This window comes from Sparus aurata, chromosome 9, assembly GCF_900880675.1.
Source record: "Sparus aurata chromosome 9, fSpaAur1.1, whole genome shotgun sequence".
In the NCBI taxonomy this organism is placed as follows: domain Eukaryota; kingdom Metazoa; phylum Chordata; class Actinopteri; order Spariformes; family Sparidae; genus Sparus; species Sparus aurata.
In genome coordinates this window covers 4819371-4891459 of record NC_044195.1, presented here as the reverse complement: position 1 = coordinate 4891459, position 72089 = coordinate 4819371, and the positions used below count along the sequence as shown (strand labels likewise).

The 72089-nt window shown below is 41.3% G+C and overlaps 3 protein-coding genes and 1 long non-coding RNA gene across 16 annotated transcripts in view; all 4 read right to left on the bottom strand.

Moving 5' to 3' along the window:
* Positions 1-3374, bottom strand: part of tnfsf11 (TNF superfamily member 11) — an 8842-nt gene extending 5468 nt beyond the window's left edge. Inside the window, exons 1-2 of the mRNA XM_030427403.1 lie at positions 2838-3374; positions 807-842 (exon numbers count right to left, since the gene is read on the bottom strand). Of these exons, the coding sequence (XP_030283263.1) occupies positions 807-842; positions 2838-3038 (237 nt within the window). The 5' untranslated portion in view covers positions 3039-3374. The remainder of the gene's footprint in view (positions 1-806; positions 843-2837) is intronic.
* A 24287-nt stretch (positions 3375-27661) lies between these two features.
* On the bottom strand, positions 27662-31024 carry LOC115587698 (uncharacterized). The gene is made up of 3 exons (XR_003985138.1): positions 30819-31024; positions 28464-28764; positions 27662-28005 (listed from the first exon to the last, which is right to left on the bottom strand). It is a non-coding gene; the product is annotated as an uncharacterized LOC115587698 (long non-coding RNA).
* Positions 31025-35780: 4756 nt separating this feature from the next.
* Positions 35781-65125, bottom strand: akap11 (A kinase (PRKA) anchor protein 11). Of its 5 annotated transcripts, XM_030427499.1 has the most exons (14): positions 61562-62423; positions 60804-60998; positions 60263-60328; positions 60032-60136; positions 59353-59463; positions 59214-59267; positions 58896-59027; positions 57743-58007; positions 52934-57359; positions 51045-51185; positions 44834-44920; positions 42530-42576; positions 41700-41899; positions 35781-38642 (listed from the first exon to the last, which is right to left on the bottom strand). In XM_030427499.1, the coding sequence occupies exons 3-14, from the start codon at positions 60290-60292 to the stop codon at positions 38457-38459; spliced, it is 5784 nt and encodes a 1927-aa protein (XP_030283359.1). In that variant the 5' UTR covers positions 60293-60328; positions 60804-60998; positions 61562-62423; the 3' UTR covers positions 35781-38456. The 5 variants fall into 5 exon arrangements, with proteins under 5 accessions (XP_030283359.1, XP_030283360.1, XP_030283361.1 ...); XM_030427500.1 differs by lacking the exons at positions 60804-60998; positions 61562-62423 and adding an exon at positions 64181-65125; XM_030427501.1 differs by having other exon boundaries at positions 44834-44917; positions 60804-61611.
* Positions 65126-69002: 3877 nt separating this feature from the next.
* Positions 69003-72089, bottom strand: part of dgkh (diacylglycerol kinase, eta) — an 83166-nt gene continuing 80079 nt past the window's right edge. For all 9 annotated transcript variants that reach the window (XM_030427312.1, XM_030427316.1, XM_030427314.1 and 6 more), the window contains one exon: positions 69003-72089. This exon is cut by the window's right edge and continues 847 nt beyond it. The gene's annotated coding sequence lies outside the window, so the exon portion shown is untranslated.

Sequence of the window (72089 nt, the reverse complement as noted above, 5' to 3'; positions counted from 1 at the left end):
AAAAACAGGCGGCAATCTCCATAAGGGATTAGGAAAAACAATACGACTTCAGCAATTAAGAATTCCTATTTTACAACTTTCTCATGCTATCGCTGATCATATAAGGAGCACCGCAACCACTGACGACGATGAGTTACTCATGAACAATTGATGCAGTAAACTATCTTCGCACAGTGTCAGTAAGAAACTACTCAAACTTGTGGAAAAATCCTAAATGATAAGCTGTTTGACCATATATTGAAGGCAGAAAGGTGTTTATCCTGCTGTGGTCTGACCAATCTCCAGCCTGTGTGACCACCTATGGTTTCGGGCTTGCTTTACAGAAGCTGTGGCATGTACTGAAAACACACCCATGGGAACATCATGATGACTGCTATGTGCAAACTTTCAAATGATTGTCTCATTGATATTTTGCTGCTCACCACAATATTGCATGTGCTGTACTTCCCCCATGGTAGCGACAAGAGGAAATTCCAGGTATGCTTCAAGCATGATAGCTCTTGGTTCATGAGACATTAATTTCAGCTTAAACTTTGTGTCACTACAGTTTAGTGACGTCCAACACTGATCAGAGCATCTCAGACAAAGTCTTCTGTCGTTCCCAGAAATTGAAATGATGGAATCAGCCCCAATGTTTAATGGTTAATGTTTAAAGTGCTGTAGCTTTGCTACTGATATCAAAGATCACAGAAACGTGTACAGTGTCATATCAGGAAGTAAATCTGTTAAAATGCCATTTCTCTGAGTGGAATGTGCTCCATCCAGAAGCTCTGTTGTGCTTCGGTGTTGCAAGGAGACAAACTCACCTCAATTGGTCGATGTGGGGCTGTGGACAGATCTACCTGGAGACAGAAATACAGGAGCCGAGGTCAGAGAGAAATGTAAAAATACCAAAGTTATACATCTTGAATGAAATCTGCTATGAGAATGTGACAGGTGTGAGTGGGAGGAATATTTTATATTTTACTGTGTGCGTGTGTGTGTGTGTATGAGTGTGTGTGTGTGCGTGTCTGTGCGTGTGTGTGGGGGGGAAGTTATTTTCCACATGTCACTCTGCATTCCACCGCAGCAGAAGAAAGTCAAAGTGATTTGAAGGTTGCGTTCTGGTTCCCATATGCAGGGCTGTTCTCTCTGAATGACTTCATGTATATAATATTAAAGATAGAATGACCACAAGGCTTTCATGTATGCAAACAACCCGATGCACAAAGACACACAACAATAAAAACTCACTTTAGCCTTCATGTTCAAATCACAGCAGCGTTTTAAAACCTGCCCCAATCAGCACATTCCCACATAGGCATGGCACTGTGCAGATTCCAGCTCTCCTCTCCATCTCCAGGAAGTTCTACAGGTGTTGAGGGCAGATGATGGTTCAGTGCCAAACTGCAGTCAGCACACAACTCCTGACTCACTCTAAAAGTGCTACCATATGCAGCTGTCATCAAAGCCGGAAAAGGGGCTGCATGTTAATCCAAAGGAGGGCATCTAATGCTGCTGGGTATTCGAGGAATGCTCCAATCACTCCTAAAGATCTGGACCCGCATCCCTCTGTCATACTGTGGAACTGTCATAACACTAAATAAGATAATAGCTGTGAAGTTAAACACTGCCTCTCTTTTTGGCTGCTGTTTCTGGGGGGTTTACTCCTTTGCCTCGCTCCCTTTTATTTATTTTTTTTCGTCTGGCTCATATCCAGTACATAACTAGCTACTACCACACTGCAATGTGTTTATGCCAAAGACAAGCCAAAGAAATTTAACACACAAACACTGAGAAAGAGACTGCGGCAAACAGAAAAAGAGAGACAGATGCTCCCCAGGTGAACTTAGAGCATCCTGACGGAGCGGAGATGCGGTCGGTTCTCTTGACTTGTTGAAACATGACAATTATTCAACTCCAAAACCGCCATAAAGGAAGAAAAACAACTGTGGCAGAGTGTAAATGTTATTCTACAAGATCCCAGACAGGCAGCCTACATGATGGCAAAGACAAAAAGCAGTGGACCATGTAGGCACATATGTATTTTGATAGCATCTCAGACTGACTGACTTTGCACTGTCAGACCAGCAAGTTATAACATCCAGTCTTCACAGAGCTTGCCAGACTTTCCTTCCTCCCAGACTCCTTGAAAAACCGCTCTGCTTAGGCTCAAAAGTTTACAACTTCTGACAAATATGAATTACAAATAAAAACCCCAGATGGCGTGTAAACATGCACAAGAGACACTGCAGCCTGAGAGCCTCGAGTGAAAACATCTGTACTGTGCAAACAAGTCATTTAGCAAGACTGACACATGTATTTACAGATGTTATCTCTACAACGCGGATACACGACGCTCTGAGTCGAGCAGCAGCCGTCGCAGGATATCTCGCAGAAATCGCACATCTCCGTGGAAAACCTAATCTGGGCTCTGAGATGCTGTCTGTCAGGCTGCGCGCCGCCACAGCGCAGCGCCAGCACACACAGTGCACCAAGCCTTGGCGCACAAAACTGCACAACTGGCTGCACGTTAACACTTTATTTTTCACTTCTTACAACTGCTTCATTTCTAAGAGCACACACGGCTAACTTTATAGAACGCTGGAAACCTCCTCTGCTATTTATTATGACATTATAAAATTGCGTAAAAGGGCCGACTGCTGGACTTTCTTCACTCGCATGTGGCCGAGTAGAGATCTGCTGAAAGGATCTGTAGATAAATATTTACACACTGCACCAATGCCTGCGTAAACCTACATACATGCTGACGACAGCGGATGACTTTGCAAAGTGTGCCATATCGTGCACAAGCGATCAAAAGCCAAGCAGACCACACAGTGTCATGTTGAGCCTACCTCCTGCAGATAACCTGTCAGGTGTAATAAGATCGCAACGCTGGAAGCCACCTGAAGCAATCCCATAACAGCGAGGGTCCCGAACAGGAGTGGCCGGTATGTGGGCTCCGAGCTCTGCACCGGGTGGAAGCGGTGCGGCCCTGCTTCCATGTCGACGGTGCTCCGCAGGTAGCCTCTGTATTCGCTGTGGGTAGCTGCCATGATGTGTGCTCTGTATGTGCCGTTCAGCCCCGGGGCCAGATCCCAGACTCAATGCAAGGAAGGAAACTGAGATTGCGAGAAAGAGTCCCTATAATCAACGGTGGGTGGGCTGAGAGCGCTCGTTTCCCTCCGCAGCCAATCAGAGGGATCCTTCGGTGCTCAGATAGACAGACGGGAAAGGCTGAAACGAGACTGGCAACCAGATCGACCTGAGCGCACGACAGGTAAAAGCGATCCCTTTATGGATCCAGAGGTTCCTGACAAAAAACGCAGGAACACGTGATCCACCCCTTCTGCGCGTCCACACCCCTGGTGACACACAGTCAGCGCGCTGAGTGTTCAACACGGCAGCGATGTAGCGAAGAAGTCAACTGAACCATCAGTCAACAGTTTACACGCCCACGAACAATAAAGATGAGTTAAGCCTGACTTGACAACAACAAAGGGAAAAAGTTGTTATCAAATACATAGAAACAGACTCAACATAGTGTTGTATTCATTTGGGACCAGAATTAATCCATGGATTAGAGACGATTATGTTCATAAACAAAACACGTCACGTAAATGAAATGAAAGATATTAATATTAATATTTAAATTGATGAGGCACAGTTTCCCTGAAGACCCCACCCAGCCATGTTTAAAGGCATGAACATGCTCTGCTTCAAATAATAACTTGCCTTAAAGGCACAGTTCACAGTTAAAAAATGAAAATGCAGTCATCTTCTCCTCCTTCCAATGCTGATGAAAAGTCGGGTGAAGTTTCTGGAGCCTCGCAGTGAAACAGTTTTGCAGAATTCTCCTAAACTGAAGTAGATGGAGACTTGTTTTAAAACATGAACGAAACAAAGCAGAAACACGGCTCCATACAGATCATTTGGTGTGAGTCTCCAGAAGCCTCAAAGATCCTAGGTTGATTTGGTGGGACGTTATTTACACGCTTTTTTAATGCCAAAATCTTCACTGTTGATCCAGAATTAAAAGCATTAGTGTGCTTTTTAGCTTGGGGCTACTGGAGACTTGGATTATGCCTGACAACCTGTTGCAACCATGTTTGCTTTCTTTTTCTTTTTGGAATCAGTCTCCAGCTACTTCAGTTGTTCGGGAGAGTTATGCAATGCTGTTTTTCTGTGAAGCTCCAGAAATGTCTTTCATCATCATGGGGGTGACTGAATTTTCCTTTTTGGGGTTTATGTTAAGAAAAGTGACCGTAAGTCCCTGGCAGGCCTTCAGCTAGTTCAGATTCCCCCAACAGGAAGGTTACCTTCTGAAGAAAAAGGAATTCATCGGTTCACTCCCTCACTTGTTGTGAATTTTTCAAATACATTTGAAGAATATGTTTTAGTTTTAAGGTACAACTGTGTCTAGCCCTGAAGTCATGTTTACTTGTTGACTCCAATTTTCCCTTAATGAGCTTTGCAGTAATTACCAGAAGCTGACTTTCACTTCCAGGTAACCTGAACCTGTCCTCATTTCTACGCAATGTGGCAACATCACTGTTTTGCAGTCTTGAGTTAGATGATAAGATTGATATCCTCCTGACTACCAGGAAAAAAAAATATTGTCCAATCACATTTTTGTTTTTTAATTCCCCAATCTTTGTAAGGTAATTAGAATACTGAAAACATTTTCTTTGAAAAAAAAGCTTTTATTTTTGCGATATCATATGTCCATGTTACGACCCTCTAGTAACAGTCCACTACAGTGGACATTGGAATGCCATACATGTGAAACTGAACCTTGATGGCAACCAAGGTGCTTCTGAGAATGACTCCCTTTCTTTTCATTTGAAAAAACAGAACAAAGTGGAGGAAATAACTACAAATGTCCACTACAGAGGACATGTTTAAACACTTAAATACTATGCTAAAATACAGTTAAAAAATTCAGACAATGTTTTAATGTGTTGTTAAGAGACTTATATAAAATATGCCAACAACATTTCAAGCCAAAATTTGCTCAATAAAAAGTATTATGTGCTTACTTTTCCTCTTCCCATAAAATGTGCTTGCCATTTTCCTAAATGAGGAAGAGAAAGGTACCAAAGCCCCACCCCTTCACATTTGGTATCATTGAAATATTCTAGTAGTATAAAGTGGGTGGGAGATATTCAGGTTTAGAAATGTCTTCCACAGAGGACAAATTTGAACTACTGGTAGTCAGGAGGATATCGCGGTCATGGTGAAGTCCCTTTGGAGAAAAGGCAGATGTAGTACACCTACACACAAGATGCACTGTATGTAACTGAATTGTATTATATAGATCTATTATGAAAGGACTACTTCAACATCTTGAGAAATATGCTTACTTGACAAGGATTAGATGAGGAATACCACTATATGTACATGACAATGCTGCAGCCAGTAGACAGTTAGCTTACATTAGCATAAAGACTAGAATAAACAACTGCGTCCAGAAGTAACACAATCTGCCTGCCAGCTCCTGTGAAACTAGCTCAAAATATGTTACATGGTGTTTGTTTACTTAGCACAAAAACAAAGTCTAAAAATGACAAGTCATGAATAGCGGGCAACCAGCCCCTGTGGACAGCTCCCGTGTTTATGCAAAGCTAAGCTAACCAGCTGCTGGCTGTAGCTTAATATTTATTGTATACACAAGAGAGTGATATGAATCTTCTCATATTACCTGTAGCCAAAAAGACTGTTAAACTATATCCCAAAATGTTGAACTATTCCTTTAATATCTCCCACATTTTTGAATATGTTTCCATTAAGAATAGTTATTTTAATCCCTATTTTGACATATCAAATCTATTCAGATTTGTCTCATTCCCTGTGTTTCAATCAAGTAGAAGTGCTGTTGTTAAATCTAATATTTAGTGAGGTGCCAATATGTACACTGAAACAAGTTTTGCTTGCTGTAATCATTCCTCCTGCTCATACTGGCCTTTTCAATCAGGAGAAACTTGTAATTCTTTTGTGAATATGAAGATTTATTGGCATGTGTACAAAAAGAATGAGAGCCTTTGGCGGTTGGAGTGTAGACACTGGTGGTGGTGTTGGAAATCATTTGATTTTTAAGCCAAAATCTTCACTGTTGATCCCAAACTAAAAGCATTAGTGTGCTTTTCGGCTTGGGGCTACTGGAGACTTGGATTATGCCTGACAACCTGTTGCAACCATGTTTGCTTTCTTTTTCTTTTTCTTTTAGGAATCAGTCTCCAGCTACTTCAGTTGTTCGGGGGAGTTATGCAATGCTGTTTTTCTGCGAAGCTCTAGAAATGTCTTTCATCATCATGGGGGTGACTGAATTTTCCTTTTTGGGAGAAATGGTTTTTTTGAGAAAAGCTTAAATTCTCAGAGCTAGTGACCTGGAGGTATCAGTGGTCTCTGACTGGGACAGCATGAATGATGCAGTTGTTTTTCTCTCCAAGGATAAATGAGATGTGTATGTCTGATATATACCTGGAAAGAGTTTTTCATGCCTTCATCACATCCTAATTTTTGCGGTTGGAGTGTAGACGCTGGTGGTGGTGAGGATGGAGGAAGAAGGATCCTGGACTTCTGTTCTGAGTAGAACCTAGCCACTAAATGAAGAGCTGGAGGAGGAGCCTGAAATGACAGCTGGCAGCACAGAGGAGAGTGGTTAATATTGACAGCAGAGAAGATAACTGGTTGTGAATGCAGGAAGCATATGTTCTTTTGCGCATAGAATTCTTTATTTTCATTATTATATCTTTGTCTCAATTAGGAATCGACCGCATCTATTTTTCTCATTGATATCATTCATAATTTCATTATATATTCTAAGTTTTTCGGCTATTATTTCCATTCAAGCAGATGACAGAATGTTCCAAAGTCCCACATCTTCACACTTTTTCAAGCATTTTCAAAGCTTATCTAGTCATTCATGCTTCCAGATAGATACCTTCATTCAAACGCTGAAATATTATTTCCAATATATTTAATCGTTCATTCTCATTGAACTATTAGGAAGCTTCATTCTCTTCTGATGAAATTTCAAATAAATAAAAGCCATCAGTTCAGTTTGGCCTTAGCTTTTCAACAAACCCTAAATCATTCAACCGTTTCTAGATCTTCTGGACATTATTAACAGTTTTCAAAGCCACTAATACACATTTAGCTCCAGCTCTTCAAAAACCTTAGAATATTCAACATATTTCATATATTTTTGACATTATTCAAAGTCTTCACAGTCACCAATGTGCATTTGGTGTCAGGTGAGAGGGGGTACATGAACAGCTATGGTCAGGTGACTGGAGGGAGCAGGGAGAGAGGTGAATGAAAAGGTACAACTTACTGATTGAACTTACGCTAAACTTCATAGCATAATCCCAGTGTGACTGAACGGGATTGTGTTGGGCCAACAGACAATGCCATCATCCATCACAGATGGCTGACAGTGGTTAACTTCTGAGCCCTGTACCATCATAACCCTGTGATTGAAAAGGCCCCCCACCAGAGAGACACATTGGAGAGAAAATGACAGTTTCCTGCTGCTCAATTCTCCAACTTTATGTCTCCATGTTCCATTAAATTTTTTCTGATTAAACCTGCTTAGTTGAACCCAAGATGCTCAGTTACACTGGTGCCAGGGGATTTATGTTATCTGTGGGCCCCTATCAATGTGTTTCTTTCAGTGGTGCCATTGTTATTTGTGGTTTCTTATACCATGTTTACACCAAAATTGGGGTGTATATGCAGGGTTTTAAACCTGCTGAAAATAGGTGATTGACTCTTTCACATTGCCAGGAGGCGAGTTTGCCTTTTTGTTTTTTGTTTTTTCTTAAGGTACACATTCGTCATCATGAATGCACTGAAAAAACAGGGAACAGTAGAGGGTAGCAGATCTTGTATCTCATCAGATTACATCCAGAAGAAGTTAAACTTGTTTTGAGTATTAAGCAATAATATTCTGAATAAGACATATCCTTTTTTCCAGAGCTAATAATGGAAGTTGCAAAGGAGTGAGACTTCATCTTTGTTCAGAGTTGCACATGCATAGTACCCATCAGGCAGCTGACAGGCACAGACACCACCAGCAATGGCTACTTTTTTAAAAACTCTTTTACTTCAGCCTCTCTTTAAAACTGACTGAACAATGTTCAAGTGCTGCTTGACAGAGGGACAGAAAGATATTAACAAGCTAGCAGCCTTTACTTCAACACACGTCATAGCATCACGCCTGAAAAGGAGAGTAAATGACTGTGTTCACCTGGGCATTATGTTCCCATGCCAGCTGAGCTGTACGTGTAGGTGACTACTGCAGACTCAGTTGTCCGAAGAGTAAATCCCAGCCGTACACATTAACATTGCTCACAGAAACCAGATGTTTGTGGGTGTTAGTGGGTGTTTTGGACAGTGTAACAGGGGTATTAGCTTATGTGTCAGATGATTCAAAATGTCACAGACTTCAAAAGCAGGAGCACACCCAGCCTGGACCATCACCAGTATGCTTTCAGAGCCAAAAGATCCATAGAGTATGCGATATCCACTGCCCTTCACTCAGTCTGCACACCCCTTAAAACAACATTATATGACTTTCTTTTACCTTTAAATACAGCTCCAGAATCATTTGAGGGTACAGTGTCCTGTAACAGGTGTGTGTTGGTTTCTCTGTCCCAGCCTCTCCAACCCCCATCACTTGGTTTCTGCACTATGTATCTTCCGTGACAGGGTAGGATCACAGCATTACATGCATCTTCATGATACAAGTTTTCAAGACATAACACTTTTATGACGTAATGAGTTTTGCTCGTAGTTAGCACCTACATTACATCTGACAAACTGTGCAGACCTTAGATTTGTATTTACGATGGTGTTGTAGCCCTCAGAAACTGTGGGGGAGCGCCAACTCGCACAAAATGCCAAATTCTGCACATTGTTTTTTTAAGAATAAGGGCAGCTACAACAGCATACTGTTTGTTGACTTCATCTCAGCAGTCAAGACAATTTCACACATAAAACAAGACAAAGTACACACTCTGGGCTTGATTACAACATTCTGCAATTGGATATTAGGACTTTCTCACTAACAGACCCCAGACAGTTCAGATTGGCAGTCATACCTCCTCTATGTTAGTGCACAATGCCAGAGCTCACTAGGGTTGTGGACTCGGTCCTCCTGTTCACATTAGCCCTTTTCCCATTAGAGACTCCCAATTATCTTTGCAGCAGAGGCTCGCCAATTCTCAGCATTTGTTATGTTCACACTGAATCAAGCAGCTCCGGCATAAAGCCGTAGCAGTGTGTCAATTCATACAGCCTCTGGCGCTGCAGATCCTAAAGAGGCATAATGGTACTCGTCACGTTGATGAAGTCTGTGTGTTTTTTAGCGTGTTTCCCTCCGTGTCCCCCTGTCAATCTTAACATGTATCCGCTGACTGTTTATAGTCATATGGATGCAATTATAATGTGTAGTGATTGAGATCCCGACCCACCAAACATCCTGGAAAGTGACAAAGTTACGTTTTCTGCTCTAAATTACATAATTACATAACCACCACCGCCATCAGTAAACTGGACGCTGTCTGACTTCTTCACTGGCGGGGAGGGAGGCTGTTTTCTGGGGGAAAGTTCACTGAAGTCTCAGTCGGGAGGGCTGACCATTGCTGTGATTTTTTCAAGACAGTTACTACAACAACATAATAGTGGAAGGAGAACACTTAAAGTTTTTTGCCAGGGGCAGATGCTGTTTTTCAGGCAGAAATGTGACCAAGAGTCACTCAGACAGACAGGATGACAGACACTTCTCCACATATAACTGCAGTATTTTTTCTTTGCTCATATAAGTTGCCAAAGACTCACATTACACACACAGGCGCACACACACCCACATGCAATCTATAGAGGAGATGAGTGAAGGGGCTGCCACACATGCTACGGCGCCCAACGAGCAGTGTTAGGGGCAATACCCAGGATGTGAACTAGCATTCTCCAACAACCACCGACCTGCGAGTCACAAGCCAAGTCCCTACGGACTGAGCTATTGCCATTGCCAGTTACCAGGTACTGTTGTTTGGTGTTGCTTTGTGGGACATTTCTCTTTAATTTGATGAGTGAAGGATCTGTTTAGTTATCAGACTGAACTTTATTGTGAAGTATGCAGATGACACCGCCATCATCGTCAGCATGACAAACTACAATGAGAATTTATATTAATTTTACAACCCTGGAACACACCACAAGTTATGGACATGTGCTGCAGATACAAAGAGCCTTTTAAACCCTGCACTGGGTTGTATGTCAGACACTCCCAGATAAGAAAGTAAGAGTTGATTTAACTCCCTTCAGTGCTGAGGAGAGACCCAACTCGGTTTTCTCAGCTGTGTGGAATCAGGGGGTCGGAGCATCAGTGGCAAACCGTGGTGACAACAGTGATGTGCTAGTTAGCAAATCCTGCCTTATGGCAACTCTGAGGGGACACACTACGTCCAGTTCAGAAACCCATACTGACAGACATTGCCCAGGCCTAATAGGGGAAACTATTATATTGCTCTTTCTGCGCAATATTATATTTGTATCTCTTTTAAAGCCTGTGTAAGGCTTCAGCAGTCTGAATAAATCAAATAAGTGGGCATCTTCAGTTTTTTTATTATAAAATAACTGTTTCCTTGCTAAGCTGTGGTGTAGGGATAAAAACACAAACCACAATTGAGGACTGTGGATTTTGTGCCCCCTTCACTTAAGTTGGAAGTACATTAGGAAGGGATTTTTTAATGGTCAATGTGAACAGGATGAATGATGATCTAAAATCAAACCTGTTTTTACATCTTTTCTTTAAAGGCAGCCAAAAAAAAGCAACCTTGTCCTTTAATCTAATTTAAGTATTTTCAGGTTGAGGTTAGATAACTGATGAAGACTACTCAAGTAAAAACACACACATGTTACCAACATAGGTCCAATCTAATATTTTTCAGCTCAGTCACCTGGACTAAATGCGGGCAGTAAGGTTTCTGCACACATTCACATTCGTATGTGTCACAGGTCACGGCTATAATGGCATTTCTACAGTACGTGTCCTATCACTCTCAGATTTTAGACTTGTAGTTTGCATGATGTGTTCTGAAAACATAGAAACCCCTATATTTTGATGGTCAAGGATTACAATGATACCATATACTACTTCATAAATTGTTCAGGTGTAGAGGTAATGCTGAATTCTGTGACATGACAAGAAGGAAATGACAGTATCTGAGAACCTGGGTGAGACTTAATATCATGTCAGCTGCATCAATCCAAACAGGTCTTTTTAGTCAAAACATGATCTTTTCCTCATCATAACCATGTAGTTCTTGTGCCTAAATCTAACCACACCAGATGTTTTTTTTTGTCACAACATCAAGTAGAAATTTGAACCTTAAGAAAAGGAAAGTTGCAACATAAGGAATTGTAAAGTTTTGACATATCTGTGTACATTGTCAAAATTTATCCTGGTGACTGGGTTGCATTTTCAGTCAGAACTCATCCAGCCAGCCTCACTGTACATCAGCAAAATCCTTCAAAGTGGAAATATTATTTTGTGGTTGGCTCATGGTACAGAACATTGATTTAGATGATTTTGCCCCCCCAAAAAACATGCATTCTCTTTTCTTTCCAAAAGTGGTTACTTGCAACTTGGAATTGTAACTTCCACCTACAGAGTCTACCTCCAGGAAATATGCACTGTTTTACTCCACAACAAAACATGTGATGAATTATTTTGTTATTTCTTCGAAAAGGCACTTGAGACAGATGACAACCAACCTGGATTTCCACTATTCTAAGAAACTAACAACGAACCAGAAAACACAGCGTCATTGTGAGTCACACTGCGTGTGTGTGTGTACACAAATATTACTTCCTTCAGAACAGACATGTAATTTCCTCTCACCTTGATTTAAGTATTCATTGAAGCTGCGTCTTACCACAGTCTTATGGATGGAATTACCTAAACTGTCAGCCCATTGTTTTGCAGGGTTTTTGGTGAACAATAAACAAAAACTTTCTGTTTAATGACGTAAATTAAGCAACATGTTATTGTTTTTCAGCTGTGAATGAAGAGTTGTCAAGCACTGTCATCAGTTTGCATTTGTCCACCTACCTGCTTGGTCATGGTGAAGTCCCTTAATAGTAAAGCTGAAGTGGAGTACTCCTACACACTTGCTCTGTATGTCATTGTCTTTTTTTTCCTTTGACTTAATTTCTTTCTGCCTTTTTGTACACTGACATTTCTGGTCTTTCATTTCTATAAAGAAATAGGTTGAACTTTTGAGGAATATACCAGTTGCTATAGCCGCCAGCTAGGTTAGCTTAGCATAAAGACTGGGAAACAGAAGGAAAGAGCAAGGGTGGCTTTATCCAGAAATAAGCAGGACTATTCAGTGGCACAGTGTCTGCAAGCTATCAGCAAAATGAAATATGTAGCAGGTGCTCTCTAATCAGAAAAAAATGCTAAAGGTAAAATAAAATCAGAAAACGTAACATATAAGACAACTGGTTACAAAACCATCTCAATTTAACTCAGATCCCTCTACATAACCTACGTAAGCAAACAAGACCATTAGAGAGAAAATTGATTTTCCCTATATCACTATAGTTGTTCTTAATGCCTAACAGGTCAGATTCAGACATATCCAGGTTGGATAAATCATCAAATTAAAAGTACGGCACTAAAACAACGTTTTAATCAATATGTTTCACCCTTGTCATATTAAGTTATTAATCACTGATTATGTAATTAGTCACATGGCTGCAATTGTTCTTTGTGCGTGTACGATGAACAAAGTCACTTGAACTTGTCACAGTCACAGCTACATATTGTACCTAAAAAAAGTTTTAAATATAAACAAACAATGATGCTATTAATTCCTCATCTCCAATTATAATCTACTAACATGTTCATGCACAATAAGGGATTGTTACATGGTGCTGCTGGACCACCTCATTAAGGCTGAGTGTCCACAGACGGTCCGGTGGTCACACATCGTGGCTGTTGCAGCATCTAAACATGGCAGTGGCTCCTGTTAGCCCAGAGAGTGACCTCCCTAACCTCTCCTGTTTTCCCACTGCCAGCAGAACAACAGTGTAGTATTTGAAAACCCAGCAGAAAACGAACCTCCTTTAGGAACAGGAGTTATTTTAGGCAAAAGCAGTGACAATGGAAAGGAGGGGTGGTTGTAGTAGGTTGGGTGAGTTTGCGAAATCCAAGCGAATTTCTGGGTGCCAGAGGAGTTCATGGGAGAAAGCTGGCTTTTTATATGTGCCTCCCCCCTCAAACCATCAAACCTCATGGCGCTACAATCATTTAATACTCCATCATTATGGGCTCTCTAACTTCATAAAACCACACACATGATTTCAGTTATGTTGTAGTATAACCACATTCCCTCTTACTATTACTCTTGATTTTACCACTCTGTATAGAACTGCCTCTGTTGATGTTTTGCTTCTGAAACGTAGCACAAGGACTGGAGTCTGCTCAGCCAGAAGTTTGCCCTGACACTGTCTCTGTGAGGATGTAGATCTTATCTTTCTCAGGAGACCTTTTGAACTCATGTTGGCTCCAGCGACCTCCTGCACTTGGCTGGCCGTGGCGTGGTCTTGGCATTGGCTCTGGATGTGGTACTATGAAGTGTTCTTCTCTCGGTCAGGGGTCGTTAATACACCGTGAGAACCTGTGTTTAGCTGTGGGTTTCCTGTGCCCTCAGCAATTTCCTCAAGGAGTAAGGAGCTGACTGTGGCATGGAAGAGCGGAGGCAAGGTTTGTGCATATCTTCAGGTTAACATGTGTTTGTTTGAGTTGTATCACACTTTTATTCATCTTGGGTTGACCCTGAAGTGTGCATATGCATGCACAGATATGTGTGTGAGAGAGAAAGAGTGTTTGGACGGTCTCCATGCCCCTCTGTTTTGCTACGTACAGCCTGCCAGAGAGTGGAACCTGATGCTCGTTCAGAAGATGACATCCAGCCAAAAGCCCTGTAGCTGAAGAGAGGGGAGACGAAGAAAAAAAAATGATGCATGAATGAGAAAGATAGAGTGAAGGGAGGTAGAAGACAAAGAGAGACAGAGAGAGAGAGAGAGAGAGAGAGAGAGAGAAATACAAAAGTACCCATATAACTGCATGCAACGATAAAACCTGAGACTGGGTGTTTACCTTTGCCACCGGCCAACTCTTGCATTGTTGTTGAGCATTTGATTATCTCTGGTTTTTAAAAGCATTCCTTGTTAACCATGCCCTCAACCTCACCCCAATAGTAAACTCAGCAACCTCATTCTTCTCCGTGAACTGTGACGTCAGCAGTTTGTCTGTCTGGGGTATGGGGGTCGAGGGTGAAGGTTCAGGGTTCACAGACAGAATGTGGAGTCACAGTGAGCAGGATCTGGTCGCTCTGGTTCTGCCCATGGCTATTTCAGCTTCAAAGCAACCAGCATGATTCCACTAGATTCAGCCTGTTTTGAAACCAGAGGGGTAGAAATGCATGAATTGGAGAAGCCAAATATGAGGAAATGGGTTAGCTGCTGCCTGGAGTAAATATTTGATGGCACAGATCCGGGCAAAGCTGTTGTATTAGTATCTGATTAACTGAGCACTTTAAAACGATAACACGCCTTCTCAAGATTCCTCACGCATGAGAAGGACAACATACTCCAACAGTATAACAAGGTCAGAGTTTTCCACTGTTTAGTATGGTTTAGGTCTCTTTTATCTGATTGAGAGTCTGCTCTTAAGACTCACGCCATGAAGAGTAGAGAATTGTCTCTCTCGCCTCACTCCCACATCCTCTGTGGTAAGGTCACTCAAAGTCTGCACATAAAATACACAAACACACATAGACATACTGCCTATCTGACTGTCTTGCTCCTCGCTCAAAACTTCTTACAATGCCGCTTCCATAGAAACCCTAATGTTTACACCCCATTCCCCTCCTCCTCCTCCACCTCTCCCGTCACATCACACCAGCCTGCGGTTTTATCAAAACTACACATTTGAAAAGAAAATTGGAGTGATGATCAGCCCAAACAGGGATATTCCAGGCCATTAGGCAGATCTTATTTCAGTTGATGTGTGTGGGTTTCAGAGTGTGGGAGAGTCAGGATGAACATTGAACAGACTATTAAAGCAGGCCCTTCTGGACTGTGTGTAGGGAAAAGCAGTACAATGACAAGTGACACCATCAAAGCTGGCAGCAGAGTAGCATAAATTTAAACTATTATTCATTTCTTAGTAATTACCTGACTGTTGTGGCACTAATGCTGCTGCTTGTATTTCCTCTGGAGTGGCGGAACGTGGTAAGAAGCTGTGGGAGGGGTCACATGACCACGCCTGCCAAGAGAGGAAGCAACCCCATTTGTAGCAAGCAGCCGAGGCAGGCTCCTGGAAAAGTTTATTCAATGAGGCAGGTTCAAGGAAATAATTTAACTCATATTGCAGAAAGATTTAAACCATGAGGCTTGACTATAATCCCAAATCTGTTTCCACAAGAAAAAAATTTAATTAATCTTAATTAACATTAATTAATTAAAATGTGTTCTTGTATATATACATATATATACATACATTATACTTTCATATAACACCAACCACGTACTGTGCAGCGTATTAACATGCTCACATTGTTAAAATGGAGATGTTAGCAGCCATTATATTAACATGTTCACCACCTCAGTTTAGCAAGTTAGCATACTGACACTTGCTATTAAGCACCATTGTGACTAATTTACCTTAAAGGTGCACTGTTTGTATAAAAGATGAATCAGAAGAGAGAGATCTTCATTGACTCGTTTGTTTTCTGCCCAAACAAACTAAATAAACAAACTCTCTTTGTTTTCATGACTGAATAAACCAAAAAAACAAAGTCACCTTAAAGAACAACACAGTTTATACTGTTTAACTCTGTTTATATGAATGAATGAATGAATTACTTTTATTATTGTGTCATGCTTACATGTATGCCCAGCCCGCATGGGCTTATAGGACACCAAAAAAGAAAAGAAAGAACCAAACCAGATCCAGAGCACAACTGGTTCAGCACAATAACATCAGCACATCAAAAATTAATTAAACAAATTTATATGTGGCGGACCCTGCCACCACTCACCACAACTTCAATCAGTGTTTTGGTACCTCACTTCCACTGAGAACAGCTTGTTCCTTTAGTCATGGATAAAATAATATTTCTGAGTTTGTAATATTACCTTAAAGCCCCTGTACAGACTTTTCATTTAGTGTTGATTTTGGCGGCCCCGGTGGACGAAAGCGGTGGTGTTTTGATGGAATGAAGACCGCATTTCCCATGATCCCTAGCGCCCACTGTCATGAAGACGTTTGTCTGGCCGGCGCGTGTAGATTTGTTTTGGAAACGTCGGAAAGAAGACGGGACTCGCTTTGAAAACTTTTTTTTTTTTTTTTTTAGCAGCTATCTACAGCGTGCATATGGATGAGGTAATATATCTATTTGTATTTCTATGTAATATAATATGCCGCCGATGTAAAAAAGTAATGTTAAAACTTGTATCTAAGTTCTCTCTAAGTAATTGAATCATGCCTTGACCTGGACAAATGAGAATTTACACAGACATACATAATAATAAGCTCGTAACAGTAAGCCTACAACCAACAGTTTAGATAACTCGGTAGTAGAACTGTTTAGTTTAGTTGTCAACTTACCTTAGTAATATTTTATTGTCAATGCAATAACCCAGCATAGGAAAAAACTGCAGTAGCATTGCCAACATAATACATTACGTTGTAAGCTAACTGTATTACCGTGATGTCTGTGACATAGGCTAAACATGCAAAGACTGCACTATTGTCACTGTGTGTGATGCTGCTGTTGCACTGCAATTTCCCAGCTATAAATATCACCCACGGTGCTACAGAGCTAGCGTTACAGCAAAGTCACAGTGATTGTGATGGATGTTTTGTTCTAAGTAAGAAAGGATATTACCGATGCATCGTTGCAGGTCGGCTGGGCTGAGGCATACACACAGCTGAAATGGATGCGTGATCTAAGACGTTTGTTGTCGTTTTTACGAGTGTAGTATCAAGAGCTAATCTAGTGGTAACGTTAGCCAGCTTTGTTGTAACAACATAAATTCATGTATTGCTGTAAACTACGTCCCGTACGGAAGAGGATTAGGGCCACATGTAAATTTTTTTTTTAGTTCTGACTTTTTTCTCAGAATTCTGAGAAAAAAGTCAGAATTCTGAGAAAAAAATCAGAATTCTGAGATTAAAGTCAGTATTCTGACTTTTTTCTCAGAATTCTAAGATTAATCTCAGAATTCTGACTTTAAAGTCAGAACTAAAAAAAAAATTCACATGTGGCCCTAATCCTCTTCCGTAGTCCCGCAATACATTTCATAAATGAAATAAAATTTACATACCTGTCTAGGAGGAATCGGGCAAATTCTGGATCCGACTTGAACCCCTTCAAGCCCCGCAACTCTCTCCATCTCTCGAAGGAATCGCCAATGTTTATCTGTGTTTTAGCCCTAGCTCGATCGGATTCCCTCTCGGCCTTTCGTTGGTCTTCGGTTCGAATTATTTTTCTTTTCTTTGTCTCATTATCAGCCATGACAAACGTTTTAGCTCGGTTAGCACTGGCTAGCGTAGCAACAAAACAGATATGCTGAGTGTCATCAGTTCCAGTCTGACTGCCGTAAATCGTTTCGTTAGTGGTCCGACCTGACCAAGGCCTTTCAGAGGTATAGAATTAGACTACTTAGAAAAAGCGTATCTTCACACTGATGGGCTCATTTGCTGTTGTAGGTAACAGAGACACATCAGCAGAAACCAGAGACTTTTGCATATCCAGTTAAAAACTCCGTACAGGGGCTTTAATAATAATGTAAATATTACAATTCTGAGTTTGAATTTCTTCTCCAAGACAACACAGTGCCCCTTTAAAATAACAGCTTCAAAATCATTTTAATGTTACAGTGAATTGTAATAGGGTGAATGGTTGTTTATGTAACTTCAGTGAGCGGGTAGCATCACAGTGCAAAACTGCACCAATAATCATTGATTCTGGCTAAACTGGATCATATTTAATGGAGAAATGTATTGTAGTTTTTCCTCTGATGTTCTCCAGCTGCTCTGCCTCGACTCTCTGAAATTATGGAGTTTCCTGAAAGCAACCAGTTACTGCTGTGCATTGTAGCTACAACTTAGCTCTGCTAGCCTAGCTGACACTGCTCAGAGCACCGCTAGCAAGTGTTGGTGTTCAATTCAACTATTCCAGCAGCTTTGGTCTGCCGCGAGTTTTCAGGTGAGGGGCTGGAATGAGTACCAGAGCCAGGTTTAGCAACCCCTGTGGACACCATGACAGAGGTGAAGAGACTGAAGAGAATGTTGACGGAGGCAGCCTAGACAGGCACTGAGCTGCACTTGTCGCTGTTGAATAGAAAGTAGGATTAGCTGGCTAACCAGGTAATATGTTGCATGTCGTTACACTAGCTTGATGTCTGGCTGTGTTAGCAAATTCATCAGCTCTCTAGTTTTTGATCAGATGCCAAGTCAACACATTTCAACAGAGGTTTAGCAGGTAGCATGTTATTGCCAGGTCTGATTGGCTCTGGCTCAAGTTACATAAGCTTGGCGTGCTGATACCGTTCAGAGATTTATGTAACATTTGTGCAAATTTCAACTGCCACATGGTAAAAATGCCTGAGCATGCATGTTTACACCTAGACTAAATTGTCATGATGTGTCAAATTGTTTTGTAGTTAGCACTTAAAGTTACATTACATCAGACAAACTGTTCCAGAATCCTGCGATTAAGATAGCTGCAGTCAGAAAAAGAGTGGGGGGCCAAATCGTACAACATACAGATGACCACATTACATAGTGTTGCTATAAGACAGTATTTGATGATAAACTATATTTTGTTTATATCATTTGATATTTTTATTTGCTCATGTGTTTTTGTTGATGATGATGATGTGATGATGGTGATAATGACAATGATGATGATGATGACACAAGATGAAAAGTTAAGGGATCCCCAAAGTTATTACAATTCATCCTGAGGAGGGCATGAATGTCTGTATCATATTTCATATCAATAGTGGTCAAGACAATTCGGACAAAACCTCAGGGTGGTGCACGGAGAAAGACAGGGGAACCCCACATTTGAACATCACTTTCTGGAACCCATAAATGTTATTCCACCCTGTAGATCTGGAGAGAGAAGTGAAAACTTTTACATGATGGTGGCGCTACAGGAAAAGCCAGGGGGTCACCAGAGTAGGATTAACCTCTGGGCATGTACATTTCTATAACAACCCAGCCAAGCTGTTATCCGTTTCAATATGCGCCATAGTGATGGACTGCGTGACCGACTGACAAACCAACATTACCATCCACAGACCCATGCCGCTAGCATGGCTAAAAATATGCAGATGAAGACTCACACAGACAATTTCCTGCATAGAAAAACATGCACGAGTATGTACAGTACACACCCATGTGGTCACACACAGCTGCAAAAAAAACAATGCTCAGTCAGTGGGAGCCCAGCTTTCCTGGTTAAAAACGCGTGTGAACACACGTCCAGCCCCCCCACCCCCCCTCCACAAACCCAACACACTCAGCAAAAGTTAAACACTCTGTCAGTGCTCTGACATACTCTTATCCTGTGTTCCTTCCTCTTTGCTCCCATGTGTCATTCTTCTTCTCCATCCTCCATCTTACATCAAACTGACAACAGTGTTCCCTTTCCAAGTGAGATTCATCCTTACACTTCAGAGTGAATTGAGTTTCCAGTGACACAGAAAGGGGCTATAGGACCTGCTCAATCTGTTTGTGTTAAAAATGATAAATATGGCATGGGGTTCAAAACACTCTTTAAAGGGAAACTCCGCCTATTCAACACAGATTATGGGGAGTACTACTCTAGAAGTGAAAAAGTAGTATAAATGCAGTCACCCTGACATTTCTTGAAGTACGCCTCTATTTCAGTAGTATAAAGAGAGAGAAAAGTCCAAGTCAGGGTGGTCAGGGGGGTTGGGTGCATCATACGGAAGACTTTCCTTCCAAAGAGCGGGTTTTGTGTCCCATTAGTGACTAAGAATCAAGGGCGATTTGTTTTTAAGTTATATTACCTAAGTAAGTTACATATGTGAATGACCAAAACCTAACCAAGTAGTTTTTTTGCAAAACCTGAACAAACTGTCACCATTTGACAATGTTAATAACAGTACAAAAGTCATAAAATATCATAATACGGTAGCTGAAAGTGATGTTGTATATAACGTATTATTGCTATCCTGACCATGGAGCCCTTCATGTGCAAAACTGATGCTAGAGGTGAAGGCAGAACATCATAGTCTGGAACCTAAGGCCACTGACCAAGCTACCATATTTGACAAGCTGGGGAGAGAACCTGTTTTTTATACAAGTGTGATACTAGAGCAGTGAACTGCTTTCAAAAACCTGGCAACTACAATAGCCACAATGCAACTTAACCAGTGAGTGGCCTCACTGTAGGTAATTTATCAGAATACATGTAGCTTCCTCTGGTGCCACAAGGATTTACTGTTCTCACAGTGTTAACACACTTGAAATGATTGAAATTGGTAGAGTTACCCTTTGGAACACAATTGGACCCCATGTCATTACCATTAACATACTCACAGAGTGAGGAAATCCTATAGCTACTTTGCTTCATCAACATTGGTGGAGTTCCCCTTTTAATGAGAATGGATGATAGTTGTCAGTCCAGAGTTTGAATCCCAAAGGAAGAGGGTGTGGTTATGGCCAATGAGGTGCATGTGAGCAAATCAGCGAAGCATGGTGTGTAAATTAGATGTTTTGGATGACCTGTTGTTCTTCGTTCATCTCCAGACCACATCTCTCTTATGAAACATTCACTCCTTCAATAGAAATCCATTCCCAGCTTGACTGCCATTGAACTGGGCTGGGAAGAGGAGGTGGAGTAGGATGGAGAAGGAGGAAAAGGAAAAACAACAGGGCAGGACCGACCATGACATCAGCAGGAGACGTCTCTTATTCAGTTGGCCATGTCATGATCTCCCAGACCTGACCTCTGCTTCCTCTCTGTGGTCACATCAAAGAGGTCCGGCCTGAAGACATAGACCATACTGTCATTGCCAAGGTGGGTGTGAGTGTGCAGGAAGCACCCTGAGGTCATCCAGAAACATGATTTGTCAAGATGTTTCCTCATTCATGTGCTGTGTGACGAACCCAAACTTACACATACACCTGAGTCAATAGAGCAGTGGGTGTAAGCAGACAAAGATGAGCAGAGACACAACAGCAGATGAAGCAACTAGTCTTAAATGAAACGGGGAAAGCTTGCTTTGGCTGTTTTCTTTTCATCTAGGGTGGGAGCAATGATGTGGAGTCTGCACCAGCTGAGGGATGCTTGTTGTTTTTGTGAGTCAGACAGGCTCACTACCAATGTTCACAGATAATACCTTGTATTATGACCCACGTTACCAAGTCCACACCAAGCTCCAGCTGCTGTTTTCAATCAGAGAATCAAAACAGAACAGTCGGTTTGGGAAACACCAGCAGCCCCTCTTGACTATGATATTTCCACTCCGCCCACGATGCACTCTTTCTGCTCCCCTCCAATCATTTTCAGATAAACACTCATAATTTCAGCATGATTCAGCTGTTCCTTCAGACGTAAGCCCTTATCTCTTGCTATCCCTCCCTCTCTCTTTCATCCCTGTCTCCATCCCCTCACTCCCACGCTGATAGTTTTCATTGTGCCAAGGTCTGGGTTGCCCTGGGAATTTAAGCAACTGAGTTATTGTCCATGCCCGCTGCTTGCCTTTCACACACACACACACACACACCCACACACACACACACACACACACACACACACACTCACAGTTAAAGCATCACTATGCGGTCACTCCTGGAAACAAGCACACAATGGCAGTGAAATGTCATGGGTATTGTTCATCTCACGTTCTGATAGATGAGTGTTTCCAACTCCTGGGTGGTGACTGAAAGGGATCTTTCATTAGCTGTGGCCCACTCATAAAGTCAACAGGATTTAGGAAGTCCACCACAGCCTCTGTTACCCTGATATAAGCAAAAACAGTACATAAGGATATCTGATTACATCACTGATAAAGTGACTCTAACAGTGATTCCCAATGAATACTTTCGTGGGGGGTACCCAGGAGTCATCTGTCTACGCTCTACCTATTGAGCTACAATTGAAACAGTTACCCAAAAGTAGTGGATACATTACTGGAAGAATTAAAGGATAAAAGGCTCAAATAGCTACTGGATACTGGTTGATTTGTCCAGTTTTTGCCATCGAAGCAGTGGAATAATAGTGCTAACTTGATCTAACATTGGCAGTTCATTGTATCTACTATCTATCTTTTTATGTCCACTTTTATTATATTAATATTAAAATACGTGTAGCTAAAAAATCAATTAAAATTAAAGCTGCAAGCAGTGATGAACGGGTCCTTGCAGTCCACTCGCGTCGGGGCATGCTGCCATCGGGGTGTGCCATGTAGATGTATTCAGGGCAAGACCCTCTACATGTTTGAGCAATTTGGACTAGATGGCAAATTGTGTGGAAGTTATAATGAGTTGATGGTTTCATGGCGAAGCATCAAAATGGACTGTGCCACCAGGTGTCACATAGGTGAAAGCTTTGGATAAGTTTTGTCCACAGATGCTGCTTGCAAAGTTTTGTGCAAATCGGTCAAATGGCCCAGGAGGAGCTGGAAAAAGTAATTTCAAAATTTTTTCACAGAGCCTCAGGGGCTCATGGGGAAGTAGTCACCTGGGTTTCATGTTATTTGGACAAACCAATGTGGAGATATGCAACACTTTGTGTTTTGAGGAAAATGTACAGATAGCTGTTATTTAATAACTTGAGTCTTATTTGGAATATCAAGATTCTTTTAATAATTTTTTTGTCAGGAGAGTCCACAGATGCTGTGTGCAAAGTTTCGTATATGTGAGTTATAAGCCAAAACACACTTTCCTTGATTATTGCGCCACCTAGTGGTGGAAATGGAGCACGACAATAGATTATGACATTTTTCGTCAGGTGTGACGCGTATTCCAAGTTTGGTAAGTTTTGGGGTATGTTCAGGCAGTGAAAAATGCGATCATTTGGGAGGAAAAAGTCGTCATTCTATAAACAATAGGGACCTCGCAGGTTGAGACCTGCTCTGGCCCTAATTAAAGCTGCAAGCAGCGATGAACGGGCCCTCGCAGTCCACACTCGTCGGGGCATGCTGCTGTCGGGGCATGCCGCGTACCCGGCCCCATTGCCTGATTATTGTGTACGCATCTCTTAACTGTCTGTGTTTCGGACAGTGCAGGAAGGGGTTAAATGTCATTTCCTGTGTCAAACATGTAGCGCTGTGACTGTGTCTGTATATCGGCCTATGTGTACAATCAAGCATGTGAAGTTTGGTCCAGATAGGAATGAGGAAGTTGGTCCTTTATGATTTGGTGGCCTGCTCCTGCTGTTAATAAGTAATGTACGCTGAAGTCAGAAGAAATCTCTGCAATCTACATAAAAACAAAATGGACTACTGGTGAAAAATCCCTCAAATTAATTTGTGGTCAGTTGTGTTTTGATTATTGATTGGCGGTGATACTGTTGGAGGGTGTGCTCACCTTTTAGTTGCATGTCATCTTGCAGTGTATGATATGGAGGAAAAAACCTATAAATGTCATGTAAATAGGATGTAAAATGTTTGTCTGAATTCCTGTGTCAAGTTGGTGGCACTATCAATATGACACAGTATTGATGCATGGAGGTATTCACGGTGACATCATACACATGTGTGATGAATTTGGTGTACATGCAAATTGTATGTTGAAGTTATAAGGACTTGATGCTTTATGGCGAAGCATGAAAATGGAGCGTACCATGACACCCACCATGTTTGACGCAGGCGAAAGCTTTTGATAGCTTTTCATGTTCAAGGTTTGAGGATGATACTGAATGAATTGGAAGTATAATAATAATAATAATAATAATGATAGATTTAATTTATATAGCGTCTTTCAGGGTACCCAAGGACACTTAACAAAGTGGAACAAACATATATGAAAACAAACAAAACAAAGAATAAATGGAGCGCCTGTCAGTCAGTACGGAGGGAACAGCCGCACAGTTGTCAATACCGCCGTCTGCACCGCAGGGAACAGCACCCTCCATCTAAATGTGAACTTGCGTCTGGAGGCTCCGTGCACACAGCGGGGGGCGACGCAGGAGACCCAGCGATCCAGTCCCAGCGACAGAGACCGGGGCAAATCGACAGCAGAAGTCCAGGAGCTCCCGTGCTGAACACCCGCAGACGGCAGACCCCACCAGCAACGGTGGAGCAGCGACCATCCAACATCGCTGCGAGCCGGGAGAGACCACAGCAGCAGAGGAGAGCGACAACGGAGCCAGGTGGTGAATAACCCCAAGGTTGTGGTGGAGGGAGGACCAGCGGAGCAGCGATGAAGGCCACAGAACATCGAGTACGTCTGCTTATAAGTTAGCATTGTTATGCTAACAGCTGATCAGTGAGGCTAACAGCTGATCAGCAGAGAAAGTGAGTCCATGGAGCCAATTTTTCAGGTGTGCAGGCTTCGAAGGTAGTAGCACAGCCTCAGAGCTTGTAAAGACAACTTGGCTTTTTTCTTTTAACAGAAAAAAAGCCGTTTTGTCTCAGATCGAGACGCAGCAATATTCACGCCAGCGTCCTCTCGCATCCGGGTTGCCATGGAGATTTATTTAAAAGTATGTGGTGTTCAATCTGTAGGAGGAGTTCGTTAAAGTACAAGGCATGGAAATGGATCAAAATGGGGGTGAAATGAGAACTTTAAATCAAAATGGCCGACTTCCTGTTGGAGTGAGAGTTTGGTACCCCCAATGTTTTTTGTGTGTCTGGTCATGATACATATGCATACCGAATGTCATTAATGTTTGTGCGTGTAGCAGGGATGGAAATTCGCACCAGCCACCCGCCAAATGCGGGTGAATTTGCATGCTGGCTGGTGGATTCAATCAGTTTAGCAGCCACTGTGGTGGGTTCATTCCGATCAGTGGTCCAGAGTCCTGCACGGGTCTTATTTTGCAAACCCGCACCCGCGCGTACCCATCGTACTTAAAACCGCATCCGAACCGTTTCCCGACAGTAGCACAAATTACATTCCGCACCCGAGCCGACCCGCTATAAATTGATACCGACGCCCGACCCGCACCCGAAGCAAAATTAGACTGACGCAATTTTTAAAAATGAAAGTAAGCCAGCGTGGGGATTGGGAGTTCTCGGAGTGCGCAAGCACGCATGAATGAGCTCATATGAAATATACCGTATTGACCCTAATATAGGACGACCCTGATTATAAGACGACCCCTCTTTTCAAGATTAATCTTCAGAAAAAGAATCTGATAACCAAAATTCGTTTCTCAATAACAAATTCACATACCCTCCTGTCAGTCTCTTGGAAGCGGCCGCTTAGAGGACCACGATAAGCTTTTCTCTTACTGTTAGCGTTTTCAGACAGTCTTTTTGGACCCGCCATCTTCGGACGTTACGCTCCATAACCCCATATTTCTTGGCTGGCTGACAGTTGTTTGGCGCCTCCGCTGCATTGATTACCATTATCTTAAAATTAGCATCATAGCTCCGCCTCAGATGTCTGTTAACTTGCCACACTTGATCCACTTTGCTCCGAAATATCACCGCGTCTCTCCATTTTTTATCCCACTTCTTCTCCGCTGTGATTGACAGATAACCCCAGCCACAGTGTAAGTGACGTCTCTAATAAGCTGGCGCCCTCTGCTGTTGTGGTCGTGTAGCAACCCAGACAACTATCAGCATGTGTCAACGGTTAGATCCCTGTTATAAGACGACCCCACTTTTTCACATAATTTTCATCGAAAAAAAACCTTGTCCTATATTCGGGTCAATACAGTACATGCTTATCATTTTGAAATGCAGGCATATTTTTGTAGATGTGTCGCTAATGATTTTTTTTTTTTGCACCTGACGCCATGAAAATAACAATCGCAAAACCCGACCCGCACTCTCTAGGCGTCCCACCCGATCCGGACCCGTGTCCGACACAGGACATTATTTTTCACCCGTTTCATCCAAATTGTGCAGGTCACTGTGACCCGTGCAGGACTCTGCACGGGTCACAGTCTACAGATTACCTCCGCTCTCCTTGCACAGTTACAACACACGGGCTTGTGGCATTTCAAGTGTCCAACGTTTGGTTCTGTTTGAAGCTCTTTCGAACCGGCACTGCCTCTGTCTCCGTGTCTCCGTGTCTGCTGCTGCTGCCGTGGTTGCTTCCGCTGCTGCCCACCTTGTGCCGACTGCCGCGGCCGCTTTTTCCTCCATGTATTCTGCCCTCAGCTCCTCTGCCAGCTGCTGCAGGACTTTCCTCCGGGCTCTCCTGCTGCTGGTGCTCCTTGAATAAGATGCGGGCATTGATCCCAGCCAGGTCGAGGATATTATAGAAGACCGCCACTGGCCATCTTCCGTACCGCCTTTGACGGAGTACGGCCTCGCCATCTGGTCCAGGACGTCCACGCCATACTCTGTGTTGTTGTACATCACAAACTCTGGTTTTGCCTTCGCCCCACTAAAGGTGCCCACACCTGTGTGCACGGTGCTCAGGATGCAGACATTCTTCCTCGGCTTTCCCAGGTTCACAGTCAGAGTCGCATCACTTTAGCACCGAACAGCTCCGCTCGCTGTTTCACGGAGGAGGGAACTCACGTTTTTGTTTGCCCATGGTGCCAACCAGGCAATATAATACAACTATATAATAATTAACTTACAAGTTAATTCGCAAAGAAGCACAAACAATGTAACAATGAAACTATGTGTGGTCAATATGACCGCTTATGGCCGAAATAGGTAAAACATATCATATTGTCTTTGTCTTTTGTGTAATTTATATAAAAACTATTCTAAATTAAAATACAGACAAAGTTATTGCACATATTTGAAAATGGCCAAAAAACCATTTTGGCCGTTCTACTGCTAGCAAGCCCTCACTTGAACTCTTCACTGCTACTAATCAGAGGTGGCAAAAGTACTCACATTTGGTACTTAAGTAGAAGTATAGATGCTTGTGTAAAAAAATACTGTAGTAAAAGTAGAAGTACTGATTCAGCTCCTTTACTCAAGTAAAAGTAAGAAAGTACAGGCTCTGAAATGTACTTAAGTACAAAGGTAAAAAGTAAAAATTAATTTTTTGCCGTCAATAATACACAATACCTCTTTCGATAACTCAACAAAACGAAAAGTTTGTTGCACACAAAATAGGAACATTTTTTTTTTTTATTTACAACCTGTTAAAGAACATAAATCACTGGACACAGTCTGTTTGCTGCAAGTTAAATTTCAGACAGAATAATCAAGACTGAATTGACCAGAGGTCCTGCATTAGCACCTAGATAATTTAGCTTTTAACAGCTTTGGTACTCTCCACTATACACTTAACATATTACTTTTAACATAATTTGTATCTTTTAACACTTTATATAGAAAAACTAGCCAAGTTTTGACAGGCTTACTTAACGCTAATGTGCAAATCAGTTTTCCATTTCAGCAACAGAACTTAAAACATTATGATCAACATGGAAACTAGTTTAATCACGTTGTTTTTCTTTGTGAGATATTCACTCATCTCTACAGGAATCCCAAATTTTTTTATTTAGCCTCAGCAGAAGCTGGTTCTCAAAGTTCTTTGAATCAAGGCATGTACTTTTGAGTCGGAAAATAAGTCCTGCAGTGCTAAAAAGCCTCTCGCAGGCAGCTGAGGTAGGTAGAGGTGTGTTGAGCTTCAGTGACAAGTTGCAGACTGCTGGGAAGGATTTCAGGACATCCATGGTATCATCCGGGCAGGCCAGGTAGGACTCTAGCTTGGTTTCCTACAGTTTATGCTGCTTGGTTGGGCCTTCATCCGAGGTCGACTTCCTCCTCAAGGTAGGTGCAGTGAGGTTTTTGTATCTCTCCAAGTGACTCACGTGCTTTCTGTAGGAGTGACAATACACACAAATAAGACACAGACGTACACAAAGATAAGAGAAAAGTGGTTCACCTGACAGAACTGTTAGATAAATGTCTTTGTGCAGAGTTGATGTAGATGATTAACAACTACTTGCACACAGGGGACGTTAGCCTTCAGACCCTTCGGCTTTTAAAAGCCTTTTCTGACAGAAAATGTATTTATTTTAACCCCAATCACCATTCAACCTCTAAATCTACCCAAGAGGGGCTTTCTGGCATAGAGCCCTGAAGAGTAACGTCTCACAACAGTGGCAAAACGGCAATTAATTGAGGATTATTGAGTTGTTGTTTTTTTCAATCGAGCGCTAGCTAGTGTTAGCTCTATACTATCAAAACAATGTGTTGTCATAGAATTGCTAACATTGTAAACTGGCCTACAAGAAATGCTAAATGAGCTAATGATAACTGAAAATACGCCTTACCTGTATGTGTTTATTCAGATTTGACGGAGAGTTCTTGAACGCCAGAAGCTCGTGGTTTTTAGGTTGGCACAGGACACAACGCATTCGCCATGAGCTGACAACCTCACACAGTTTTCTTAAATAAGGTCAAGGGTGGGGAAGGTCTTGCTTCTCCGACTATGATGCGTCGTCATTCCCTGGTTCACTTTCTTCCTCCATGTAACATAACCTGTAACTCACGGCTATTCTGTCTGCGGTTGACTTTCCCTCTCTACGTAGACATGTTGTGTCGTCATCCGCGGAGGTTGAAAAAGTAACGAGCCTGTTTTGACAATGTAAGGAGTAGGAAGTACAAAAAAATGCTTTTAAATGTAGGGAGTAAAAGTAAAAAGTCGTCAGAAAAATTAATACTCAAGTAAAGTACAGATACCTGAAAAATCTACTTAAGTACAGTAACGAAGTATTTTTACTTTGTTACTTGCCACCTCTGCTACTAATTATTACTCCGTGCTTCGATCAGCTGAGCTGGCTACTCTTTTGTCGGAGTTTACAAGAACGGAAGTAAATTAAAATGCGGTGTTACATCGTAATGGTTGAACATAGGGAATAATTAAGTACAGTAAATCCTATGGTTGCAAGTAGATATTGTTATATATTACTAACCTCCTAATCACCTAATGATGCAACTTCCACTTCCTTTGTGTGGGTCCAGTGCAGTTGAACATATGAAATAATTTGAAATTTGGAAATTCCTGTAAGTTGCAGGGAAATATTGATACAGATTTCTAACCATCTAACCTTCATTTTGAACCACTTTGTCTACTTAGACTTCATTTCCTGTTATTTCACGGCTTAGTAGATGACCCTTGAATTGTTTCACCCCTGTAATCATTCATTGGTATCACATAATTACTGAATAATCAACTCTGGTAACAAGTACCGATTGGGAAGTACTATGTGCATGCCATGTACAAGAAAAATATGTTTCTAGTCATTGTGCTGTACACATCAACGCTTAAATATAAAAGTGGCTGGTAAAAATGTTGAGTGGCTGGTAGATTTTGGAATTTACCAGCCACAGTGGCAAGTGGACAAAAAAGTTAATTTCCATCCCTGGCGTGTAGGAGGTGGGGCTTGGATTTTTAATAATCCAGGGGGCGCTATAGAGTCCCCTAGTAACACCTTTTGTCAGATATCCTCAGGAGGGCATTGGCAATAATTGTACTAAGTTTCATGTTAATCTGACCTACCGATGTGGAGATATAAAATACTTCAATTTAAAGAGTGCCACCTTGTGGTAATCAGCCAACATTTTGCACAGAGCCTCAGGGGCTCATGGGGAAGTAGTAACTTTAGTTTCAAGTCATTCGACCACACCAATGTGGAGATATGCAACACTTCCTGCTTAGAACAAAATCTGCAGGAAGTTGTTATTTAATAACTTGAGTATTTTTTGGAATATTAAAAGTGTTTTTGTCAGGAGTGTCCACAGATGCTGTGTGTAAAGTTTCATGCAAATCCGCAAATTTAGGGAAAAAAACGGTAGTCAGAAATGGGTGTGGCCTATATCAAGAGATTCAGCACAATTCAGTGAACGTGTGGATGTAAGTGTTTTGAGTGTGCGATAAAGTATGGGAGTCTTAAGGAAAAACGTAGTTTCCTCGATTATAGCACCACCTAGTGGTGTGAATTCATGATGACAATAAAATATAACATTTTTCGGCAGGTGTGACCTATAGTCCAAGTTAGGCGAGTTTATGGGGTATGTTCAGGCAGTGAAAAATGCGATCATTTGGGACAAAAAAGTCGTCACTACAAAAAAAACAGGGACCTTGCAGGTCGAGACCTGCTCCGGCCCTAATGAACACATTTGGTAACAGGTAGGTGGAGTCAATGAAGGGGTACTTAAGATTGGCAATCTGTCACAATAAAGGTTGTGAACCACTATTCTCAATGAAAGAAGAGGAAGAAATAAATATCTCATTTTGTAGCTTAGCATAAATAAATTCCTGAACTATAGTAAAACATATAAAATCCTGTACAAAGTGCAGATGGTGGAATTGCATAATGAAAAATTCTACACTCCCTCCTTTCATAAATCCAGTGGGAAAGTTGGATACTAAGAAAAAGATACTTGACCTGTTATGGGAAGGGATTTGAACGATTAGATTTTCCACTCCATCAACTTTTTGTCATTACAGTTCGATTGTGAGAGCTTTGGGCTACATGATTGCAGCCTCCGCCAAAAAACTATCTATCACAAGATCCTGGAGAAAATGAATATCGGCATTAGCTTTTATCTCAAAAACTGTGGAAGTGCCTCATTGCTCTGCATGCTACAGTACAGTAGGTCATTCAGCATGACCTCAGACCCACCTCAGTGGTTCAGCCCCTCGGCTCATTAACCGCTCACACCTATTAGTCCATGGTGATGAAAGAAAGGGCAGATGTATCAGAAAGAGAAGATAAAAAAACAGAACAAAGGACATTTTCATCAGGCCAGGCCACTTGTAGGGATGATGTAGCTGGTTTTCCCCTTTCCAACACAAAGCCCAGTACAGTATATCATGAATTCCATGGGCTTGACTCAAACATCCCCCCTCCTCTCCCCTCATCCAGTGGACTCTCCCAACAACCCGGCCGTTTGTTACTGTTGGGGGGGAAGTGATGTCAGTGACTCACGAATCGCTACAGCGGAGGGAGGCAGAGGGGGGATACGCCAGGCCGGGGCACAGCCTTTCTGATGTCAGAGAGAGAGAGAGAGAGGGGGGGGGGGGGAGAGAGTGTATGTGTGTAATCTTGTTTTTCAATATTTGTGGGGTCCCAAAAAAGTCCTCTCCCATTGTGGGGTCCAAAAGCTTTGTGTGGAAAATAATGCTGGATCATCATTAAGTTATAGGAGACTCGGGTTACGGTTAGGGTGAGCATTAGGGTAAGGTTCCTGGAAATTAATATGAATCTATGTAATGTCCCCACATTGTGATGAAAACAGGGAAGTGTGCGTTTGTGTTCATATGGTTCACAGCAGATTACTGAAAGCATCTGATTTCCTAGAAAACTGCTATTGTGTCTGGATTCCATCCTGGCTACTCACTCTGCTGTGGCCACCTTAAGCATCAACTGACGCACTCTAAGTGGTCTGCATCACTCGTCCATGGAAATCCTTTCATCATCCAGGACATTTAAAGATAACATATCTGCGCTAACCACTGCTGAGGAGAGGAAGAGAGTTTTACATGTCATGGTGGTAATCATGAAAACATTTTTTGAGGCAACTGGATAATATTCATGGCAGGATTAAGACATGAGTGATCAATGGAGAAAGCCTTGTGACTTTAATAATGGATTGAATGGGACCTTGGACTTTATAAGGTCCTACTTAGACAGCCACTACATTGGTCACTTTAAATATTTCTATCTTTGAAGGGTCAACAACTCTGTGGGGTCCAACAACTCTTTGGGGACTAACATGCTGGATCTCATAAATAGTTAGTCAGTTTCTCATATAATAGTTAGGGTTGGGTAAGGCTCCAGGAAATGCATATATGTCAATGTAATGTCCCCACAAGTGATGAAAACAAGGAAACGTGAGTGTGTGTGTGTTCGTGCGTGTGTGTGCGCGCGCGTGCATGCGTGTGTATGTGTGTGTGTGTGTGAGTTCGTACAGCTCACAGTAATCTGCCTGTCAGAGTAGATTTCTGAAAACATCTGATTTCCCTGTAAACTGCTATTGTGTCTGGGTTACATTTCTGTGGCTTCATCTCTGTGAAGATCTTCGATTACAGTTTCTGTGGTCATGTTTTAGTCTGAGCATGATGCTGGACCAGGTTTCATCCTGGCTACTCACTGTGCTGTGGCCACCTTAAGCATCAATTGACGCACTCTAAGTGGTCTGCGTCACTTTACCATGGAATTCACTTGGCCATGGAAATGTTTTCATTATCTTGGACATTTACAGATAATAAATCTACTGCAACCACTGCTGAGAAGAGGACGAGAGGGCTTTACATTTTATGATAGTAATGATGAATATATGTATATACATATATATAATACTTTTTTCCCACACTGTTTTCATATATTGATTATAGACCTTCTAGTTTACAATTCATAACAAAGAGAATCTTCAGTCAAAATTAATCAAAAAAGAGAAAAAAACAATAAATACATTAAATCATTTTCTGGATTTATCTGTGATTTATTAAAGAGAAAAGGAGAAAAAAGTGGGGGAACATATAGGACACTAACTAGAAAAACAATTGGATGTTATTCATGGCAGGATTGAGAAATAATTGTTCATTGGCGTGAGCTTTATCAGCCCTTCATGACATTGGTTATGGATTTAATGGGACCTTTAACTCTAAGGTACTACTTAGAAAGCAGTCAGTACATTGGTCAGGTTACTCGAGGTTGGCATAATATATAGGTAATTAAAAAAATTTCCATACAATAATATTTTTTATGCATTAATTAATCTAACAGACGACAGAAACTGTTTTAAATGTTAGACTCACATGGTTTTAACCTTAAAAACCACCTTGATGCTCTCTATTATTACAGTTAACATTCTTACAGTTTTTCTTTGCCTTATGTGAAATTGTTGAACGTTCTGTAGGGAGCCATTGAGTGGGCCTTGAGTTGGGATTGTTTTGTCAAACAAGAATTTTCAAAGTCAAGAATGAACTTTTATGCCATTGTCAACAAGACATCCTTAAACGACAGAAATCAGAATGAGTTTGTACATTGAAGGTGTGATCTGTAAGAAATAGACAGAATTTAAATGTAGCTCCAAATCTACACAGGGCAGTCTACTACACTGGAATTGCCAGTCTTTACTGTAGACCTGGGTCACTGTAATCTTTGGCTCTAGCGACTACCTGCCAGTAAACATGGCTATCTTGTAAGCATAGCTTCAGTAGATATATCTGCAACATAGTACAGAACAATTCGGATGAAGCACCATGCAAAACATGTAGCTTGCTCCTTGTTGATTTTAATGTAATTGTGACTAAAATACTGTCAATTTTATCCTGCGCTAGAATACTGATTGTTTTTTACAGTACATAGATGTCTTTGACATCACATCAAAACAGTTGTTTCCTCACATTCTCATTATGTTAGCTCTCAGATGATGTTAGCCTTCTCTTTGTATCTATATACCAATCAAAACAACAATCACGCGTCTTGGTTTGGATCCACATCATACAGTAATGGGACTTTCCCAATTTGTATTTATTCATTCTTTGTTGGGCCCTTCTTCGTGTGTTGTGCCTGGATGCAGACACACTGATAGTACTGATTCCGCCATGAAAATAATGTTTGACTTGTAATGAAAATATATGTTTGCCAAGTAGAATAATGAATTCTCTAAAAATACATGTCATGGACCCTAAAACTATGTAAGTGTAATCTTATAGGTGATATTAATTGTAGGGAGTATTTGGTTTATTTTGGTTGTGTGATTAAAACGGCTGTGAACTTTAGGATTTTTGAGCTCACGAACAAAGGTTACAAATTATTGGATGCTCATTGACTCATTATTGCACAAAGATTTATCATGTCGCTCAGGATCATTACTGTAAGCAGGGAATTCTAATCTCACCATTTCTCATCAGTAAGCCTCCCTTTCTTTCTCACCAGCAGTTGGCAGGGATTTTATCTCCACACACTCCCTCACATATCCCCTAATTTCAAGCCTGCTGGAAATGACTTCACTCAGTCCGGTCACCCACAAGCTGAGCCAACCATATCCTTGTATGGCATGGCCTGGGAGCCCTCTTATTGTCTGTCAGCAGGCTTCCCACTGCTCAAAAGATCAGAGATGTGCTTGTCAGACATTCCTCGCCTCCTGTATCACTATACAGCCTGCAATTAGGTATTCCCACCTTCCCTCCTCCTTCTCTCTTTCTTCTCTTCTCTACCTCCATGTCAAACAGACACCTCCATTCATTCACTGCACAGAAAGCTGAATGCTGACAGGTACTACCTATTGTAGCAAGCATTACCTAATTATATATTTGTGCGTGTGTGGTACGGTCTAATCACACAGCAACAATGGCTGTTTTGTGCAGCTGTATCCAGGCATAACCAAGAACTGTAGCACTGTTATTGAGACCAGCTTTAATATATACACACCCCTTCTGCTTGCTTTGGCATCTGCAGCACAAGCAATAGTAAGGAGGTGGATCAGCCATGCCTTGTAAAGTGACAGCCCTTTAATAGATTTGGACGAATCACTGTAGTTTTGTCAGGCTGTTATCACTGGGAAATGCACCCTAAATCCACAATCCCCATGCTCTTAGATTTACAAGCAGAAATGAGAGGCAGAAGTTTGCATCAAAGTGTCTTGGAGACAAATCCTCACAGTACTACACTGAAAGAAAGAAGACTGACTGATGTTCTGTCTTTGAGGGTTTTTAATTAATTAATTAAATATATATTAGAGGTAGAAAAAGCACTTGGATCCTTTATGTAAAGGAACAGTTAACCCAAAAATGAAATTTCAGTCATTATGTGATCCCCATGCTGTAAAGCTCTGGAAATGTGTTGTGGAATACTTCACTGACTTTCCATCAGCATGGGATTGACTGAATTTCCAATTTATGGTGAACTGTTCCTCTGAGTGAAAATAAGTCAAATTAAGTGTAAAAATACTTGAAGGTAGAGTCCTGCTTTCAAAATTCTATTAGAGTACATAAGTATCCATTATGCCCTTGTCATTATCATTGTCAATTATATCTATATTAAATTAGGATTATCATTGATGCTAAAGCATTATGTAAACAAAAAGTTTATGTGACAACTCTTTGACTATTACAATATCTATAAATGAACCATATATTATTTCAGATATTATGCACACTAAACCTGAACCTGAAAATAACTTGCAACTACAGCTGTCAAATAAATGTCACAAAGTAAAAAAGAACATTATTCCTTGTGGACTTGAAGTATACACTTCCAGAGTCCAAGGTGAGTCTTCAAATGGCTTGATCTGTCAAAACCTTTCAATTTACAAAATTAGAAATGTAGCAACCTCTTACATTTTAGACACTGGAATCAGGGACTTTACTTTTGGTTGGTTAAGTTATGACAGGTAATTACTGATAATTTTTTTTTTTTTGTCATTTTACTGATAAAGTAACCTGTTCTAAGCCTTTTAACACAGGTTACTGGATAGAAAATGCCAGTTGTTCAGCCTATTCAGGCTTTTTTTTCACTTAGCAAAACACTTTCCATGTTTGGAAATTGATTAACTTCATCTGTAATACCCTAGCTTGACAAAGTGAAACATTAACAATATACAAGGATGATTTTCATGAAATGAAGACAAAAAAATAAGAGCACATGAAAAAGCTTTATTGTCACACCAAGCTTTTACATAAACAAATTTAGAGTTTTTGACTTCAAGCTTAGAATGTGAAAACTATTTAGCAATGCCACTAGGGAGCACAAGTAGTGAACTCACTGTTATATAACTTACATAATTTATTAAATATCTTTATTTGGAAGGATTTTACAGGAAAGCAGGAAAAAGTACAGAAGTTAGTGGAGGTGAGGTACTCTCTTTTTTCAGTTTTCCTGCCTGTGTTCGGAGAGAGGCAGAAACACTGGGAACCACAGTAGCAAAACAGATTTACAGTATCTGCTTCTAAATAGAGTCTTTGCAGGTACACATTCAGCTTTCACAAACACAATATAGCGCTATAGGTCATGTGGGGTGCACAGGAATGTAAAGTAGATAAAGAAAACATGGACGAGGGTAGGGAAATGAGAAACCTAGGAAAATCCTACTTCAACAACTAAACATTCACACTGGGGGGGAATTTGTACACTGATGCTTCTTCATGTGTCAAGTCCATGACTCTTAATACATTCCTTTAATGTAAACCACGATGTATGAACTCTCTCTCTTCTCATTAATACTTTACTGTATTCTATTCTGCTATTTTTTTTCCAATGGTAGGTATAACTTGGTTTTATTTTCAAAAATTGTGAATTTGTGATATATTAATTTTTGCATGTAAACAAATTATACAGGACAAACACCTTTAAGATTATATGGGCATTTGGCAGCCTAGAGATTAAGCAGTAACAGACAAGGCATCTGCAGAGACCTATAGCATACTGTGAGGCAGTGTGGACACAGACAAATCACTGCAGCTCAATTAGTGGAGGCCAATACATCAAGAAGATTAATGTTGAGCTTTAAAAGTCAATGAAGATTAAGCCATGCAGGTGAACACCACCACCAACACTTAGTTTATCATATTAGATGCGAGGCTAGATGCAGGACTCACAAAGGAAGTCCTGATTAAATCTGAGGACCTTGCGCATTGTGTCATCCTAAGATCTCGTGATTTAAAAACACAAATAAATAGCAATGGCAAAATGTATCCCAATCATTTTACTTTGGGGTGGGCTGGGGTGCTTACTGTGCATGTACGCCAACTGACAGCAGAGCAGACCAGCCACGCTGGGAGTGAATTCACAGAAGTAGTCAGGGCTGGAAATGCCCAGTCTCTCCTGGGCCAAATAAAAAAAAGTGCATTTCAGCAAGTAGCTGGTAGTGCTGTGCATACTCATGGGGGCTGGTGAGTAACACGGGTGTGTGTTAGAAGGGTTAGTGCTGTGTGGAAGTTGTGGTATTCAGGATTCTTCATTCCACAAGGTGACTGTGGAGTGTGGGTGACAAGACGTGTGACTCCACGGTTGAGCAATGTTAGCTGTTAGTTTGTGGTTATGGAGGTGCAGGCCGGTGGGGTGTCTTTAATTACTACAAGATCCACTATCTGCGTCACTGGATCTTCCCCAAACTGGACATGAGCCACTGAGTAATTTACCAGGGAATCATTCACTGACTGCTGACAGGAGGGGAGCAGAGTCACCTTATACACTACATTTGGCAACATTAAGCCAATATCATGGCTTCTTTAATAGCTTTGAGCAGCATTTCATGTTTGATTAGACATACTCTACCTTCAAAAAATAGACTTTTCTTTATTTAATACCAACCACCCTAGTAAACATCATCCACTCTAAGTGTTTTACTAAGTTTGACCACAAAGTAGATAGAGGCTAGGCAAGCAGTGTTACAGTATTATAGTTAACATGAATATCAATACTGACAAAGAGGCAACTTCATCAAGCGCTATTTATTATTCTACTGCCAAATGAATGGCCCATTTGATCATCAATGCAAAATGACTAAAGATATGGGTTTTTAAACTTAAACAGTTGATCTGTTTATATGGCAGCATATTGGTCAAATGTAAGGAGTCTTTACATCAGCTTTTACCTCATTCAGTGCTTCAGAGAAAAACCTCACTGGATCGAAATTTGAATGACAAGCACAAGTCATTCTGAACAGATGAATACAACAATGGAATACTTTGGGGGAATAATAGTGTTGGATGTTGATGAGTGTCACTGTATCTTAGATTTCCTCCGATAATACGAGGGTGTGGTCTGTTGGGTGTATGTGTGTGTACAGTTTGTCTCTTAACATGTGGAAACACCACCACAGAGGTGAGCTGTGGGTGTGATGACATCATCCACCCAGCAGCTATGGGGATTCCCTAACAAAAAACACATTCTCTTTCTCTCAACTCATTGGTTTCTGTCTGGAACAGATGGGATGGGTCCCTCTCTCTTCCTCTTCTCTCCTTTTCTTTCTGTAGCTCAAGCACAACAGCAGTTAGGTGTGAGGGCTTCAATTCAGAAGTGTATGTGGGCGGGAAAGACAGGTCACTAAATCGAAACATGGCATATGCAGACCGTTAATAATAAACGGCAACAACAAAATAGAAGGTGGACAGACAAATAAAATACAACAGAGGTACTCTTGGTCACAGCGTGCAATGCAAACCACACACCGCCCACATTCATCAGAGTAAGTTAGATCAGCTGATTGGTATGGCGCCCTCTAGGGGCTGTGGAGTTTGCAAAGCCCCGTTTGGAATTCAGGAGAGGAGAGGAGAGAGAATAAAGAAGAAGAAAAAAAGAACAGCCACCCTAGGCATGCTCCAGAAGCCACTGGAAGAGGGGGATGTGGTGGAGTTCTCTGCCAGCCTGGAGCGGCTCCTCTCTGGCTGGTGACTGACTGTGTGTCTGACTCTCCTCACAGTAGCGCAGCAGTGTGTGCAGCAGCTCTCCAACTCTCCACTTCTTCTCCCGAAGTCTTTGGACCACCGCTGGAAGCTGAAAGGCCACACACTTATCATTCACCATCAATTACAATGCAGCTTTTTTTATTGGTGTTGAATGGGTCCCATTAAATTTTAAAGGGTTTCCAATCAGTTATAAAAGGTGCAGACATTTAACTTAAGAGAAATGTGTCAATTCAACAGGGAAGTCAAAGAATTTAATAATAACTAATGGTAATATGGTTCCCTCTTCGTCAGGGTTTTTTTTAAATGGGTTGTCCGTTAGATACATGAAATAAGGTCTCTGGTGAACAAAACCTTAAGAGATATTCACATTTTTTCACTACAACATAAAAGACATCAGTTAATATGCCACATGTGAATTTAAAGCTTTTACTGGTCTTAGAAAAAGCGGTTGCGAACAAGTGTCTAAATGAGACTAAAGAGGTTGTTGGGGAGATTAAATGTCATCAGACTGAGCACGGAGACTCATCTCCTCACTAGTCCGTCTTTACAGGCCCACTTTAGTTACAAACGATTTTAACTTTATAACTTGTAGATTTATCTATGTATAGTAAAGTGTGTAAAGTACTGTATAGTGCAGTAGGAAGCCTTTAGGTGGCGATGTTGAAGTCATGTGCCGTCAGTGCAGTTAATTTATAGTCTAACATCAGCTTTTTACTTTTGGCAATTTACTATTCAAAAATAATTGAAGTGGTGTACATCTGTGAAAATGTTCTTCTTGAGCAAAATATGTCAGTATCATAAACTTATGTTTGCCATCAAGCTTATTTTATGCAATAATCAAAAATCCCACTGAAAAATCCCATAGGCTTTTTCTTGAGGGAACCAGGGCGATGCCAAGTACATGACTGGTGCTTATACCCCGGGACGTACTTGGGGCAATTCCAGGTGTGCAGAAAGGTTCTAAATAGCTGGAAGTACTGCATAATTGTTATTAAACACATCCTCCTGTACCCCCGCCAGCCCCTCAATCCAAGCTTCAACCTCCTTCCCCCTGGATGCCAATACAGACAACCAAGACGCTTTGGGAGGACTTGTGTACCCTCATCTATAAGGGCTTTAAACAGCCTGTTTACACTGTAGCAGACTTGTGTTGTTCATTTGTGATGTTTTTGGTTTGTTTTTACGTTGTTCTGAATGTCCTTAATTTGTAATGATTGTGAAAGCAAATGTCCTATACAGATGAAATTAAAGAATTTATCTGAATCTAATTGGTCAGTGTGATAGTTAGGTTTATGGATTAATTGTTGATCTATATAGGGGAAAAAGGATGGAAAATATCACGCAGTTTAAATATACACTACTACACTAATTTAGACAATAACAAGGACGGCCCCAAATAACAAAAATTGACAATGTCAGTAGCGGGTGTTTCCACCATTTGCCGCAATGACAGCTTGACAGCGACGTCTCATGCTCCTCACTAGCCTCATGATGTTGTTCTGAGGCAATGCGTTCCACTCCTCCACAAGTGCTACACGTAGTTCTGCCAGGTCACGTGGAGGTGGGGTACGATCATCCAGTCTCTGCTTCAGCTGGTCCCAGACGTGCTCTATGGGGTTCAGGTCAGGGGACATTGCTGGCCATACCATATGAGGCACTCCGACTTCCTGAAGTCGAGCTGTGACAATTCTGGCACGATGTGGTGGAGCATTATCATCCATGAACAGAAAGTTAGGGGGGGGCTGGCGGAATTGGGGGATGATGATGGGTTCTATGATGTCTCTGAGGTAAGAACGTGCAGTGACTGAGCCATCTACAATAACCAAATCTGTTTTGCGCTGACTGGTGATGCATGCCCAGACTGGTGCACCTCCTCCACCAAAGGGAACCCTGGGGACCATGTTGACCTCGGCGTATCGCTCACCTCGCCTTCTCCAGCAACGCTGACGACCATCATTTCTGTGCAAGGTGAACCGACACTCATCAGTGAACAGGACGGTAGACCACTGCTGCATTGTCCAGGTCACATGGTCTTGTGCCCACTGCAAACGTTCACGGCGGTGTCTTGGTGTCAGTGGAGTCACCTGCAACGGTCGTCTGGCATTCAAGCCAAAGCGATGGAGTCCGTTTCGAATGGTTTGTCTGGAAACCTTAGTACCCCTCACATCTCGTAACTGGGCCTGCAGCTGTTTGGAAGTTGCATAATGATGTCTGAGTGCATAGGTCCTTAGGTACTGGTCACTCGTGGGGCTCCACTCCTGGGTCTGTCACGAACTCTGCCAGTAGTTCTGTGTCTTGATGCAAGTCTGCTGATGACACTTTGAGACACACCAAGTTCACGAGCAACATCTGACTGCCTGCCACCGACCCGAAGGCGCGCTATGGCCAGGTGGCGCTGCTCGTCCGTTAAGTGACGTCGTGTGTTCATGGCTGTTTGAATGATGAACTTGGAATGACTTACTAACAATACCAGCTTTTTATACCCACAGAATGTTGAAATTGATGCCACATTGAAAAGGGTTGTCTTTTAGTTTTTTGGTATTGGCCCCAATATGTAAGGCACACTGTACACAGTGAGACCATTACATGGAAAACACAAAATGAGGTGTGTCTATCACCCCAATACAATTGCCTCCCTATCCCAAAACTCTCTGAATTGAAACAAACACCGTATGTATGAAATCTACTGAGTCTCTCACAATATCCCTAACTTATTGTGAGTAGTGTAGTTTAAATAAACACACTCCGAACATGATGAGTGCTGTCTTTAAAAGGGTCAGGAGTTACCTGAGTTCATCTGACAGGGCTGGAAAGTATTAAACATTACCTAACAAGTTAAGAACAACTGCACTGTAATATATTATGCAACCTGTTTTACTTAATCATTATATTAGCTGGTGGTTTCCAGCCTTTTCTCTCCACAGCAAAGCTTAATGTAGCAGAAACCAGGATACAACTATACAAGACAACTAACCATAAAACCAACATCAACAACAATGATGGAAAGAATGGCTTCTTTCATGGAAGCAATCTGACTAGCTTAAGGAAAGTCTTCATGTTTACTAGTAAATACCAAAGTGGGAGCCTGTTTGCTGTTTGAGATGGAAGGTAATGAACATGTTCAGAATGGACTGAGGGCAATCACCTGCTGGAGCTCTCTATCAAGACTCAGCTGTATCTGAGGGATGTCTGCCATGGAGGCTGCCACCCACTGCAACATGCTCCTGAGCTGAGGATCCAGGGTCACGTGTGGAGGGCCACGTCCAAGCTCCCTGACATCAGAGTTTACTATAACCAGTGCAGACCTGAGAGCCTGCACCTGAGTCCTGTCCATACAGAGAGTCCCTGAAGCACAGGAAAAAGTGGTTCATTCAAGATTAATCAGACTTGCATATTTCTGTACTGCCCATTTTCCTGTTTTGTTTTTTGTTTTTTTCCACTGGGCCATTTCAAAAAACAGACAGATGTACCAAGTGATATATCTAACAGTCCTCTGCTCCCCCAGCACCGATCAGTGCAAGGTTCCCACGCTCCCTCAGCAGAACTAGCACCCTACGTGGGGGCTGCTCTGATTACACACACACACACACACACACACACACACACACACACACACACACACACAATGTCTGTGGAGGAAGTGGATGAATGAGCATTAGTGTGACTGAATATGGGGGTGGTAAAATCCCCGGCTACACACTCAGACAGGCAGACAGACATAGACATCCAGTATGAATCAAAACCAACTGTTCTGAATCTAAAGGAGTGGACAGAGCACGACCTTTAAATTAGGAGCCTGTCCTATCTCCATATCCCTCGTTTGTCAAAATGTGTGCCATGTTAAACTTGGATTGAGTTTTTTTTTTTTTCCAAAATCTGCATTTGTAGGAGGTCGTGTTCACAATAGCTGTTAGTGCATTACTATTTACTCCAGCCTACTCAAAAGGTGAAGTTACAGGCAACAAAAGTTCTTACCACTGGATTCCTCTTTGACCTCAGTCTCATGGTCCTCTGTGTTGTCACTGTTGGATGAGAAATACCACACAGGTTAATAAAAAGGGAGAGACGGCTGGGGAGATGTGGCTACATGCAAGGAGATCGGATCACAAAAAGCATGCTTAAGCTAACAGCTTTTTGTGTAAGCATAGCAGGATATCAGAAGTACTACTGATCAAAAGACATCATACATTGAGGGAAATGTGCTGCATATTTCCAGTCAGGCAGCGTTTTTCTCTATATTCCAGTAAATTTACTTTTCTGATTCAATATCTTTTGCCAGTTAAGATGAAGTGACTAAGAGTACACTTTGATCGGTGTGAAAGTTGATTTTTCCATTCTGAAAATCTGCTCAATATCCATTTTGTCAATTGTGCAAATATTTGCTGTGTGACGTGCCAACAGGTAAACAGTCATTTCTGCACTTTATAAGATTGTTAATCACAGTGTTGTTGACACAGCCCACGGCTACAGACACTCAGACTCTGTTCAATATGATGTAAGGATATCATTTTCATAGCAGGAGGAGGACATCTAAGGTGATTTCACATTCACTGTCTTTATGACTAGGAACATGAAGCAGCAAACTACGAGAGACGGGGCAGTACCAACAATAAAGTATGCATTTAAGGACAATATTTGAGCGATTTAAGTTTTATCACCTATGACCATCAATAACAGTGCTTGAAAAGTACCAACCCAGCAGTTTATTTGCTGTAGTTGGCAACAAGAAACATTTGGTAACACAACTTTTTTCTTTTCTTTAAATCAAAGTTTAATAAAGGCAAGTGATATCTAATTAAATACTGGAGCTCAGTCAAGCTAACCCATTTTCAACATAATGACATGCTCATCAGTGCCAAGTGATTTTACCTTGTGATGGCAGATTGGGTGATATGCATAGAAATCCTCTATAAGTGTACTGTATTTTATATTAATGTGTATTGTGATATGATTGTCTGAAAGATCAGCTAGCAAACTGTTAATGGATAGCATAACCAGGCAGAAATAGAATTAATTAAGTATTCATTTTGCATACTTTTTCCCATTGCCCCCTACTGTGTTGTACTTATTGTAGAGTGACACCAGGTTACAGCAGACTGCCAGTCTAGTCCTCTTTTTTATCAGTAGATTTCAGCAGACTTCACATGTGTTTTGTATATGTGGATTATCCTTTCATGAAGACAATTTTCATTTGTACAATCACACTGTATCTGTTGACAGTAGTGGGTTGAAACAAAAAGGGCCCTAATGGTATTCAGATGGACAAAGCTACAGCAGATTTGCTATGCTCTGGGAAGCCATTAGTTTCAGTTGGTTTAAGACCAGTATCAACATTACCATGCATAAACTTTCTTGAGAGGGTTATTTAAGTGAATATGTTGTCAGTAGTAAACTTTTTCAAGGCACTAACTGTCTTGTTGGTGCACTCAGTTGTCTGTGGGAAACTCTGACATTTGAGAAATGGTATTCAGCTGCCAAACAGATCTGAAAAAATGGACTTGGACCTAGACAACATGAAAGTTGCTAACTTACATCTTTTTGCATTTAAAAACACTGCTGTTCAGTGGCTCTCAAACTCAAATGATACAGGGGTGTCCTACAAGTGCACGTTGATTAACATGTCGATTGACTGTACTGCACTGGCATAAGCTGAAACAAGCAGCAGCATGGATGGAAGCAAAACACATTCACACACCTGAGAAAACAATAGTGTGTATAAATGACTAGCAGTATGGATTAAACTTGTCAAAGCTGCAGTATATGTTTTTTTAGGGATTGGTGCCCATGATAGAAAGAATTGTAAGACAAATATGTGAATCTATTAGTGTGTTGGAACCGTTTCAATTAATGCAAAGGCCCCCAAAATATAATAACACTACAACTTAGCTTCTTAAGCAACGAGACTACATGCAAGTAATGCAGAACCAACAGAACATTGCATGCTGACATTAGCACCAACAGCATCTGCCATGTCAAGCCCATTTATTCTTGGAGCACTGAGAACTTTAGTGTGGTCATGCAAGGGGGGTGGTATGAGACAGACTATAGATCAAAAATACCACTCTCCACTGTTTTAAATCATTTTCATATGATGAAGCAATTGCCTGGTTCCAATTTTGTGCTGAGATTTTCTACACTTCTGTTACATCCTACTTTGCTTGATTTCAGTTTCAGAGTAAATTCTATGACTTAATTATATCTTTGTATCTATTGTATGTGAACCCCCAGGTATTCCTGATATTTTTGAAGGTTAGCCATGCCAACCAGTTGCTGACTGACCTGTCAGAGGGAGAGAATGACAGGTGCTCCTCACATGCCTCCCCCTCCAGGCCCAGACTGCTCCAGCTACTGCTGTTCCCATTGCTGCTGAAGAAAGAAAGCAGGTAACGCACTGCTATAAAATCAGCCCTATCTGATAAGTTCGGGCTCAGAATACAGAAGTTTTAAAATCAGGATGAATCATGCAAATAAGGAGAATCATCACAGATGTTCTTTTCTCTAATCTCAAACATACACGCATGCTACAAATTTGAAAAATAATTGCACATCACACACTACCCAATATTATTAAGATTATCGTGCCAGAAGAGTGATGCACAACCTCATGTGATCCCTCTCACTTGAAACATCATAGGGAGGCAGTTTTAAAATATGGTGTAACTTGCTGCATTAACTTTAATATTTAATAACTAAAGCTGAAGAATTGAGTCAATGAAAAATTGGTTGGGAAGACGCAGTCAACATGGGCTGTCTATCTTCAGCGAGAAATTGAGGTGGATCGTTTTTTATGTTTCAATAGAACGTTAGCCTCAAGTGCTGTGGTTGTTTACCATTGCTTGGCAACACCGTCTGTTGCTCCAGGACGCCACGTTCTCGTTGGCTATTGTGGTTCCGATTGAAAAAACTGATGTAAGAAGTGTGCGAGGAGATAATCTGCTCTGAACATCGGTAGCGAGCAAGGTCCCAGACCAGATTTCTCCTTTGATCATAGGGAGGGGCGTGTCAGTATTAAACTGGCCTGAAACTCCTTTGGTCTGAGCCCATTTTGAGAGAGACATAATCACATAAGAGTGCAACAAAGATCAGAATATAATAAGCAGTTTCATCCCATATGCTATAATGACCATGTCTATCATGTAGCTTTAAAAAAAACAATACTCAAGGGTGATGACCATTACTGGTATTTGGAATAATCCTTTAAATGTCAGGTGAGGTTCAAAGCAGAGGAGGAATCTCCAAATGATAGATTTTTCCACCACATATCCAACTGAATCATCTGTAATGCTGATTTGTTGTTAAAGGCCTAAAATGTGAGATCATTACATTCCTGTCCTCATATTATCCTGTTAATCTTGTGGGTTCCTCCAGGACAACCAGCTGGCAACAGAAGCACAACAATATACACGCTCTGTAATTAGTCAATGATTAGCCTGCTGGCTGGAACCTGCATACTGTGGCGTGCAGCACTCTCAGTGAAGCTGAAGGGAGGAACATTTCTGATATCTAAAAATACCTCCTTTAATCTGCATTACCTCAGATACAGCTTTCTCCCTGTGGTTTCAGTGAATGACACATGGTGAGAGCTTTTTCATTTAGTCAATTATCACACTCAGTATCTCAATCAGCCCTTGAAGGTGAATTTTTCCTTCCGTTATTTCATCTGCTGAGCGGAAATGTTTGAAGCAGGCTTTTGAAGAGAGTCTAATGAATTACACATGGTGGACTTTAGTTCCTGTAGAAACACTGCCTGAAGTGAAGAGAGCACTCAGACACACCTTTAGAAAATATTATGATACATTAACTTGGCCCTGATGGCCAAAATAACTAGCTGCGAACACACTGTGTTCTTTCAGTGTCTTGGGAAAGAATCATGAATGTTGTCAGTTTTGCTTCCATAGAGATAAAAACTTTTGCCAGGAATGTCAACAGCATAACTCCTAGAGACTTGAGAGGTGTATGGGACCATGTCACTTAAGTGACTGATACTCATACTCACTCACTTGGTCCCACTCTCTCTCTCTTTTAAAATAGTAGCGATGCCCATCCAAGGGAATAAAGCAAATATTGTTTCGCTACTAATTGGTGGCAGAACTTCGCTGCATGGACAACTACAAAAAATCTCAAAAAAGGTACAATTTGACAGCCTTGGATCACAGGGGGAGTCACCGTGTGCAAAGGGGCTCAGCTCAAACAGACTGTGCCGCTCAGTGAAAGAAGCTCTCATCAGACTGGGACTGAACACGTCCTCTGAGACCGACATATGCGAGTTTGAAAACGGGGGAAACAATATACGAGATTTACAGGGGTTCAGATCAGGACTCTGACTAGTTTACTTTTTTAATTTTTAAATCAAAATTCATCTTAGAAATTGCCCCCTTAACAACATATCTGTTAGAGATCACATATAATGCACATACATATTGTACAATATACAGCATGACCAAAGTGACAACCTGCTTGTTTAGGTCCTGAGACCATGACTACACTGAAATACATTTTTCTTTCTACCAATGAAATATCAAATGGGGCAGCAATAGCTCAGTCCGTAGGGACTTGGCTTGGGGAATTGAAGGTCGCCGGTTCAAGTCCCACCTGGAGCAGAAAAGAATGATGTGGACTGGTAGTTGGAGAGTGGGGGTTCACATCCTGGGCATTCCCGAGGTGCCCTTGAGCAACCGGGGCATGTGTGGCTGCCCCTTCGCTCATCTCCTCTACACTGCATGTGTGTTTGTGTGTGCGCACCTGTGTGTAATGTGAGTGGAAAAAAGAATTTCCCAATTTGGGATTAAAATAGTATATAAAAAAAACAATGACAGCACTGTTCCGATCCTTACATGTGCCACTTTGTAAGTATACCACACCTGTAAGCAGTGTTCACATCATAATTTTGATATTCCCTTTCACTGATATGAATCCAAAATATTTTTTTTACATAAGAGATGTGAGTACATCGCTGTGCAAGTTCAGAGTGAGACTCTTGCATTACTTTTACAAAAGTTTCTTTCTATTGGATCCATGCTTGCGAAGGACACAGAAAGACTACTAGGAATATGTTTGATAACACTGACACAGTTCATAGTGCACCATTAAGCCATAAAGTTTGAAAGACATTTGGATGATTTTTTTAATCAAAAAAGAAGGAAAACTTGAATAAAGTGTGGTTGTTACGATACTGATGTGGACATTAGCGACAATGCAACCAATCATTATTCTCATTGCTGCCCTCAGTGCGGTTTCTAAATGACATTTGTCTACCAGTTTTTCCCATGCCATAAAGTAACAAAAATGTGTTCTTTCATGAAGTATATCAGACATACTTGATAAAACAACAGGGAACCACAAGATCCGTCTCTTTTACAGAAATAAATCTTATTAATTTAAAATGGAAAATGAATGAGTGCATGAAACAAATGTTACGAACTGTAAGACTGCATCATATCACATTGAATTGCACAGAATTTTTAATACTGTTTATAGTACTTATAGTACTGATTTGTATTTGTAAAAATGTCTCATCCCTGAAACATATCGGCGCCCCTGTATCTAGAGGCATATCGGATTCTTATAAAAGGACAGATGCACACCCTAACCCAGTACCCTATATGTTACCTTCAAAAATATTAATGGTACAACCATGCAAACAAATATTTCACAGAAACCATGATTAGTTTGTTCACATCTGAATTAAAGACAGGGGGTAATGTGGCTAAGACAGTCACATGTGCCACCTGTTGTTGCTATCAAACCTGGATCCTGTGTGATGACTGCAACAGCAGATGTCATCATATCACAATAAAATATTGCTACATACTCTCTGGGTGGGAGGAAAAACTTACCTGGTTCACAGCAGGGGTTTCAAAAACTCCTACCTCTGGTAGAAAGAATTTTATCTTAACATTAGGAGTACTCCTAAATCGGACTAAAAGTTTTTATGTAGGAGTCGTTTCTTATAAGTAATTCACAAAGCCGCTGAGACCTACTTTTAGTTATGAAAATATTGAACTCCTAAACTAGAAGTAACTCTCTGTTGCTATGGATGATGTCATTTTATAAGGACGCACTTAGAAGCGGTGACAACGGTGATTGGTTGTTGAGTGACAGGGCAGCCCATTGAAAAGTCATTTAGGCTACGCAATGCATGAAGTGAAAATAAGGAAGTTGCCTACAAGCCCATGACAAAGCCTATGAATAGATACTGGATAAAGAAATGTATTTATGAGGAGAATTCCCCCCCCCCCCAAAAAAATAATAATAATAAAATAATACAAATTAGAAGATTGCGATGAAAAACGTGAATTGCTCGAAAAGCTGCGTCAAACCACTCTCTATTAAAATTCAGGAATCGTGTGTTGATCCGAGCCACTTCGCAACAATGTCCAGTATATTGTAACGTGCGTCAAAGACAATTTGTGTATTGATGGAATGCAACTTTTTCTGATTGACAAAAGCCCTATTCACACGGGACTAGTATAACGTGGGGACCTCCAGTAATTTGTAATAATTGCGGAGGTCGTCTGTGATCTTAATCCCGTGTGAATCTGCCGTGTCCGAAATTTGTAAAGTAAAAATTCTACCACAAATTACCTACCATATTTTGCCAAACACAGAGTTCATGTGATAATATTAGTCCCGTGCGAATCGGCATCTCTGTGATTTGGGGTCGTTTTTTGTTCTTCTTAAGGTTTTTTGTGTTTTCCACGCCTTTTTATGCCTTTTTCCCTGTCGAGAATTATGGAGGCTGCGTTGGGAATTATAAATGAACGTTTTGACAGCATTTTGGGTGCAAATTCAGGAGGCTCATCAGAAGAGTGAAATCTCGAAAGATGATTAGATGGATTACATGCATGGCAGCATGTGGTAAGGAACATTTTTCCATCTTTCAACAGGCTCACCAGTTATTATATTAAAAATATCCATATCTAACCATTGTGCTGCTCCAGCAAGGGCTCCGGTGCGATTGACCCGGGGGATAAAGTCAGTAAATTATGGAATTAGATTTGTGCCAAACGAAACAAACAAAACTTCTTAAATGTCAAACAAAAACAGGAATTTCAGAGAACATAAAACTCATTTCAAAAATAAAACTTAGAACTTGCAATGAAATAATTTGTCAAATAGTGGAAATATTGGTCTTTTACTCTTCTAATAATGCATTATTTTGTTTACGGTTCCCTCTGCTGGTCTCTCTCCGCTCAGACTTTTGCGCTGACTCTCCGCTTTGCGGTCTCTCTGCAGCTCTGTCTCATTTGCGCTCCCTGACTTTTTGTTTGCAGTTTTGGCCCAAACCTCTCAGGTAGGCGGGCCTTTTCAGCAGAGCATCCCCATTGGCTAGTTAGATTTTGACTGCCCACCCGCAGGAAATCTCTCAAATTCCTGTTTTTGTTTGACATTTAAGAAGTTTTGTTTGTTTCTTTTGGCACAAATCTAATTCCATAGTAAATTCGAGTTAAAACACAGACTTCGCTTGTCCTGTGCGAATGCGCCGCACGAAACACAGACGTGGTAGGGTAATTTCTAAATCACTTGAGGTCCCCAGGTAATACTAGTCCCGCGCGAAGAGCTGCATTTTCCCCGTAGCCAAACACCAGAGTGTTGCCAAACATTTGAACTCTGGCGTTATTGGATTGTTTCAGTTGATTGGGAACGTCAACCTGTCACTCAACAACTTCAGTCCCTTCGCGGTCCATCCGACATCGTTTTAATAATTCCCTGTCATTTAGCGTCTCCAAAACATTCAGCTGTGACCAGGTCTTAGCGAGTTAGGAGTCCTCTGGACTACTAAGGTCTCCCAGACTTAGGTGCTACTTTTAGGCTTAAAATGTTTTGTGAATAACTCTTATTTTCAAAAATTAGGAGTCCTAAAGTTACGACTGACACGCCAATTATTTTTAGGAGTTGCTCCTAAATTGGCCTGTTAGGTGCTACTTTTAGGCTTAAAATGTTTTGTGAATAACTCTTATTTTCAAAAATTAGGAGTCCTAAAGTTACGACTGACACGCCCATTATTTTTACGAGTTGCTCCTAAATTGGCCTGTTAGGAGCTACTTTTAGCCTTAACATTCTTTGTGAATACGGGCCCTTATCTTTAGAGAAATCTGTACTCCTTAGTACTGTGTCTTATCACATTGTAGTTGGTTTGAAAGTGCTATAGGATAAGACTGAGACAGCTAAAAGCTAAATTCCCTTAATCTAATTGTGTGTATGTTAAAGGAGCCAAAGTAAAAACAGCCAACAGTGATCTCATGAATAAAAAATTACATGCTTTTAACATTTTAGTATAATGATGTGCATTAAATGACAGAACAGCTTAAATTCAGTGCTGTTACATTACAGCAATGGTAAAACCAGAACTATAATAATACATGTATTACAGCATTACATTAACATTTATCAATATCGTAAAACACTATAACACTATAACACAAATTGTAGCAATGTACAGGTAACTGGATATTTGGTATGCTATGTGCGAGAAATGGTGGTTGTATACCTGTCACTGAGGTGGAGAAAGCTGCTGTTGTCGTCTGGGTGCTCATCCTCAAAGCTCAAGTTAGACCAGCTGCCCAGACTGTCATCCCCTACACTCAGTTGTTGGGACACAGAGGACTCTGTGGCTTCCCTTCCTTGAAAGCTAAACCCACAGAGAGATGAAAAAGGAAAAGGCTTCAAAATGCATGCAAAAATCTACAAATTCCTATTAAATTGGTAAAGTCAAGTAAGAAGTAATGTGAGATGAAAGCAGTTTTTGAAACCAAATAAATAATGCTGACTAAATGCCATTGTGACAGCGTCAGTTTTTGTGGATTGACACCGAAGACGTCAACGCCAGGACGGCGGACGCCGAGAACGGTTAGCGCCAGGGACGCCGGGGCGGGCGCCATGACACCGAAGGCGTCAATGCCAGGACAGCGGACGCCGAGAACGGTAGCGCCGGGGACGCCCAAGGCAGCGGGGCTGTAACCCCAGGCACGCCGTATGTTATGGACAATTATGGACTGATTTGGCATCACCACAACAGTGATTTTTCTTTTAAGTTTTAGCATTTTAAATGGTACCATCTTTTTATTGTAATAAATCATTTTAAACGAATATTACCCTCCTGATGGTCTGTTAACTCTGCTCCCCCCGATTTAAAAGAACCTGTGTGTTTTTAGAGTCCTAGGCTCTGTATAAATCCTAGGTGGCGTTGTCGGTTTTAAATTTAATTTTACTGATGTTAGACAGGCCCTGAATTGGAGGTTGGGCCTGGTCACATTTGGCATCACAAACAGGATCGGGTATCCGAGCAGAGTTATGACCATAGACTTTTGTTGAAACCGTTTTTATCTGGGGGGTTTTTATTGTTTTAGTTACGTTTTAAAAAACTGGTGATGGTGCCTGTGTTTCCAGGCATTTTTGATCGGGTCATCAATCGGAGAGTGCCACCAGGGCACTAGACTGTACGAACCATTGCAGAGACTGCTAACGATTAGCAGTGGGGGGATGTGACAGGGTCAGTTTTTGTGGATTGCTTGTTTTATCACTTCATTTTGATTGTGATGTTTTTATCGCATGTCGTGTTTTCTTTTTACAGTTGATTTGCATGTTGTTCCTTTTTACGCACTGACCCTGAACTATACACAGACTCACCAGCAGACTAATTAGTGCAACGAGCCACAGGTGATGGCGAGCACAGGTAACCTTTTTATTTCGAGTGATGGATTGTGACAAGGACGGGTCGGATAGGAGGGAAGAGGACGCCAGGACGGCGGGCGCCGGGCGCTGTGATCCCGAGGACGTCAGTGCCAGGACAGCGGACATCGGGAACGGTGGACGCTGAGATGGTGGGCGCCAGGATACCGAGGACGTCAACGCCAGGACGGCGGACGCCGAGAACGGTTAACACCAGGGACGCCGGGGCGGGCGCCACGACACCGAGGACGTCAATGCCAGGACAGCGGACACCGAGAACGGTAGCGTCGGGGACGCTGAGGGCAGCGGGGCCGTGACACCAGGGACGCCGTATGTTATGGACAATTATGGACTGATCTGGCATCACCACAACAGTGATTTTTCTTCAACAGTGAAGTTTTAGCCTTTTAAATGGTACCATCTTTTTATTGTTATAAATAGTTTTAAACGAATATTACCCTCCTGATGGTCTGTTAACTCTGCTCCCCCCCGATTTAAAAGAACCTGTGTGTTTTTAGAGTCCTAGGCTCTGTATAAATCCTAGGTGGCGTTGTCGGTTTTAAATTTAATTTTACTGATCTTAGACAGGCACTGAATTGGAGGTTAGGCCCGGTCACACTATATGTGTGGCCTTAGCCATAACATGAAAATATGGACATGGCAGTGAGGATACGGAAAAGGAACTACGAGGAATCTTAGTGTGTGTACCTGATGTTGGTAGCCTGGCAGATGTTGGACAGGGCTGATGTCATAATCTCAGCAGTTAGGCTCTCAGCATAGCTGGTCCCATCATGGCCAATGCCACTATCTGCATTTAGACTGGTGTTGCTCAGCTCACGTTTAGCTGTCTCCATTGCCATGGTTACCATCTCCTCAGCAAGCGCTGCCCTGTGGTCCAGGTCAATGTGGATCTTTGGAATCTCCAGGCTAGAGAGACGCTCAGCCCTTGCCTGACATTCCGGCCCCCTTTTCCTCCTCTGTAATACTGGATGGTGGTGGTGCCTGCCAAGTCTGGTGCAGTACGAACACTCCTGGATCTGACAATAACGGCATGTCCTCTCTCCCAGGGCTTGGCCCAGTGATGGCACTGGCACCTCAGACAATCTCTGGGTGTGAGAGTGTCTGTCATGGCCTTGGGCCCTCTGGTGCTCACGGGATGAATGTCCAACTGAAGCCAGGCTCATCTTCAGAGTGTCATCAACTATTTTCCTGGCATAATGCTCGATGACCTGCATCACCCTACTCCTGTAGCCTCCATCATACAGGCTTCCTGTACTGTGGTAATGCTTGCCATTTCCCTCCTTGGACAACAGGGGACAGGAGAAAGAGTTCCTGATGAGATTTTCTGTCATGTCTTCAAGTTTGGATTTCTTATAAAGACAGGAGTCCGTGAGAGACTTAGGCAGCCGTACAGAGGAAAGATGCAGTTTGCGTGTGACATCGCAGGTGATATTGTAAGCTAAAGACTCTGCAAAGTTTACCATATCCATGTACTCCCTCTGACTGTTGTCTTCAGATTCCCGACAATAACACTCAGCATCTTCACCTGACGGACGAACCACTGAATCTACTCTGTCCTTGGATGAAAATGTGTCACTACCACAAATTTTCCATTCATCCGGCAGTGACTTGGAGGAGTGAAGACGTGTGCCAGATGATCTCTGCTTGATCTTGCGACTGGCATGAGCCAGGCCTAGTTTTATGGAGCGGTAGGCCAAACGGCTGGCATACTGGTCTAAGACCAACTCCCTACTGCCTCCCTCCTTTTTCAATACCCTGATGAGGTAACCAGCATATTCATCTGTCACACTCTCACAGCTGGGATACTCCGAAGATAGGCCAGAGCTAGAACTGGAAATAGTGCTTGAAGTGGATGTAGGAGACTGGAATACCGAGGCTATCAGGTCATTAGACCATTGCTCAGCCAACCTCCCTACCCTCCAGTTTCTGTCCTGGTCTATACTGGATTGAGACTGGTGTTGATGGTGGTGATGCAGACATTCAGAGCTAGATCTGTCAAAACTTCTTCTCCTTAGAGCTCTGTGATATGGACACTGCTGTGCAGAGCTCACCATCCTCTTCACATCATTGATGACCTCTCCTGCCACCTCCCCAGCATACACCCACAAGGTGTTCAGGGTCTGCTCTGAGAACTGAGCAACACTGTCTCTCCTTCTCTCACTGCCTTTACTCATCTCTCCCTCCTCCTCTGCCACTCCCAGAGTGTCCATTTCTGTTGCCATGGAGACAATATGACATGCCAGCCTCTCAGCATAGTGGAGAGCTTCCTTGTTGGACATTTTGCGTGCAGACATCTGGCTCAGTTCATGCCGGCCAACTCCTTTCTCTAAACATCTATTAGTGCTGCCTACACAATCCTCTTCTGCTAATTCTTCCTCTTCCTCCTCATTGCCATCTGCCTCCTCAGAGAGAGACCTCATCAATTTGAGCATAAACTCAGCTTTGTCTGCCTCAGGGGTGATGTCTTTTGGGCCTGGGCCAGGCTCAGGCTGATAGTGAGGGGTGGGTGGGGGAGTAGCAGGGGAGAATTCCTTGGCAAGCTTGCTTTTCAGCTTCTTAGAGAACTGCTTTATCTGTTTTTCCTGGGACACCTCACTGGGCTGCTGAGGGGTAGAGGGAGGAGTGCCAGGAGTCCCACCAGATTTTTGACCAGAGCTTGGAACCGAGTCATCCCCCGGAACAGATGTCCCTCTTTGAACACCCATCTCGGTACCAGGCACACCAAGGGTATCCATCATTACAGAATGAGTTTCAGCCATACATCTGGTCCTGGGGTCCAACTCACAGCTGGCTCTCCCCTGAGTTTGAAACGAAATGTGAGGAATGCTATAGTCTGTTGCTTGCTCAACAGTGCTTTCCTTCATTATATATTCAGACTCTTTACGATCATATCTCAAATTCTCCCTGACAGGTCCTTGCTTTGTTGGGGAATCCACATATGAAGCCTCAAAATTAGCCGTATCCTGCTTTGAAGAAGAGCTCCCTCTGCTTCCAATTGTCTTTGTGAGGAAATCAGCACAGTCACCAAAACTCTTCTTCATCTTAGAAGCAGTTATTAGCTCACAAGCCTCAGTTACTATCATATCCACCATGTTGCCAGAGAAGTTCTGGAATGGGGACTTTCCTTGGGAAGGGTCTCCTCCAGATGAAGCTGTCTGAGTTCCATGACTGTAAAGGTGAGTTTGGGTAGATGTGGTGGTGTCACAGGACGATATGGTTACTCTTTTAGGGCTGGCCTGTGGGGTATTTACCAAGCTAGACTGATCCTGACAGGTCTCCTCAGACTCATCAAGGTGGGAGATGGCTTGGCCCGCTTGGGGCACAGGAATACAGCTGGCCATGCCTGAAACAGTAAATAGGGCTTTCTTCACTGTGCAGGTAGCATCCTCTCCTGAGAGACCTGGGACTGCTGCAGCTGAGCTAGAACTCAAAACCTGCTGGTTGGCAAAAGTACTACTCGTCTGAGTGCTAGTGTTCTCTGCACTGACATAACAGATGTTGTCCAGAGACACACTAATAGCCGCTTCACTAGTAAAGGCAACATCCGCCTGAGAAAGCTCTATGAAGGCCTCCTGGATTACAGATTCAGACAGGTCAGAAGCGTAGGAGGAAACCACCTCCTGCTCTTCCTCTTGCCTGTGGCCAAAGGACCAATCACTAGGGGTGAGAGGGGTTGAGGGGTGGGAGAACTGGCACACTTCCATAATGCCTTCAAACACCAGCTCTTCAGCCAGATCAGCAGCAAAACGTGTTACTGTGCTGTGGAAAATCTGCTTTTTCACTGTCAGGAAGTCTTTCAACGCCCCAGACACAGCCTCTCCAACTAGAAAGCCAGCTAATCCATTGATTGCTCTTTCCTTTAACACATAGGCATGGCGCATGCCAATCTCATGAAAGGCCATTTGAAATACAGAGGATGTGAGCCTGGCAGCAAGGTGACACAAGGTAGTGGTACAGGAGGATACACCTTTTTGGAGGTCTCGCAAGGCGCTGCCCAAGCTCATTTCCACCAAGTCAGTGGCAAACCTCTGAATGCCATCCTTGAGAGACTGAGATTTCTTCTGCAGCTTAGCCACTGTTACAGTCTCTTGTATTTCTGAGAGCTTCATCAGGTAGCCTGAAGGATTCTGGAACTCCTTGTGGCAGACGCAACTGAGATTCTTGTTGTCACTTATGTCGACGGCAGATTGGTAGCCACACACAGATCCCAGAATTTCTTTGGACAGACTGCTGGCAAAGTCTGAGTAGGTCTTATACAGAGAGCAAAGATCCTGGGGTTTACGTAGCTCTGAACTGTCCTGTCCATCCTCATCTGTCTTCCAAAAGTATTCCAGAGTTCCACTAGAGTCCACCAGAGGGCTGAAGGCAGATGAGCTGACAGGACTAAAGAGTGGACCACCATTCTCCTCAGAGGGGGTCTGCACTGGTCGAGGGGAGTCAGGCACCTCAGAGTGAAGTGAGTAGGGTGAGCCTGGTTTCAGAGGAGTGGGTTTTTTTACATTAGCTGGGAGAGTGGGCTGGTCAAAGCGGTGAGGATTCATACCCTTGGTGGAGCAGCCCCTAGAAACATATTTGGATGCTGACCCACTGGTGCTAGACTCAGCAGCCCTTTTCTGTGAGGTTGGTGCACTAATAGCATCCAGAGGCAGTGCGAGAGTGCAGCTATCTGAGCTCAACTCCTCCAGGTCATCAAACTGGTCAAAACTATCAAAGAATTCACTGACTTCAGAGTCTGAGTCTTCAACTCGCTCTCTGGGCCCCCCTGGCACCTGGGGGATATCCAGTTTGGCCAGCAGGCTCTTTTGATAGCCCACCTCATCCAGGAAAATGATTGGGCTGGGGCTGGAGCAGTCTGACTCTTCTGATTCACTGACATGAATCAAAGGCGAGGAAAGACGAGCTCCGGGACTGCAGTAAGTCCATTGGGATTCCAAGCCCGATGACCTCTGCACCGTGACAGATACATCTGGGCCAGACCTTTCTTTGGATGAATACTTCTTTGAAGATGAGCCTATGATAACGCGGGAGCCTGATAATTCCTTTCTTCTTTTGTGGGCTGGTACTGTCTGTGATGCCACATCATGTTTTTTAAAATGGCTATAAGACAATACAGCTGTGGAAAGGCACAAGGGGAGAGTGGGGACACCTGGTTATATACAGTAAATACAAAGATGGGATAAAAGATAAATATGATAAAATGCTATCCACAAAAAGACGCTGGGTGAAAACAAAAGCTGTACATCCACTGTGCTGCTTACAGACAAAGGTTTAAGGAAAAGTGCATCCAAATGCAAAAAAAAATTCTCAGTGCCAGTTAAGTTCAATGACAAAATTTTAATTCCTCCCACAAAATGTTAAGGTATAAAAAATAGAGGGTTTAAGGTTAATTCAAAATTTCAATTTAATTTCAAAGGTAGATGGGATCACCTGCTACTCTAAGTAAGAGACCAAAGAGCAGTCTACTAAATGCTATCAGGCACTAGAGGTGAAACCTACTAGGATTGTCTCCTGTGTCATCTTCCTCCAGATGCTCAAGGGCTGTGACAAAGTCATCCTCAATTGATGAGACTGACTGGTTGGTGTCATCCTCTTCTGGCTGGCTGGGCTCAGCTGTGCCCCTCTGAAGAGCCTGAAGCTCCAACGCATGGCGAATACCTGCCATGTAGCACCCCAGCAAACCCACCAAAGATCCTACACTGGCGTGAGTGTAGATGCTCATGCTGGGATTATGCCTCAGCACACACACAGCTTTTAACCAGCACTGAAAGCAAAGGGAAACAGCAGAGTAAGAGATAAGGAGAGAAAGAGAAAAAAAGGAAGTAGGAAAAGAGAAATTACAGCATTTGTAACCAACAGGCATTTCGAAATTGTATCTATAAACTATCAAACTGATCACAATCGCAAGCTGATAATGTGAAAGATCGAGGCTTGTGAAAATTTTGGCAATCAAATCTCACAGCAGGGGGCAAGAGGGATGAAAGTGTATTGTTTTGTCTGTACATTGATGGCGAGATTATCTGTTGCTGACATGTCCACTCTGTATTGTAGATAAGTGGGAGGTCTAACTGTCTAAAATGGACAACAAAACCACAGAGTGAACTGCAGGGCCTGTGTGAACCAAAACATGGCACAAAGGACCAGGAAGGAAATGGCTGCAATTGTGGGCTGAGGAAACAACATCTTGAAGTCTATCCCATCTGCATTTTTTCAAAAGTGTGAGAAAGAGTTCCCGTTTACTGGCAGGGTCAGACAAGTCCATAAATGTGGGGAAAACTATTCAGCAAATGTACAAAAACAACAAAAATGCCACACCTAGAAAGTGGTTGAATTTGAGATTCCAGATACTGCCAAAAGAGTAAGCAATCCCTAAAATATGCATGTTTTTAGTATAAATAACGATGTTAAAAGTTTTTCAGTAAACTAAAGTAATATTAGTTAAGAGAATTTAATGGAAACAAGTCTTATCTCAAGAAATTATCTTGAGCCACCGGTGCTTTTTATATGAAAACAACTTCTTGGTAGAGGAGATTTTCCTACAGGAAAAAAACTACTGCTACATAGTACCTCATTCTAACTTCCCTGCCTTCTTCTCACTTACTCAACATGCTGACTGAGCACATTCCTTCAATATAAAAGGCCTGTCACCTACCTGAGGTCCAGCGTCCTTGTGCTCTGCCAGCCTTCGGGAGTCTTTGAGCAGCAGAACCTCGTCATTCTTGAGGCTGTGAACATGGAGGGACCTGAGGAGCTCACACAGCCCTCCTGGCAGAGATGACAGAGCCTTGGGAATGAAACACAGAAGCAACTTAGCTTGTAGGTCAAATTGAAATTGCAAGATACCAAGAACACAATGGAAAAAGATTTTTGTTAAACATTTCCAAATTTGTATTTGACATGTGAAAATCTATAAGCAGGACATTCTTTCTGTGTTTCATCACAACTCAGATTTGTAATTATGAAGTCTTACCTGTTGGGTGACATCTTCCCCTTCACACTGACCAGGCAGACACACAAAATGAATCTGAAAGAGCACAGTTGATGGTCTGTATAAATCTCATGTTTGGCCGAGCTTTGCATATGTTTGCAAAGTGGTTTGTGTGACTAACCTCTGTCAGTCTTGTCGAGTCTCTGGCTTGCAGCTCTATGCCAACAGAGCAAAGCTCCTTTTTATTCCTAAAGAGGCTCTTCACACACTGAGCCCCACTGTCACGCACAGTCTGTAAACATACATTTTTTTGTATATGGTTACCAAACAGAAATGTATTTGTATTTGTACACAACTGTTGCATGCTCGTAGCAGTATTTTGTGCATCCTCTTTTATTGTTCTTCCTGCTTTTACACATGACTTCAATATAGATCCTAGGTAATCAGATTATATTCAAATGGACATCTAAAACCACTGAAGATCCTACCCACCTATCCAATTAATGTGAAAACACATTTCACTACTTTAGAAACTGGAGTAAACATCTAGCATACACAGATGAGACCTGTTGTACTTCAACATTACTTAAACATGAGAAATGGAGAAAAAAAAACAGTGTTTTTTGTTTTAAAATATTGTTTTAAAAAGACCTGTGTACATGTGGACTCTACATCTGACTTTAATTTGTCTTGTAAAAGCGCTTTGTAACATCAGGGGCAAATGTCCATCTAAAAATGCTATGTCAGATGTAATGGCAGGCAGCAATAATCGCTGGAGATTGCTGCTTGAAATCCCCTTTCAAAGATACAGTACACTACAGATTGTTACAGAACAAAATGCAGTGCCCCGGTACACAGACCTCTTTCCGGACTGAAGCCCTGGACCTTATGGGAACTCCTCTAATACGGGCACAGGCGTCCATGGCAACAGAGGGCTGCACGTGGCTGGCTGACCGGCCGCACACCTGTAAACCAAAAGGTACCAAGAGGAGAAGAAGCACAGAAAATAACAGAGTGAGTAGCACTGCAAAGTAGTTAATTAGGAGAGAATTATGTCCAACTAATAAAATGAGGAAACTCAAGAGATTTACATCATCACTTTTAGTCCAACAGCTGAACATTCTGTGTGAGGTTCACTCTCTTGTTCCATCAATAATCTTCAGCAAGTAAAAGAAAACAGAACTGCTCAATGCAGTCTTGCCCTCAACCCACATTAAAAAGGAAGCATGATATGACAACAATGAGCTAACTGCTGCACCTGCAGCATTCCGCAATCTAATGAGCTAAGAGTTAGCAATGGACTCGAGCCTGTGCAGAAAAAACATCTCACCACAGAAGACATTATAGTTCAAATTTGGGAGATTTTTTAAAGCCAAAACTTCTAGACCAATGTTTTCTCCCAACCTGTGCGAAAATAACATGAATCAAGCTTTTAGGTAGTAGTAGGCCTAGACTTGTCCCGCTGGTGAGGATAAGCTATAGTGGGTCATGCTTCTTTGATATTCTTCAAACAGTCAGGCCTGCATCAAAGATCAAACAGCAAGGCAAAATAACTGGGGTGTGGGCTCTGAGTAGGGGAAACACACTTGGTAAGCAGCATGAGAGAGCGGGTAAAGGAGGCAAAATATTTACAGTGTACAAGAAGGAAAAGTTTCCCAAGAAATCCAAGCCTCTCCTTTGAGGTATGGTCCAAAGAAGCTAGATCCAGGCAGGCGGTCCTATTGATCAGCCCATCCTACATCCTGAGAACCAGAGGGGTAGAGGACATGCCACTGGCTTCCTCTGGTGATCCAGGACCTCCTGGCTTCTCATGGGTGCTTTGGTGGGCTGTTCAAAAACAACACAGCCAGCAACTGCTGCTTGACCTCAACTATGCAGTACATCCTTATTCACTCACAGGGAAGAAGGCACAATGATGTCTATTATAGCTGTGACTATCTCAGAGATAAGTTATTTAATTTACAGCTGTATCGTTCAGAGGTACAGTATATGAGAGTAAAATTAATAGGCCTAAATCATCATCTATGCAACTAATGTGGTCACATTAATGCCATGTGTAATTGGTATTAGTTATTTCATGAAAAAAAAACTTTAACTTAAGTTTGGGCCTTAACAAATCCTCCTAAGCTGATTTATAAAACGAATGATAAACAAAAATGTAATGGAGCTAAGCAGATGCAGTAAAAAGGATTCTGGGGGGAGATTATCGGGGGACATCTTAGAGGGGAGACAGCAAAACAACCTGTCAAAGGCAGAAACTGTGTAGTCTAATCTTGTTTGGTTGGGAGCTGATGTGAGCCAAATTCTGAGCATGAGTCTGGGTGGTCAGAGGGATAGATAAACAGAGACTGTAACAGAGAAACAGCCAGGAGAACATGAGAAAAACTCACAGTTCACTGTGAGACCAAACACAGGTCTCTAATGAGGCACAGGTGACTTCCTGATCAGGAGAGATCAGCACTTTTTTTTAACTGACAGGCAAACAGACAGGAATGGAGGACTGGTTGCATATTGAGACCAATATTGAAGCAGGATATTCTCCATAGTATAGATCAAATGCTTAATCAAACTAATTAGACAAATAAATACTCTGCAACTGTCCAGATCAAGGATTGTCCCTTCTAGGGCAAAAACACTACACATTTCCAAATTCCAGCTTTGTTCACAGCTTACGTCTTGACTTGTCACAGTAGGAAAAGCACTGATGGCACTATTAAAGTAAAATAATAATGCAATAAAATTAACAAAGAAAACAGGGACTCCATTCTATTCCAATGTCTAAGTCATGACATCCTGATAGTAGTCTTGCAAAGCCAAGTCTGTCTTTGGTGGTGCAAAGCCCAGGATGCAGCAACTGTGCCCCTGCAAATTAGTGTCGGGGAAACTTGTTTTGCATATCAGGGCTATATATCATTTGGAATATATTGGTCTATCACATATATCAGTATATCAGCATGTGTTGTTGATATCGGTCGATATAAAAACAGTGCTGAAAACAATGTTTGGGGTGATTAATTATGTTAAATGTCACTGTTTCAGTTCAGTCAGTCATTTTTGACTATAAAGTTATTGTTAGACTGTAAAATATGACTTGTACGCCCCTTGTGGTTGACCACCATGGACCTTATTTTAAAAAATTATGTATGGTAGTTAATTGATAGGGATCCCTTTTGAATTGTGCCATGAATTACATATAGGAGCAGGGTTCGTACACATTTTTCAAGGTCAAATTCAAGCACTTTTAAGGGTAATTTATAAAATTTTCCAGCACCTTATCGCTGGGGTAAAATACATATCTACAGGAATATACTCGTGATTATTTTTTTCACTTTTTATCACAATTATGTACATTGTATTACGCTGTCAACATCTAAAATTATGTTTTATAATAGCAAAAACTTTAGAAATTAAAGGAGAACACAAAGTTTTATCCAAAAAAAGGGAAGCCACTTGGTGTTCTTCAGGTACACTTGCACCAAGACAAAGAGAGACCTGAGCCTGTAATTTTCTTTTTTGACATAAACTTTTATAAGCTGTTCGCTTATTCATCAAAGTTTATTAATATTGAACGTGTCATCAGTCCAAATTGCATCAAATTCACCTTCTCCTCAGCCATCCTTCTCTATTGCTACCAGGCTACATGTGTGATGATACACACACACACTGATTTTATTTCTCCTTGTAATAAGCAAATTTTCCAGTCTGATCCCAATGTTGCCAAGACACAGAGTTATAATGTCAAGCACTTTCAAGCACTTAAACTAAAATCCAAGCACTTTTCAGACCTTGAAAACACAACATTGAAATTCAAGCACTTTCAAGGATTTCAAGCACCCATACGAACCCTGTAGGAAGTTTGTCATTTTTTTACACTAGAGAAATCTCAATTTGTCCTAAAAAGCACTGAAAAAGCACATACCCTGTAACGGTCTGCTGCCTTAACACTCGTAAGACAGCACTGAAGGCTACTCTGTAGGTTTTAAATAATGGGGCAGGTAGCAGATATTTTTATTATGCACTTCAGCTACTTTATTTGGTTCTGGGCTATCGGTGTCACTGCTTATCCTCCCTACAGGTGTTAGCGTATGTGATTCTTCTCTTATGGCTCAGATTTGTTCATTCATCGTTATTTCTGTATTTATTGTTGTTGTCTTGTCTGTGTTAGGGTGAGCTCACCTAGACAAATTCCAATCAATTATGTTGATACCAAAAGAAAAGTAGCAAATCTTGTATCTTCAAACTGTTCATTTATTTATATAAATATGCAGCGTTGACTGATGCCACAGCTCATTTCCAATGTCAGTGCCTATTGACGATGCTATAGATGAGCACAAAAGACACATACAATTTAACATCAAAAACACAAAAGTATAAACTCACAAGAAAACACAGACAGAACAATACAGACACAGACTAAATTGCAATACAAAAAAAGCACAAAAAAAAAACAAGAAGCACCAGATCATTCATGATTGATCCCTCTTCATAGTGTTTCAGGTTGCGTTTCAATGATCCCAGTCAGGATCCAGTTTGAGGATCCAGTTTGAGTTCTGCAGGTAAGTGCTAGACTGCTGGAGTATAAGACATTTAAAGTACATTACTAGTAAAACTACACAACCAATAGTCACTGAAGTGACGTTACCTCGCTCACCAAAACCAATAAAATATTCAAACTCTTTAGTGCTGGTCCTGTATTGACTTGATTGTCCAAAACCCTCTTGTAGGGTGGTCGTACCCTTTAAGTGTCTTATCTGTGGTGGTCTGCCTGACCACTGCAGACAACATACCCTCTTCACGTGAACAGAGGGAGCTAAACAAAGCAACTTGTGCATCAAAACATAATTTGCAGTTCTCATCACTGACTTGACGTTAACAACTTTAATACAACAGAGTGGAATGTTAAATTAACACCCTGCAGCCACTCAGAATCGAGCATTCCCCCAGACCATTGTATAAATAATGAAATACGCCTATTTAGGTTAGCAAAAGCGTAATAAAGGCAACTCTACCAGGCATTCGGCGTTTGGAAGGAAATAGCTAGCCCATATTCCAGCTTGTGTGGCTGGTACCCGCCGCAGCAGCAGGCCACACAGAAGTCACACACTGTGGATGCTGATGTTGAATCACCACGACTCGGGCTCTATGCAATCACTGCCAAAACAGTCACACGGTTAACTAGCCAGCTGGTAAACGTAGCACATTACGCCGACAGACAAGTTTATGTCAAACCACTGGAGGACATTACACGACAGCCATCCATAGCCACATTAACCACACTGCTATCTGACAGGCTGTCAATCAGTCGGCTAGCAGCAAAACCAGGCCGCAGTCCGCTCGGTCTGTGATGTCACCTTACTATCGTTAGCTAGCACCTAGCCACTATGCTAATGATAATGCTATTGTAGATTCAAATGCCGTACTGATAACAACATGTGGTCATTTGTGGTGTTTTCCAAATATAACAATTCGCCTGTATCAAGTATCATTTTTCCTCACCCCTCAGTGTTGGACTCCAGCAGCGTTGACGGTAGCCGCTGTGTTAAATGTGCGAGCCGCGAACGATTCGTCCGTTTTGAACACTTCTTTGTAACGTTATCGTTACTGAAAAGAAGCACGAGTTGCCTACCTTGGTTCACCCACTACTGCAATGTATAGTCCCGTGTTATAACTAAAGTCGGATCCATGGTTTCTAAGCTTAACGAACGAACGAATGACCACAAAATGGCGAAATGCATTTTAATTGCATTTGGGAAAAGGACATAAGCTCTACCTTTTTCATTGTGTTTAACCTTTTTCAACGGGTAAAATGACTATTTGAATCGAGCTTGACCTATCCTGAGAGTTAACTGGATGCGTTGAAGAAGCTGTACAACCTTACACCTCACCCTCTTATGGTATTTTTCACCGATTCGCAAAACTGAATCGAACTCCCCATCTGCTATGCGTTAACGTTCTTCCCGTGAAAACAAGAGTGTTTGAGACATCATCAATCACACACCGAGAAAACGATATGTGTCGCACTAAAACTGTCGAAGACAGAACAATCAAACTGCAGCCAAATGTCTTTGATATTTATGTTTTATACAACTGTATTTGAGATACAGCGGACAAAAAAGGAATTCAAAAACATGATGTACTATTTCATTTATTAGGGCCCTTGTTGATGCATTCAAACAGTCCGTGTACAGTATACATAATGCAATAAAAAACACATTTGCTGTGGCCAATTGAAACACATTTGGTTGCAGATCTGATCTGATTGAGTGGATACTTATTTTGCATTCCTCAATGTAATTGATCCTGTCTTGTGAATCAAGTACATGACCTTCTGTGCAAGAAAACTAACTGATTTAAAGAGAAATTTAAGCTCTGTAATTAACTGTACATAGACTGGCCTTTAGTTGTTCAGCCATTGGGTTGGCCATATAATAAGTAAAAACTGTTTGGCAAGTCATATATAAAATGGATTGTTGTGGTAATTACTTAAATAAAAAAAGAAATGCAACAAAAAAAGTAGTTGCTATATAATATAGATTTTTACTCTGCAAGTATTCAAACTTAAGCCTAAATGTTAAAGTGGTTTCCCCGGGTCCCTTTGCTGTGTGTCACTCCTCTTCTCTAATCCTGTTTCCTGTCTGAGTCTTCAGCTGTCCTATCAATAAAGCCAAAAATGCCAAAAAAAAATACTTACAAAAAAAAGGCTGGAGGATATGGCCTTATAATAAAGTAACAATAATAATAATAATAATAATAATAATAATAATAATAACATTATATATTGCGATATATATCTTGACATTTTGTAATCTCCTCAAAAGCACTTCATAAAGGAGGACTTGGCAACAAAATCAGATATCACAATATTTTTGATCACATACCTTGAGAACCATAATGGGGATAAAATGACTGAGTGTGTAAAGACAAGTATAAGAACAAATGGAACAGTCTGGTAAGTTCACAAAATGACATCACACTCCTGTAATGCTGCCCTTAAAACCAGGAAAAGACAACATGTGTCATATAATTATATAATGATATCTAAAATATAAGACCATATACAGTTTCATATCATGATGAGGATATACATTACCCATGTTGAACTGACCTCATCCTGTTCAACTTGTGAATCTCTGAAAAAAAAAAAAAAAAAACAGACCAACAAAAATAAGACATAAAACCTGCTAAATATGGAAACTTTTGCACATCAGCACAATGTAAATAAACCTTTGAAACTATCCAAAATGCATGCAGTTCATCAAGTTTTTGCTCCTTAAGGAAAAGGTTGAGGTGAGTCCTTATTGGTAATTTGTCAAATGGACGTGGAAGGGACCAGTAAGAAACAAGAACATGTTACTACAGATCAAGTGAAAACATGAGAAACCAGAATTACCACCTCGTGGTTGTATGCCTCCGTGCACCAGTCCAGTTGCAGTTTACATCCATGTCTACCCAGAGTCATATAAAATAGCCTTTGTAGTGAAGACTTTGAAGGAACTCAATGAAATATATTAAGTGTAATTCTCGGGTGAAATGAAAGTTGACACGGTTGACATGATTATAGTGAATCATTTCCAGTGAGAAACTTGCTGTCTTCACTGAGAGACTATTTTTAAAGAGGCATTCAGAGAACTGATGGAGAGCTTAATCACATGGTGCAACAACATTGACCCTATATTCAGTATGAGCAAAACAAATTAGCTTGTGCTGGACTATATTTCTGTGTGTCTATTTGTGTGTAAATTCACTATGAGAAACAAAAAAAAGGTTGACACCCAAGGGTAGTGTCACCAAGTCACTATCTCACCAAATGTAAAATGTAATAATAATAATAACAATGATAATAATAATAATAATAATAATAATAATAAAATATTTAATTTGTTAAGCACTTTACATTTAAACAAATCTCAAAGTGCTACAGGAAAAGCAACAATAAGATATAAAACATTAGTAAAAAAAAAAAAACACCTAAAAGTCAAAAGCAACTTAGAGGTCATAGGCTCTGCTAAAAAGGAAAGTTTTAAGTCCTTTTTTAAAACATTCAACAGTCTGTGGTGCCCTCAGGTAGTCAGGGAGGCTGTTCCATAGACGAGGGGCTGCAGAACAGAATGCCCGGTCCCCTAAGGTGCAGAACTTAGTCCTGAGAGTTGGTCGAGCGGAGGGATCGAGATGAGGTTTGGGGTTAGCAGTTCTTTAAGATAGGAGGGGGCGTTGCCATGGACGCACTGGTGAGTGAGGAGGGAGACCTTGTATTGTAATCAATCCTGGCAGAGATGGGAAGCCAATGAAGTGAATGGAGGATGGGTGTGATGTGTTCATACTTTCGCACTCTCATCAGGATCCTAGCAGCACTGTTTTGCACATACTGGAGCCTTTGGATGCTCTTGCTAGGGGTTCTGATGAGTAGTGCATTGCAGTATCCAGCCTGGAAGAGACAAAGGCGTGGATGAGCTTCTCGGCGTCAGGAAAGGAGAGTGAGGGTTGGAGTTTGGCAATATTTCTGAGGTGATGGAAGGAGTTTTTGCAGAGACGTTTGATGTGAGCCTCAAAGGTGAGGTGAGGGTCAAATATGACACCAAGGTTAGTGACGGACATGGAGAGGGGAATGACCTGCCCGGAAAACTTAATGCTGGTTATGGAGGATGACTGGATCTGGTGAGGGGTGCCAACAAGTATGACTTATGTTTTGGAGCTGTTTAACTGCAGGAAGTTGTGCTTCATCCACGCCTTTATCTCCTCCAGACAGGCAGTGATAGTGGATAGTGGTGATGGTGGAAGCAAAGTTGCAGATAGGCGTGTGTCCATTTTTATGTACAGTTGTGTGTCATCTGCATAACAGTGAAATGAGACTCCAAAGCGACTGATGATCTGGCCAAGGGGGAGCTGTAGAGTGTGAAAAGGGTGGGGCCAAGGACTGACCCTTGAGGGACCCCACAGGTGACAGTGTGTGTCCCTGATCTTGCACCTCCAATGGTATATGGTCACAGCTTCACAGAATGAAATAGTGAGAAAAGAGTTACAGCAGAACATTATGACGTCACAGTAAATCTGACCTTTGACCTTTTGGGTATAAAATGTCATTGCTTCATCATTTCATCCGATCAGACAATTGTGTGAAATTTAGTCATAATTAGCGTATGAAGTCTTGAGTTATGGCCAAAAAATGTGTTTTGTGTGGTCACAATGACCTTTGAGCACCAAATTTTAATCACTTCATTGTTGAGTGTTGGAGTGCATATTTGTGCTGAATTTGAAGACAATCTGTCAGAAATATCTTATATCTCTGGATATAATATCCTGAGATCCTGCATTCACAATAATTGGATGGCCTTGGCTAACTCCAACTCAGACTCACAGAAATATTGACTTAAAGCAGGATGAGCTACTGAACACATTTCTAGTTAAAAAATAAATTAATTAAGGAAGGGAGACGAGAGAAAAGCTTCAACAGAAGGGAGGATGTGCAGAGAAATGCTCAGGGATGTGGGTGTTCCAAGAAAACTTCAGATGTCACATATGGCCTACAGTTCAAATGTAGCTATTCAACTTTTGTTTTTGAAGCTTCGTATTGAAATGCTATATAGATTTTTTTTTTTGCTACAGAGAAGACACTTAAAGGGTACAACCGCCCTAAAAGAGGGTTTTGGACAATCAAGTCAATATAACTTATCCACCTGAACAAATACTTACAAATGAACGCAACACTGGGAATTGAAGAGACTTTTTTTCATTTAAGAGGTAGCAAAACTGTTATATCTAGTTTTTATACTGTACACAAACACAGAGATAATTTTCTTGGAAGTGAAATCAAACAAGAATGAGGCAGAAACATACTGCATATGTATTTGGTTTTATTGAAGAAGAGAGATATGAACAGGTAGCCTATTTTAAGGCACCTTAAAAATGTACAACAAAAGCTGAACCATTTATTTATTCAGAATACAAAAATACACATCTCAGTGACTCCAAATTGTAATAAATAGTTAACCATGCATTCTAACCATAAAAAGGCACAGAAAACAGTCACTTAGTAGTCATAAAAATTATTAACTACTTTACCAAAATCATCCAGATAGTAATACAGGTGACAACTGTAACATTATATTCCAAATGTGAAAACACAATACACATCATATCATTTAACCTTAGGCAATAAATATGCAAATACTGTTTATACCTACATATATATTCTTAAAAATTAAAACTGTGCCATTGTAAACATAATGTAAACAAATGAAACTCACTTTTCTCCCATCACTTTAGTAACCATGTCAAAGACTATAGGTTATCCTGTCTTTCTGAGATCCTTGCATGGGGTTTTGTTGGTTTCTGAAAACCAGGCAGTTTACAGCATTATTTACAGACCACTGGAATACACAGCAAGGGAGAAAGGTGGCTACTTCCACTTTGTATGGAAAGGTCAAGCATCCTCTCACCTGGCGTCTGTCTGGGGCCAAAATGCGTGAGATTCAGTGGACGCTACATCCAGAGCTTCTGATTAGCAAAAGGCCAACTATCATCACAAAGTTAACAATGAACTAAATGAATAAAGACTGATTTCCATCCATGAGATTAAATGATCTTCAGTCAGTTGCAATAAAATGGGAACGAATCTCCAATGTTTATAAATTTGCTCATAATATTAACTATCTTTGGCTATGAGTTGCAGGATCAACAATAGTGTGTGATGAAAAAAATCTTGGAAGAGAATGTGATTCATAGGCTGATTGATTTCTGCATGCCTATGAGCAAAAGGACAGCGTACTGAACACAGTAGTCTGACATGACTGATAAGCAACAGCCAAGTGGTACTCTTTGACATAGTCAGGGTCTGTAGATGTTAGATGTAATAGGTCGCCCTCTGTTGGGACAGAAGGGATAGCACATGGCTACTAACAATTCAGCCCCTGATTCATTCCCATTCTATCATTATTTAAGAAACTTGGTCAAAACTTGGCTTACACAATATGATAAACATCATTAATAAATGGTATTTATTTTTAAATGTATAGTTAACATTAGTTCATAGTTATTTCACTGTTAATCTCAATGAAATGCTTTATCAACAATTTATTAAGTAATGATAACGATTTATAATCATCTCTTGCAACTTTATAGTCGCTATCCTAATAAGTACACAGCATTTATTAAAGGGGCTCTATGAAACATTTTATGGCAATTTACGTGTATCAATCACTTTTTTATGGCCATATGTGAGGGGATTGTAATGTTACATGAACAGGGAGACCTATAAGTGTCTATAGGAGCCTCTGAACGATTTGTTGAGGTTCTTAAATTGCTGCTGTGGAAGTCAAATATGAAACATCTGTTGCAACTTTACAAAAGACAATTGCTTAAAAAAGCATTTGATTATTAACAGTGAAATTACTATCAACCAAAGTTAAATTACCCATAAATTAACCAGGTATTAATGATGGATATTGTAAAGTGTTACCAAAACACAGTTTGCCTTGATAATTGGAAGCATTCAGAAATTGTTAAAACAAAAAAGTAGGTTTTTAAACTGATTATTAACAGAACACATATTAGTCTGAAGAATTAAAACCAACAGACAAATTATTATCCAAAGAGGGAAACTAAATGATCAGATATGAAATGATAAAAATTAGTTGGCAATGGTAAAGCATACAATTGCTGATAAAATACAATATGCCACTGTTGTAGTAGACGCACTCAAACACACACAAATACATTGTGATCCATAATACATATTAACACAACAGTCATTTCTGCCCACTCTACTCATTCATTGACACAGTCCTACTTTAGTGTATCATCTTGGAAGCACAGAGGAGCCAAACTGCAAACTAGTGAACCGCTGGAAGAAATTTTTAGTTGGTAAGAAAGAGCAGTCTGTCTACGGGTCTAATTTTTAAAATCTAATCCCCAAATCTTGAGGGGAAGTATAAAAAAAACTCTTTCAAGGTTTTCTCCCCACTGAGAAACATTATGTCAGAAAGCTGCAGAGACAGTATCAAAACAAGAGATAAAATATTGCACCATCATTAGAATACAACAGCATTATCATATACAAGAGATTAGAACCAAATCAACAATACACAATTGTTATGGTGTAATATACACAAATCAAATGTGTAAGCTGTTGACAATGCATGCCATGTCAGCAATCTACAAATGCATTAGACTACAACACTTACAAACATTGTCTGCATACACTGGTATACTGTATATACAGTGCATATGTATATATACACAAACTCAGCATCACATATAGAAATATACCCTGTAATGCCACCAGTCTTAAAAGAAACTAAAGTAAAGAAAAAGTAAAGTCTTATCAACGCCTCACTTACGATTGAAGAAACAAAAAGCTGCACTTGAACAATGCTATGCAGACTGCAGATCAACTGCTCTATAACATATTCAGAACCGATATCTAACACCTATTCTCATTAGTGTTAAATACTGTGATACATTGACTGAAGTTAAAAAGTTGAGGTGAACCGTTAATTCTATGTAATGATATGAGAATTTGCACTTGCATGAAGCAAGAATTTAAAAGTGCTTTTTAAGTATTCCTTAAAAAACCAACAACCCTACAGTATATATGGTTGGCTTTAGACCAACAATTTGACCTCCTTCCTGACTAACATTAATCCTTCATCCCGCTTTAAATGGATTTACGACCTAAGACCTACTGGTTTATTAAATTAAGAGGTGCAATCTGAACAAATCCATCAGGTGATCATGTTTTTTTCTTAGACATTCACTTTGGTACTGATTTTCACATCCACAGAGAACGTGTCAACTTACAGATATTAATTCCACATATTCATACCTCATCAAAAAACTTCTTATGATGTCTACCAATAAAGCACATTTTACATTTTTAAATGACTCAAAATATGGCACTTGACAAAAAATCTTTGACACACC

Excerpts from the sequence above, each read along its gene's own strand:
- akap11 (XM_030427500.1), bottom strand. The coding sequence starts at position 60,292 with ATGTTCAGCTGTTGGACTAAAAGTGATGAT. Across the intron at positions 60,137-60,262 it reads GTTGGACTAAAAGTGATGAT|GTGTGCGGCCGGTCAGCCAG; the intron begins GTAAATCTCTTG and ends TTTGGTTTACAG. Across the intron at positions 41,900-42,529 it reads GGTCAAAGAGGAATCCAGTG|GGACTCTCTGTATGGACAGG; the intron begins GTAAGAACTTTT and ends CCTGTGCTTCAG.